Here is a 56,073-nt window from a genome sequence, read left to right on the forward strand (position 1 = left end):
GCAACAATAAAAGAAAATACATTTTGTTATGAAATGGCATGCAAATTTCACTAGTGTGATGTATATTTCTTGCAGTCTAGTTCCAACACACTCACGGCTAAAGTGATATTAAAGATATCAGGGCACCATACGTTGGTATATATGAGAACGTTAGGATAAAATAAAATAGAACGAGACAAGAGCCACATCTTTCTACATAAACAGCGGGAAAACTATAGTTGAAGATGCTGAATTATTAGTGTTCTGGGAACACACCTGGTTATCCCTCCGATGTGCTTTGAAGAATTAGTGTAACAATGGAGAGTGACACTACTTAAAAGTTTGGTTAACTTTGGTCTTCGCACTGCAGGTCTGTACATTCAGCTTAACACCTATGAATTTGCATATATCTATTATTTTGTTCGAAGTTTTGTAAGCCCTATGCAAGCATATCTATTTTTTTTTCCTTAAAGGAAAACATATGATATTTAAAATGCTGATATAAAGGTAATAATCTATTTTCCAAGGCAGATTTTGTACAATTGTGACAGGTAAATATGTCAAAGTTTGCCGGCAGGCAACATGGCAAAACACCTTTGTACGTATGTAAATTGTGGTTATTAAAAAGTCAGTTTTGTCTTTCAAAAGGAAGTTTGCAATTTTCTACGCGTTTCATTCACAGTTAGCACTAAATCATTTGGGTAACCATGTTGATGACGTCATTTGGGTATCTTAATTCCCTAAGTAAAAACCTGGGTAAATCCTATTTATAAGTTTGGGAAGATATAACTATAAGATGAATCTTAGAAATGGATAAAAACACAATATGTCTGCCACGCCAGAGTCATCTGGACCAAGTCCAGCCTAAAATGCAGATCTAGCCATGCTAGCTGTATCAACGTGGGCAAACCATCGGGGCCTGAATTTGAGTTCCTCGCAGCATGGTGCCCACTTGCAATGGGCGAGTTCAACTTCACTTCGGACGTAGATGTAGAACTGTCTATACGCAAAAGCGCAACGTATGCATAGGATTGTAGCATGACTCTCCCTCTCTCTCTCTCCCTCTCCCTCTTTCTCTCTCTCCCTCTCCCTCTTTCTCTCTCTCTCTCTCTCTCTCTCCCCCTCTCAGGCAATGTCAGGGATATACTGCAGTACAGATCCCACAGACGTTAATCCATAGCTATCACTGGTATACTGAGGTGGTTAGGGAGCCGGGAGAGAAGAGTTCTTTGGGGTCTTCCCCTCTACTTTCAAATGTTCTTTCTTGATCTTTTTCTGCGATGACGGCATATGGTAGTGAGGCTTAATCTTCTGTATATCAACACTGACGTTGGTGTAGAGCATGTTTAAGGTGTAGGTCGGGACGGGATACACGATGTCACTCAGTCCATCTTTCTTATAGCGAGTTCTAAATGCGTCCAGGAGCACATGTCTGTTGGATGAGAAAAGGAATGAAAAGTGCGTGAATAGTCGTAAAGGTTTGGACACTGGAAGATCAAACAAGGCCAGCAGTTACAATCAACGATCAATCTAAAGAAATCCTACAGGAATGTTAGACTGTATCATAATCATTACGAGTGTTCCAACTTAACCTCCATGTATGACATAGAACTTTGCAATCGCTAGACCCATATCATTTCTAATACCAATGTATGTTCGTGTATATGAACATCTTATTTTTTTTCCTGCAGCCAACGAAGCGCCTGAAAAAAAAAGGCGCTAACTTGAATGACGTCGCAAAGAATGCACTGCTATAATGTCTCGGGTCAGAAAGTAATAAAGAAACAATCGTCACAGTTTAGTTGTCTTTAAAGGGATTGCATAGTATTGGTAGAGATTAGATTTGGCTTTCAACGGTGTATTTAATTTTATGAGATAACAAGAAGCCACTTGTGAGATAGTACAAAGCATACCATCACTCTAAGAGGAATTCAAAGGTCATTTGATGAAAATCGGTTTGGGAATGGCTGAGACATCCAAAAACAAAGTAAAACAAAGCAATCATGATAAAAGGTGGGTCTCACCTATTATTAGGATTACTCTGTTTTGGGTATCCCAGCCATATTCAAGACTAATTTTCATCAAATAAACGTTGAATTCCTCTTGGAATTACATGCAATGTCATAAGAGATTTCCTGTTATGTCATCAAAAAATGTTAGAAATATTCAAGTTAGGTCTCAACCGAAACTGTACTATCCCTTTTAAGCATTACATAGCGTATTTCTCTTTACTTATTCAATTCACATCGCTTCAGTCATAGCGCATTGTCTCGTGAATTCCTTATCATTAGGTCAATGTAGGTTTTTAGATGGATGAATGTTCAGTGAAATGGAGAATGGATATCAAACCTGTCTTTCGCCTGCGGAGCACTCTTGTGATGATGTTTGATGACGTTGTAGTGTCCGACAGGTCCTGCAGGGCGGCTAACCGGCAAATTTGTTTCCTTCAGTCGGTTCCAGATCTCGTCATCCTCCCCACCCCAACCCCAGTACACGTTTGGGAAGCCGTTGATCTGCCGGATCTGACCCGCGGTTAAACCGGATACGGCGCCGAAGAAGGATTTATACGGCAATCTGTGTATGGAATATAAAGACGAGTAATAACGCTACTATTACAATATCATGTTGTTGCAACTATAAGAGAGATGACAATGATATTGTGTGTTTTTTTTCTAGCACAATCTGACCTCTGTTATCCGGCCATGTTGGAACCGACGACAGTCTGAATAAGCAATTTGACCGGATACTAACATTTAATATCCACTTTTTTTTTTCAATAGACGAATGAACACATGAATCGAATCAAATGCAAATTCCAATGGTCTAGTATATGATGCCATTTCAAAAGTAGAATCCGCATGTTATGGAAATGTCCTAGTCGTCTTATTTTCATCTAGAATTTGTTGATTTTTTTCAAAAGTTATTTACTCACTTGTAATTCCACCTATCCGCGCCGGACAAGAAATGTCTTGGCATTCCTGAGCACCCGTAGTAGTTGTGGTCGTCGAGTGGTATGTGGTCGACATCGTGGAAGATGAAGCAGTCGTAGTCGGTGAAGTTGAGCGCCTCCAGGAAGCCTACGTTCATCAACATTGCCCGGTTGAACAACTCTTGGTTAGCCTGTTCAGCATAGAAATGTTTACATTCTAAAGTTTTTTTCTCCGTTTGTATTTTTCATAAAGGCAAATTCAGGCCGTTGCATATTCAATATCAAATTATATAAGCATAAAATTTAATCGTAAAACAATATCGACGAAGTCATTTCGCATGAGAACTAAAGCCAGTGGACAATAATGTTCGACCAATATTGCATTTTTCCTTTTGGTTTGCAGTTTTCGATTTTTGTTCAGCTATTTTGGTTACGACCTTCTTGTTTTTACATGATGATGAAATCTTCACGTATCTCGAGGGCAATGTAACTACACTTGAGACTCGTTTCATGCCAGATGGGTTTGCATCATTTTGGTCGAGAAGTATTCACAAAATATCCTATTTGACTGGGGGGATTTTACCATACGTGATGTGACTAGTTCGTTTTGTTGCAGTACGTTATAGCATCATTTTTGATAAAATGTTCAGTGTTGTAAACACGTGACAATGACATACGGTTAACAACATATTATAACTTAAACATCTGCGAATTGCAACCAACTGATATTGATTTTTCTTTTACTGTATACGGTCGATCATTGCAACTATAGATTATTTTGTACGCGAGAAAATCACGGGTAACAAAAAAATGTAACCAATATCAAACTTCGACAGATGATGTATTGCACTACCATGCACTTTTGCAGACTACCATATGCTTACCGAATCTTTAGTGCAAAACATTTTCGATCAAGCGCCCTTCATAATAAATTTTGATATTCAACTCCCAAAAATGATTAGATGCACGTTATGAGTTTGACACCCAGGAATCATACATGTAGTCCACGAGATATAGCTGCCAACCAGTCATACAACCCATGACTTCGACACGAGATCCCGTTTACAGAGCAGGGCTGGGCCGAGCCCGGGCTGAGCCTAGGCTGAGCCCGATCTCAATTGCGGTACTCGGCCCCGCAATTCTGTCCGTTTACAGTGGAGGGTTCGGCCCGGGTTTTTAATTCAAACCTTTCAATATTTTGTTGTAGTTGCGTTCTGCTTGTAAACAAACGATTCCTGGGAGCGCGCCGGTCGCAATTTGGTACAACATTTGGCCCAGTTTGCGTTTACAGTGAGAAAAGGCCAGGCCGAAACTACTTCCTGGGGGGCATTTCATGAAGCATTTTGTCCGACAAAGTTGTCGGACAAATTTGCTCTCAGCCAATCAGATGCAAGGATTTCAGTAGCTTGTAACAGCTTGTCAGAAAAATATCCGACTAGGATGCTTCATGAAACGCCCCCCAGAGCTTGGCCAAATGCGCGGTCGTTTTTGGTACCACATTTGGCCTTTTGCGCGTTTACAGTGAAAGGAAGGCCGCGCTCGGCCCGGGCCGCGAGCCCAGCCTTTTCACACACTGTAAACGGGGTCTTAGTATGTTAGGCCCATGATTCCGAAACTAGGAAAAACAAGGCCCACGAATTCGACACTAAGAAAACAAGGCCAGCGAGTTCTGCACTTAGCAAACAACAATTAGGTCCACGAGACCGACACATTAAGCCCTGTGATGTAAAGCCGAACTTGTGGGTCATTTTTACCTAATGTCGGACCCGTTTCTGACCATTTTTGTTTGTTTCGAAGTCCTGGGCCTTGTTTGCCTAGTGTCGAACCTGTGGGCCTTGTTTGCCTGATGTCGGACTCATCTGCCTTATTTGCCTATAGTGTCGAACTCACGTATGGGTTGTATGACTCGTGTTCTGTATGACTCGTGGACCTTTATTCAAAGTCGAACTTGTGGGCCGCACGACCCATGGGTATCGGTCTCGAGGGACGATGACCCCGAATGATTTGTATCCCATGCTTGGCAGTCTTATGTGCTGTCGACTAACCTGTTCTATCGCGAAGATGCTGAATTCGAGGAGCTGCCGTTGTAGCATGGGAATCAGGTATCGCAAGACGATCGGCAGATGATAGTGTCGATCTCGGAAGGGGATGACGATCGCAACCTGGGTGGAACAGAGTGAGACCAGAAGCATTGTTGTTAGTGAATCAGTTTGCGGAGAGCTGTTTCACTTCCTTGCCACATGTCAAGTTAGTGCTGGCAAAAACTGGGAACTTATCGCGTGAATATAATCATAGATATATGTCATACATAAATATTACAAAGAAGCGTTATATGTATGTTTATATATACATGTATACATATAGATATTTATATATACATGTATATATAATATCATAAATATAATTATTTTATACATATATATATATATATATATATAATTGATAAGTATGTTGACTCTGTGAATGCAGATATATTGAAATAACAATTCAGTGAAGTTTAAAAGATAATCTGAAAAAAGAATCGTTCAAAAGCTTTGAATTCTTGTAGTTCCCTGTCATCGTCGCTGGATAAGAAAACTGCAACAATTAGTAATGTCAAGCATAGTGGGTACAATATAAAGAAAATATAAAGATTTTTATCCATTTTCCAAGCTTAAAGAGCGAGCACTGCGTTACAAAGATCAATATTATTACAGATAATTCCACGTATATTCATAGTTGACTCCACCTTAATACACCGTGGCACACATGTGCCTCCTTCAGAAGGCAGGTGTAATAATACATGTATTACTTTTTGGTATGTCCGTCAGTAAAAAGGACGTCTTTGTCATATGACAGAATTTTTTAAAGAATTCTCTTAGATGCCTGATTTTCTTTAAATCTTATTACTACACTGACGTCACGAAATGTTGCAGCGTTCCTGTCCAGATATAACTTAAACACACTTCATAAAACGTAAACATTTATTTTTAATTTTTTTTTTCAAATGATAGAATTTATTGATTTCTCGAAGCAACATAATTTTACAGAGGATAAATGAATTACAAAGTTATTACTTCCACACAAAAACATTTCTTTGATACAAACAATTTAAACAATATCTGTGTTTTTTATGTTTTTTTTCAAATATTTAATAAACATTTATTACTTTTGAACAAGCATTTATTTTGAATTTAAATCTCATTTTTCTAGAGTATGAAACCTTTTATTTCACTCCCACAAGATCCACTTTTTAAAGATATCTTTCTGATTTTGTGTGCATATCAAATGCATAATCAATTTCATGCATTGTTCATTTACTTCAGTATGAGATAGGTAAACAAATTCAAAATTACAGTTTAATACGGAAAAAGATTACAAATCGTGCAAAATTACCCCAGGAATTAGTGGGTTAAGTAGCATACGCAGGCAGAGAGAAAACCGGAAAGGAAATAATTATCCTCACGCAGATGAATATACATTTACTATGCATACATGTGAACACAAAGGAATACCGCGTTACGAAAACTCCCAACATCACGAATTCAGTAAAGTGGCGGAGAAGACAAAAGACATAATATATTCTCACTTGTGGCATCATGGTCCACTTATTGTGGGCGAGGTTGTTTCTGTCGTTACAAATACTTTGTTTTGGGTCTTGCATTTTCCTGCTTTGCTTTGCCTTGGTTTTACTGCTTTGCTCTGCTTTGCTTTGCTTTGCTTTGCTTTGCTTTGCTTTGCTTTGCTTTGCTTTGCTTTGCTTTGCTTTGCTTTGCTTTGCTTTGCTTTGCTTTGCTTTGCTTTGCTTTGCTTTGCTTTGCTTTGCTTTGCTTTGCTTTGCTTTGCTTTGCTTTGCTTTGCTTTGCTTTGCTTTGCTTTGCTTTGCTTTGCTTTGCTCTGCTTTACCTTGCCTTGCTTTGCTTTGCTTTGCTTTGCTTTGCTTTGCTTTACTTAGCTTTGCTTTACTTTGCTTTACTTTTGTCTTTTTTTCCTTTGCTTTGCTTTGCATTTTCATAATTCAGCATAAACCTTAAGAAAATACTTTCGAGTGCGTCAAAAGTACATCGAAATTTGAAACGTCGAGCTAATTTTAAAGGTACTGTTAACCATTGGCGAGCAGTGATTTAAAAAAAAATCGAGTTATACTATAACTGTGGACATTTTATTCTAGTAACAATTCTATCATAACTATTATTGTTCACATTTTGTATATTCAACAATACCTGTTATTGATTATACTGATTAACATTTTTACATTGGTTGCTTCTATTCCTAACTCACATTTTAGAATTGAATATTTTGAAGCACGACATAAAGGTTGGGTTTTTGTTTCATCTGCAAATGTTAAATAATGCCTGTCTGTTCGCTACTGTCTTTTTTCTATTACTGTTGTATTCTCTGTACATTTGTATGCATTGTTTCTGTCACTCAAGAAAGTGAGATTTATGTTTGTATATAGTGGAAAAACGAATAAACATGAACTTGAACTTGAACTTGAACTTGAACGTTTTTAACTCACTTTCCATCGTGGTATGCAGCTCGCAGGCTTCCAATGTCCCCCAGGGAGATATCGGTAATTTCCGATTTTAAGCGACTGCGACTGAAATGATGTATCGAACCGTCTGTCGCCCTCCTTTGCGACGCGGCCGACCCCGTTCATCAGTTCCCTGTTCAGGATGTCGTTGGCCTTCTGAACTGCCTCGTCGACGTTGTGAGCGGATTCTCCAAGGACTAATTTTATCGCATCGGACATTGTGAGGTCGTCCAGATCCAATTTACGTCTGCCAACTGTCAATATATCAATAAAGAATGTATTAATACAAAATATATCAATATAAAAATGAAAAAAAAATCATTGGATTTTACCGATTTTGTCAATTTTTAAAGCAAGCTAGGAAAGAAGAGTTTTTGGAAAAAAAATAAAGATTTGTATCCAATATTAACTGGAATCATATTCATACTATTTAGACTGTTTGTAGCACTCCCTCTGAAATAGTAATATCTGTTTATGTACCATAAAATGTCGCATTTATTTGTACCTCAATGTTGATAAGTGAATAAAATTTCTTTGTGAAAAAAGAATAAAATGATCACTCTAATGATAGTAACAATACCATAATAATCATGTCATGAAATTATAATCATCGTAAGGGGATAACAAGGCTTATAATGATATAATGATGATAACAATAACAATAGTTGAATTGCAACTTATAGCAGCTAGTATGGTCAAATAATATTGATCATCCTTTGTTTGATGAAACGCAAAGATAAGTATTGAAATAGTTGTGATATCGATTTTTCCCCTTCATGGATAGTACAGACTTTGTACAGTCATCTCTTGGCTCACAGCGTATTGTCACGCGTGAAGAAAGAATGAACAAAAAGCAGTGGTTTCATATAGTTGTATACTGAACGCATGCTTTCGATGTGGGCGATGGACAGACTGTTTGCACTGCTTGCGCTAGCATATCCCAATCACCATACCGTAAAACACCCCCCTCTCTCTCTCTCTCTCTCTCTCTCTCTCTTTCTGTTGAAATCAGATGGTAAACACACTAGATTTTAACGGCTGTAAGCAGGCACTTGTACAGCAAATATTGATGTCATACACAATAACAGAATCTTCGAAATCCTATCAAACATTTTTGCACCTTCCTCCCTTTTACCTCAATCATTGCAATCTTTTTTCCCCTCTTAATCCCACCATTATCTCCTCCACTATTTTCGTATATTTATTGTATTATTCATTGACCCTTGAACTAGTGAATGTCAGACCAGAGATTGAGACACTCACAAAGTAATTAGAAAAACCATGAGATACAAAAAAAGTCACAGAATCACAGAAGTTGCCTTCTCTCTGTAAAAACAACCAACCAACCCAAAAAAAGCAAACAAACAAAAAGTCGAGCAAAAAGACACCCTTATAACATTATTTCTATATCATATTATTCGTTCGTCTTCCCCTTACATTTTTTTATACCTATGTACCTTCTAGTGCAATATTTTATTCGCTTTTGCATCTCCTTATAACGCGACAAGCAGAAGGTATGGGTTTCCTTGTGTGATGACATCATAATGCAATTGTACACGGTGATCAAGTTGGCTAAAACAGTAGAGTAAAATCAAACAAACGGAAAAGAAGAGACATGCGCATCAGTGGAATTTACGGAATTTAGAGTTTCGCGGTTTTTCTCGACAAAGACTAGTGATATATCAAGGAAGTACATTTGTACTTCCCCCAACCCCGTGATGTCGATTGCAAGCATAATAGAGTACCAAAGGTGTGATGTCATAGCTATTCATCACCATGGAAACTGGTTCCAAACAACCTCCCTGGCCCGAATATCTGTGAACACTACATTATTGAATCTATAACAAAAGACTGTGACGTCACCTACACTGTGCCGTCCCACTTTGGTACTCTATAATTTATAAGATTTAATCGAGGTGCTGACGTACCAGCAATTGCTGGCTACGGCCTCCCTTAAATAGCAGGAGTCAATATGTTCGTTTACCTTTTAAAAGCTTAGAAAGTGAGGTCATGATATCAATCAACAAGCGATTGATTCTCCCCGTGTTTTTCTTTTTCTGGACCAAAATATCATACGATTCATGTTTTTGTCCATTTGATTCGACCCCTTTCCTCTAAGAGCGAAAATTACTAACTCGTACAACATTACAATAAATTGATTCGAAGGAGACATTTTCATCTATGTGGTTTTGAATGAAATCAGCATTCGAATGACACATCTAATCTTGCCCTCATCACAGAAATCATCTTGAAATAAGTGAGGAATCACCACGTCTAAAGAGATACATCAAAATCTTACCTAGCCCGGGGATATCAAATTCTGGACATATGATTCTCTCTTCATCCCACGTTTCTGTATTGGATAGAAATAATAAAGTTGAGAAAGACGTACATAAAGTAAAATATGACAGTGAATGGAAATTCAGAAAAGAAACGACAAGAAAACAAACAAACAAACAAAATTTTAAAAAAATGTTTCAAGTATTTGTACAGTTCCTTTATGCCAGAATTATACGGGTAAAAATGGTCTATAGCTCACTATACACATGTACATTGATATAGGACTTGAAATTCTAAATTACTGTTGCCTTCTTCTACCAATGGGTAACAACTAAATTCATACGATCCAAAAGATCATGATTCTAGGGGCGGTGGGGGTGGAAGGGGGGGGGGGGTTGAGTTTAGGATGCCCCCACTGTTCCAATATTCCAATGTATGTATATTCGTATATAGGGGTGTGTGTACAGTGTATGCATGTGCGTATATGGGTGTGTGTATGCCTCCGCGTATGTATGTATGTTTGTGTGTAGGCCTACTCATATGCATGTGTATATGTATGCAGATATGTATTTTTGTATGTTTGCGTGTATTCTGTATATAGATTTATGTTTATTTGTGCGTATATGTGTGTGTGTGTGTGTGATCTTCATAATAGAGTGTACATGAGTGTATGTTTATGGGTATATGTGTCAACCTTTACTTTAACCGAACAAATATACATATGAAACAATATGTAAGCATGTAACCAAGAGTTTGATTGACATCGTACTAACAAACACACCAAACAATGTTTGTGAGCATAAGGTCATATCTGAGACTATCAGTGATCATAATTTGGTGTATGTTGTACGGAAGCTCTATCGGCCCAAAATGCGGTCGAAAATGATTACTTTTCGTTGTTTCAAACGATTTGATGCACAATCTTTTTTTTTTTGCATGATCTCGAAAATTCCCAATTATTACGTAACTGTTCTGAAACACAGCTAGACATAGACAGTCAATGGAACCTATGGAAACGAACGTTCTTGGCAATTTGTAACAAACATGTTCCTGTTGTCACAATGAGAATGAGAGGGAAGAAAACACAATGGGTGAACAATGAATATGTGTCATTGTCACATCAGCGTGACAGATTGAAGCGTAAAGCGGAACGTAGTGGTCTGACTGCAGATTGGAAAGCTTGTCGTGTATGCAGAAATCATGTAAATAACTTTAGGTTTACATTGAAGAAAGATTATTATGTGTCTAACATTGTTGCAAATAGGAGGAACTCTGCTCAGTTATGAAAGATTTTAAAGGGTCTTACTGGAACCAAGAGTAGGTCATCTGTGGAAAGTCTCAGGATTAAAGGAGAACATGTGTATGATTCCATTCAAATGGTAAATGAACTGAATGAAATATTTGCTTCTTTTGGTGCTGTGTCAATGTGTGATCATAATGTACAGAGGAGAGGCGATACCGGTACAGTCAAAATCCACCGTGGGAGTGTCTTTAGCTTTGATGATATAGAGTTGCATGATGTGTAAGAACTCATGAATAAGCTTGATATAAAGAAAGCCTCTGGAATTGATGGGATAGACTTGAGATTGTTGAAAATAGCAGCACCAGTTATTCATGTACATTTGACGAGATTTTTTAACCTCTCTCTTGTAACGGGAATCATTCCTAACGAGTGGAAGGAGGCTAAGGTCACCCCAATCCACAAGGGCGGAGACAAACACGATCCGAACAATTATCGCCCTATCTCCGTAATGTCGGCAGTCATGAAGATTTTTAAAAGGCTAGTCCACAACCAGCTGCACAATTTTTTTTACTGAAAACAACCTTCTTGTGAAAGAACAATCTGGATTCAGAAAAAACCACTCGACTGATACAGTACTTACATACTTCAGTGATTTTTTGTACAGGCACACGGATCGTGGTAAATTAACTGGAGTGGTGTATTTGGACTTGAAGAAAGCCTTTGACTCAGTAGACCATGAACTTTTACAGGGAAAGCTATGTATGTACGGTGTCAGGGGAAATGCATTGAGATGGTTCCATTCATATCTCAGTGGTCGTACACAGCGCACCTCATTAAAGGGGGTTTTGTCGGAAAGTATACTAGTGTATGTGTGGGCGTACCCCAAGGTTCGATACTTGGGCCACTTCTGTTTTCAGTTATGTTAAATGATCTCCCCAATTCAGTAAATAAGTGTGAAGTAATGTTATATGCAGATGACACAGTTCTGTTTTACAGTGGAAATGATGCCCAGGAGATTGAAACCGTGCTGAACTGAATTGTACAATGTAAACCGGTGGTTGAGACAAAATTGTTTGACGTTGAATGTTAAGAAAACTCAGTTCATGGTGATAGGAACATCAAGATCTGCTGATCGACTGAAACTTGAAATTGATGGTAATGAATTGGATAGAGTGAGGGAATATAAGTACCTAGGAGTTTGGATGGATGAATCAATGAGATGGCAAAAGCAAGTTGAAGAATGTTGTAAAAAAATTGCCACACGACTAGCATTGCTGAGACGCCTGCGGAAGTACCTAACCGAAAGAAGCGCTAAAATCCTGGCAAACTCACGAATCCTACCGTATTTTGATTATTGTTCTTGTGCATGGTCAAACTGCTCACAAACCCTTAAAGATGTGCTTATCAAACAACACAAGAAAATGGCCAGAGTGGTAAGGAGAGTGGATCACACAGTGCCAACCAGCCAGGTGCTTGGAAGGTTACGTTGGATGACGCTTGAAGAGAGGTGGCGTTTGAACACTTGTAAAGCAGTCTTTATAGGACACTTCATGGCAACATGCCCGAATATGTGCAAGTACTCATTACGCCCCTTGGTAACATACATTCATATCGTACGCGAAACACAAGTAATAATGGTCTCATAATTCCACAAGTTAAAACTCAAGCAGGAAAAAAATCGTTTTCACACTATGCATCATGTATTTGGAATCAGCTCCCCGCTGAAGTCCGAAACGCCACCTCTCTTCAAGCGTTCGTAAGAGCATACATATCTCACTTGGGGTAGAATTCGGGTAGTTTTGATATTCCTGTTTAATGTTGAGGTATTTTTTTTTCTCTCAAATAATATGAGTTTGTGTATTATTATCGCCAATGATTAATTTTGCATTTCTTCATTTATATAGAGTATTGATATTGTGTTGATGTTATGATGTAAAAAGGAATGTCCTTGATTTGTTATTTTGTGTTTGTTGAACCGTTATATTTTGTCATTCTGTCGCAGGGCCCCCTAGGATAACAGTGTGGAAACCACTGATGGGGCTACCCTGGGTAAAGAACACTGAATAAATAAATAAATAAATAAAACATATTAACCTTTTAAACTTTTGCCCTCTGCAGCGTCGTCGGATAAGTTTCCTCGACCTCGATCTCGCATCAGCTCGGCGATCAGCCTGTCCTTCTCCCGCAGTAAGTCGTAGAGGTTGGTGTCCGGCTGCACTGCGAAAATATCACTGATGTCCTGTGCCATGAGGTTACGCAACCCCCGAGCCAGACCATCCTCTCGGGCCGATGAGTACGGCGATTGCCCCTTTCGCTGACCTGCATGGGGAACGGGGACGGGACAAATGGATGGAAGAAATGTTTTAAAGGTGGCAATGATGACCGGCGAGTTAAAGGCATAATTTACAATTTGCAGATGAAGCAAAAACCAAGCTTTAGTGCTTGTAAAGTAAATAGTTCTAAAATGTGAGTTAGGGTCAGAAACACCAATGCAAAAATTCGAATCAGTAAAACAAATGTTAAGTATTGTTAGATATACAAAATGTGATCAACAGTTATAGTAAACATGTTTCTAAACTAAACCGTCTGTAGTTATGGTTTACTGAGAAAAATACTGATATCCCCTTACATTTTACGCTTAAAGGGATGGTCCTGTTCCTGTTTATGTGGCCTATCAGAATTTTATTTGCTAGTATTTGCAGAATACTTGATGAAATTGTGTTGAGGAAGGATAGTATCAACATCCACGATGGTTCGTTTCACATTACAGGGTAAAATAGATGAGAAAATTACGAATTTAGTACATAGTAATTTGCTGCAAGAAGGCAAAATCTTTCCAACATCTATCAGGATGACCGTTACATACAGAGCGCCACCTGCCGTTTCCATTGCAATACGATACTGTCTCTGCGTTTTGCGAGCCAAACTCCAGCCACCTTCCACGCCTTCCATTCCACCAAGCGACAGGCCCTCCTGACCCCTTGACCGAAACACATCTATTTTTAGGCTTTCCTATCACTCTGCGAGCTCCCCAAGGACTCTCGGCAGAATCTTTCTCCCCTTCTCCCAACTCTCGCCGTACAGGCCTACACACACCATAGAAACACACACAATACGCAATGCCCAGCCACTTGCTTCATTTGGTGTACGGTGGAACACACACCGGTATCGTAACCCCATTGAACGTGTTGGGTCGCCGATACCAGTATCCCTACCTACCTGGTTATGGAAATAATCCGAATGTCTAGTAATGTACAGCTCCATCCATTGAATACTATGTATCCAAGGTTGTGCCATTGGGTACTAAACTTTGTGAGTCCGAAGAAAGTATACTGTAATTGAATGATTATGGCACCGACTGTAGATATTTCACGTATGTCTGTATTTGAGAACCACCGGCATCAACGATTTTATCATCTCGAACATGAAAGTTTGAAGACTAGACACACGTGTACTAGCTACTACACACACACAGAAAAAAGATCCTAGATGGATTTCGATTGAATTTTTGATGTTCAAACCGCCAGCTCAGAGATATGTTAGTGACTGTCTTGACACAGGCTTGATCAGCGCATGTGAGGCACTTTTGAATAATCGCGACTAGCCACCCTCACAATTCCCAAAAGTAGGAAAAAAACTCGATCGGCAACTTCCGATTTTGTGTGTGTGTGTGTGTGTCAACAGACATTTCAGAAAGTATCCAAACAGATAGACGACGCCAATATTTGAAACGCTACACCTATTGCAGGCTGCAGCTTCACACACATGAAACGAAAGAAGTTTGCATCAAGATTTCAACCTCCAAATGAGCCAAAATACATTAGTAGGCCTATAGACACTACATTTTTATAGAAATTAATTGTGAAGTTACAGCCCCCCCCCCCCCAAAAAAAAAAAAAAAAAAAAATGCTGGGGTGAAATTCAGGCAATCTATCGTCCGGTCATTTATTATCATTTTTTAATCAAAATTTACCGCATACAGTCACTTCCCGTTACAACTGCCGAACAAAAGCTAACGAGCAGAGATTTGTTTACGTGAATGACCCATATTACGGGCAGGTATCACGGAGTACTTCCTTGGTATCACAACGTTTTGTACGTGAAGTATTTATAGAATACAATAGAGACAATACTTTGTTTCTTATCATCAAACGATGATTATAGATTTAGTGTTAATTTACTGTTACGGAACTATTGTGGCAAAGTCTGTATTGTCAATCGCGTCATGAATAATATGACTTACCTGCTTGACAAATGGTTCATTCTGCTTTATTCTGCTTAGCGCGTGTAAACAAAATAAGTAAACACGTACCGAATGCGATGTGATGAATCATTTGAATCAAAAATATTTTAATCAGAATTATTTTAAGTAAGACCCCCTGGCAGTGACTTGATTACATATTTATGTTGTATATACTTCATGGAAACTTCTAGTTAGAATGCTATATATACTTGTACTATCAATTGTCGGGTTTTTGTCACCGATGGGATCGTATGTTTTGTTCAGTATAATTATAGTGGTCGAGATTTCACTGATTTCACTGTGCATAGCATACAAACTGACTTGCCCATGCCATGGATCGAGCTACAATAGAGCTCCACCGGCGATATTGACAGAATGGAGTTATAATGCTTATTATGGTTCACAATAGGCGTTTTCACATCAGCCCGATAAAAATGCAAGCTCGAGATATTTTTTAATTTCCCAAGTCAGAAAATAGCGCGCTATTTCGAAACATCGGGCTGATGTGAAAGCGCCTATTGAGTCTTACTGAGCGTTATATTGTTATAAACAATGTATACGTTGGAGGCGATGTGATAGAACCATACACAAGTTTCGGTACGGAGGAATCAACAATGTTTTAATCAAATAATTTTTAGTAAGACCCCCTGAAAGACATTTTATTTAGGCTTATTAATTATTCTTTATGGAAATGTCGTGTTACAATTTCAAATCAATGATAGCTTTTGTTTACCAATCGTATAATTCGAGGCCGAGATTTTTGTTTACGTGAATGACCCATATTACGGGCAAGTATCGTACGTAGTACCTCCTTGGTATCACAACGTATACGTGAAGTATTTATAGAATATGATAAAGACAACACTTGGTTTCCTATCATCAAACGATGATTATAGATTTTGTGTTAATTTACTGTTACGGAACTATTGTGGCAAAGTCCAAAATCTTCGAGTGATCCCTGCGGCCACTCCAAAATGAGTGAAAATGAACATGTTCACTCGAAATTCACTCCAATTTCACTCTAAATTCACTCTTTTTTTGTATTCACTCCTTCGAGAGTGAATATTTTCACTCGATCTTTTTTTTAGAGAGTTATGTTTGATAATAATGTGAGTTATGCGACATGCATTTGTAATTGTCAATTGAAAATCAACGACACTGCAATTACCGGTAGGCCTGTAGGACTTGAGTTTCTGAAATTCAAAGTTTTTTCTTAATCATGTCTTTTCAAAGACGGAAATAAAGAAATTAATACATTGAATTGAATTAGAGAAGGAAAATATATACCATTTATTGGCTGGTTCCTTGATTTGGACTGCCAAATCGGTATGTTTAGCAACCAAGGGTCATCTCTATAGGTATGTTAATATTTCAATCTCACTGCTGCTTCTGAACTGTATGAAATTCATGTCCGAAATCATGCGACAAAATAGTAATATTACACGTTTGCATGAATGAAATCACCTTTTTTTTAATAGCTGTGTCTGATACACATACAGTCACTTCCCCGTTACAACTGCCGAAAAAAAAATAAGAGCGGGGATTTGTTTACGTGAATGATCCATTTTTTTACGGGCAGGTATCGTAAGTATAATAGTATCACAACGTTTTATACGTGAAGTATTCATGGAATATAATAAAGACAACACTTGGTTTCTTATCATCAAACGATGATTATAGATTTTGTGTTAATTTACCGTTACGGAACTATTGTGGCAAAGTCTGTATTGTCAATCACGTCATGAATAATATGACTTACCTGCTTGACAAATGGTTCATTCTGCTTTATTCTGCTTAGCGCGTGTAAACAAAATAAGTAAACACGTACCGAACGCGATGTGATGAATCATTGAATCAAAAATATTTTACTCAGAATTGTTTTTGGTAAGGACCCCCTGGCAGTGACTTGATTACATATTTATGTTGTATTATACTTCATGGAAACTTCTAGTGATATAGAATGCTATATATAATATCAATTGTCAGGTTTTTGTCAGCGATGGGATCGTATGTTTTGTGGCCGAAATTTCACTGATTTCACTGTGCATAGCATGCAAACTGACTTGCCGATGTTTAGTGGATCGAGCTACAATAGAGCTCCGATGTATACCTATAATACAAGTAAATTCGACAGGATCATGCTGGAACATTCAACTCCCTAGCAGTTATCATGATGTACATCTCTCAAACACCCCACAGTGAAATTCGACTGCAAAACTCGAAATATATTGACAGAATAGAGTCATGGTTCATATTACACAAATCTTACTGAGCGTTTGTTATAAACAACGTATACATTGGAGGCGATGTGATGATCCATAAAAGTTTCGGTACGGAGAAATCAGCAATGTTTTAATCAAACAATTTTTAGTAAGGCACCCTGAAAGACATTTTATTTGATTCTATATTTAGGTTTACATTATTCTATATGGAAATGTCGTGTTACAATTTCAAATCAATGACAGCTTTTCATGATACCTATATACTCACGTATGAAACAAGGTGTCTTGGCTCATCTGCAGGTTGAAATCTTGGCTGTACATGGAAGGGTGCTGTTCGTTATTCCGAAGGTTCTTTATTCCGAAGGTTCGTTATTCCGAAGATTCCTTAATCCGAAACACACAAATTCCCTATACCTAGAGGTTGGTTAATCTGAAAATGAAAAAGGGTTCGTTAATCCGAACATTTTTGTAGCGTTATTCAGAAGGTTCGCTATTCCGAAGATTTTGTTAATCCGAAAATGAAATTCGGAATAACGAACCTTCGGAATAACGAAACTTCGGACTGAAGAGCCTCGGAATAACGAGCCTTCGGAATAACGAACCTTCGGAATAACGAGCTGTAACCGTATGGAAGACGATGCCGTCAAGCAAAAACTCTTGTCAATCTATCTCCACAAGCAAAATCTATAACATGCAGTGACCATCATATCACAAACTGTACAGTGTTTCAGTGTTCATAGATGTGTTTACATGTGTATTTGTTGTAAATTTTGAACACCGCTTGTATTCGCGTGTCTTTTCCCATTCTTCAGAATAGAACTGGAAATTTGAGTAATTTCGAGACAGTTTTACGTATATATATATATATATATATATATATGTGTGTGTGTGTGTGTGTGTGTGTGTGTGTGAGTGTGACGGAAGGAAAACTTGCAGTATAGACGTTGCAGTGATGTTCAGTCTTGCCTTTATTCCCCAAGCTTTCGGCTGTTTCACCAGCCTTTTTCAAGGGCTTGATGAGACATAAACATAAAAGCAAAATAGCAACCAATTTGCATGCATTTGAACAGAAATAGAAATAGTAATAACAAGAGGCCAATATATATATATATATATATATATATATATATATATATATATAGAAATGTAATAAGAAAATTGGTCTGCTCGGCATCTTGATGATAATAAGTAAAAGAATTAGTAGAAGAAGAACGCCGTAAAAAAAAAAATTAATCATAGATCTTGAAGATCTTAAAAACGGAGCATAGCTCTCAAATACTGAAAGGCAAGGTCACACTCTTGAACTGATGAAGAGTGTGACCTTGCCTTTCAGTATTTGAGAGCTATGCTCCGTTTTTAAGATCTTCAAGGTCTATGATTTATTTTTTTACGGCGTTTTTCTTCTACTAATTCTTTTACTTTATATATATATAATATATATATATAATATATATACATATATATCTGTATATATAATAAATACTTGTATACATGTACCTACGTAAACCACACCACATAATTTTTTTTTTCAATCACAATTCTGACAGTGCTAAACAATGTATCTTGTTTGATGCGGAAAGGTAAGTAGTATAAGAAACAAGCCTTATAATAAATAATGATAAATCTGTTGATCTTATATACAATAACATTGTAATATTTAAAAAAAATGCGTGTATTATGGTAAATAATTTTCACATAGTATAAAAATATAACGATAGGCCTACAGACTGCAGCAATTCTCTTTAAATTAAATAGCAAGACTCTTTTGGGCTATTTTGGAGGGGAAAACTATAAAGTATCAACATGGAGACAATTCGCAAACCATAATACAGATGAGACATTGGTGTGAACTATAGATACATGTATCATTTTATAGAAATTGTATACATCACATCCAACTCATTTCGGGCATACACAGATACATAGATGTAAAAGACAGTGTACCAAAATTTTGTGTAGGAATAAGATGTCAATATATTCCTGAAAATCCGGAGATCAGGAGGTCGTAGGTTTGAATTCTTCTCGATTATGTACATCCATGATTTATTTTGTCAAAGATACTTCAAAAACACTGATCAGATTTCTAATGCTTATAAACGTCGATGTATAAAAGGCAATTTTTCAATCGGATGCAGTAAGACGAGGGCTGAAAATGTGCGGCAGCACACCTCCCCGACCATGGATTACATTCAAATCTTTCCCGACAATTCTGTTGTAAAAACTGAAACAAAACAACACGGTAAGCCTGAAACTAAGGTCAGAAAGAGAGAGAGAAAGAGAGAGAGAGAGGGAGGGGATATCTTTCCGTTCACAGTTCCTTGCTGAAACATGAGGTCGACAAAGCTGTGAACTTGACGAACATAACGAAACAAGGTTGATCTTGTCAAGGATTACAAACTCGGTTCTAGTTTAGTTCAGTCTAGTTTTATTCACCATCATTCAAGTACAATGAAGTGCAATAAAAAGACACTGAAAAATAATTGAATTACAAAATAAATAAATTAGAACAAAACAAGAAGAGTTGATCTTGAAGGTGAACCCTTGTATATTTTCATATGCTTTATATTCCCTGGAAGAGCATTTCAGTTGTGGTTAATCAAGTTCCCTCGATTGTTTACAGTTAGTTTCTCGTCAGTGTATAAACTAAGTGTATAAAGTAAGTATATCTTGCAAGTGCTCTGGATCGGCATCTCGCTTTAAAATTATCCCTCTTGAAGCTAACCGAGCTAACCAGTATCCACGATTACTGCACATTATGACCTCGGACAGAACCGGAGATGGTGATATCGGACCGTACATACCAACATTTCAAGGGAAATGTAAGTACAATTACAAGACGAAGTGTCAATCACTTTTGAAAATGAATATTTCTGTGACTATTCTTATCAACTCGTATAACAGCTAATGAGGCCAATGTGGTTGCGTGAAGTAATTAATGCACTTAACTTTTTTTTTCATCAATCACAAACACGCAGTTCGTGGTATTAAAAAAAATCGAAGTTATATCTAAACAAAACAGCTAACTCCTGGAATTGGTATTGCCGCTTGAAATTGTTGCCTTTGTTGTTACCGTTTTTTATACCATTGTAATGATTATCATGAATACTGTACTATTATCATCATCACATATAATTTCATTCGCTATATAAAGTTGTCATTACAAACCTCCTGAGAACCTCTGTTTTGATTGAGGAGAAAATATGTTTGTCAAGATTATTTTGACGATGCTCATAACGCCAGAGTACGTGGAATCCGTTCCAGTTAGTGCTAATGCTATCGACAATAATTATCTGATATCATTTGGCTCCCAGCCATTAGCCTCTTCACGATTCGCGAGATATAGGCATATAGGACACATACAAAAACAAAAAACACCAATGACCAATGACCTGTAACAGGAACAACAACGATGGCGAGACATAATACTAATAATGTGAATATTATACAAAAATGAATTACACTGATAATACTGAGCAGTAAAATGTGAATTATCATTATCTTCGGTTCGACAGTGTTCTTCCCAGTCGTATTCAATATATCACCTATAATAATTCCACGTCAAGCATATCGCTGTGCTTGAAAGCGCAAATTTAAACTTCTCTCTGCCATTATTTTAAAGAGGTGCGAACAGTGTCTGTTTGTTAATAGCAAAATATACATACTTACCGATGTAATAGATTATCTATAAGAAACTTACGGTCGAGCCACATAGTTGCAAAGAAAATTCATCCAGGGATAATTCACAGGGATAATATGAGAAAAGGAAGAGAGAAAATATACCTTCGACATAAAAAAGCAAATGTCTGAAAATCAAGCTTATCCGAGGTACTAAAAAGGACAGATTACGAACATCTTGTGGGAATTTACCAGCAGGCCTGTACAGCGTATTGCACTACCAAAGAAATTAACCAGCATACATGTAAACATGTGTGTATACAATGTGTGAACTAATGATTGATCGTTGAGTCAATGTTTTTACTGTTTGAACGTCACTGTACAGTGTAAATTAGGCCCTACGTTCATGTGACGGGGGATGGGCATTCAGGGTAATATCTTTGGAGTGACTGTTGCGTAATGTATACCGAGTATAATATCATTATTTTGTATCGTAATTTGTTGTTTTGTTGAATATGACAAGGGCAATAATAAACAAACATACAGCCTAAATAAACATGAAAATAAGTGAAAACGCGCTGGCATTCATTACCCATCTATACACGCCTATAGGGGGATTCACACGTATAAAAATTACTGGGTAACAAAACGAGAAATTTGTAACCCGCTAGTAAACTGAGTTCTTTGCACGAGTGGACAAAAACCCAACAAAGCGCGGTCAGCAGCGCAATGCTAAACCCAAGAAATCTTGCTGTCATTAGCGCGCTAATCTTTGTCCCGCAGATACGTGTGAACGGTCGATCACAAAAACTCGAATCTTTCATATCCCATCATTCATAGCGCACGCCACAACGGCGTGCACTCGACAATGTATGTGAGGTTCAAGAACAACGCTTGTAGTTTTATCGATTTATCGATAGGCAATTAGCGAGTTACTAGTATTTCTGTAAGGGAGAAAGGCTGCAAAAATAAAAACAGACAAATAAAGAAACAGACAAAAAGCCCAACAAACTCTAGTTTCCGAGCGCATAGTATACTCTACTAACCAATTAATTTGGAGAGTGTCGATTAACGGTTTCAACAAAAACAAAGAAAACAAATAAAACAAAACAAAATAAAAACTCGAGTTTCGGGGAGCTTGGTAACCCGCTATATGGTACGTACAAACGCGGCTACTAAAGTAACACTCGTGGACCTTATACGTACAATTTCCTTCATAATACCCTATCAGTACAATGATACAACATGCGCTTGTTCACCCGGATCGTTCGCATTCATGATCATGCATGTCTTGATATTGTGTTTACTATCTTTCCAGTATGCAGAATATCTACGCGCCATTAGCCGGATCCACACGTATAACAACATAGCGGGATGACGACCCAGGATGACGATTGAACTCCAAATCTCGAGATTTTTCCCCCTCTTCACGCGTTTGCATGTACCGACAATATTTACGCAGCTGCCACACAGTAGTGTGATGTTGTCATTTACCCATTATTGTGATGCTCGTTTGAATGATGGAATATAAAATCTGGAGATGAGTAAAGTATTTTCGGTCAGCCGTTTACGCGGTCACCGGGAGCAAATCAGCGCACTATTTCAGAAATCAAGTGCAAGATTTGTTGGGGGTACCGTCGCGATGCTGATCGCGAAAATTAGTGGGATTTTGTGTGCACATTTGCAAAAGTCTCGAGATTACGATGGTCATGTAAATCTCGAGATTTGTATCCCGCTTTTTGGCATACGCGCGAACCCTAATAGTGACTCTTGTGTTTGTGGGGATATAGTTGTGTGCAAAACTTAGAACAATGTACAGTACACTGTATTAAAAAAAAAAATTACGGCCTAATAGTACACCATGATATAGTCTACTGCCGATTCCACAGCAGAGTAGATTACCAAAGGAACTGTTCACACAGTTTGAACAACCACCGTGGATACTCGCTGTGATGCCATCAACGTCGTTCCCCAATGTTCAACTCTTTAGACAGGTGGGCAGTGGTAGCAGCGGGCCAGATGGAATGAGGGCCGGGCATGGTTTTCGCCAGGAACGTTCAGGCTGTGAAGGGGCTCAGCCGAACTTCGGAGAGGTGGAGGAAGAAACTTTTCAGGAGAAAGACAGATGGATAAAGCGACTTGTCTCTGGCGATACTTCGTGGCCGGGAATAGAAAATCGGCATGTCCGAACCTCTCCAATTTTTTTAGCGCTTTTGGTTTTGGTTTTGTTATTTTGTTGAACACATCTGCCTGTGTAATAAAGAACAAAACAGAAACATTTTCATATATAATTTTATCATTACCATGGTTCCATGAGTATACATTTTCTTCAACTAATATACGATTCAATTGCACATCCCGTAGTTTATGTACCAGAGTAAAATGATATTCACACAATGCCTTCCATTCTGACTAATAAGAAATTCGCGGAACAAAAATAAGCGTCATATAGGCCGATATAGGCCTTACGTGTTTTCACATCCTACAAAAAAAAAACACAAAACAAAATAAAACAAAAACACAAATACACATGCACACACACACACACACACACACACACACACAATGCGAAAAAGAACAGGTCACGTTTGTTGATATATTTATTAGAATAACATTACCTTTGTTGACTGGCTTCCAATGCGCATTCCTGTCTTTTCTCGATTTGCTCCTGAGATCTATAAAAAAAATTGATACAGTGGAATTAGAGATTCATTCTGTTTTCACGCGTAAACGTATATTGAAAGAGTAACGTCGGGTCATACAACGTATCTCATTGACTACCATGATTCATCGCAATATCCCGCGTTCCCTGTTAATGGAATCAATTGAGTTTTCACAAGTTAATTCCGAGACAAACTTGAGTTTTATTTATTCATTTATTTTTCGTGTCCTGTTCGGATCGCTTACAAAAACGTTCAATTCGAATTTTGATGACCCGAAAAAAGAAATGTATCCTGGCCTACCAATGAAAGGAAACATTTTTTTTCGACACAGTTCTCCGATGGAACCGTCAAAATATAAACTGTTTAGAAGTTTGGTGGTCTGATTTCATTTTCAGAGGTCCCGAGAAACCACTAAAGTGCCATTTGAGATGTAGAGTATCCATAGCCTACTGAAAGTGTAAAAGGAAAAGACATTGGTTGCATTCATAACCGACAATCTATGAAAAATTATACACGCATTGTTCCCAGGATGAAGAAGGGATTCATCCGGGGAACATAATCATAGCATCCTAAAAAGTTTTAGAACCTGACATCAAGCTGTTAACACTGACTGTGATAACAAATTATGAAATGGAAATGGAATTATGCAACTTGCAAATCATCTTATAGCTTGTCAAATTACAAAATCTATTTCATATTTCCATTTATTATAACTTTCATAATTATTCAGCACTTCAAAGAAAAGGGCACATCAAAGCAAACAGCAATTCATCATGATGGATCTATGTACTTGCAATATGTACGATCTACATAGATGGACAAAACTGACACAGTGAATGAACAACCTACAGTCTTCTACGGCATATACAAGTAGAGTCTCAGTCGACTTAATAATAACAAACAGTAATTGAAGAGCTTTGAAAACAAAAGCAAACAAATCATAATACATATAAAAAAGTATATAGGATACTACGCAGAGAAAATTGAATGAAAATGATACGCAAACACACGCACATTATCATGATGCATCGGACCACTGAACCTCCGCCAAACGGCCAGCGTTAGTTGTTATGTTGCAGGTATTGTATACTTCATTTTTATGATTATGATATGACAGATTAATTACATTATAAGGATGAGCTATGTAATATGATGTAGAAACGGTTATTATAAATAGGGGCTACTCAAAGGTAGGGAAAAGAAAATGACACGACGAGGGTGTAATGCTGCCGCGCCATTGTGTTCCCCTGTTTCTGATACTACCTAGTAGTATACAGTGTAGATCATCCCCTTCCAAATCTCATGTAAACTATACTCGACAGAAATTATGATCACCCCTTCCCCCATTCTCTTTGGGCACATATTATTCACTTTTAGAATTAATAACGAATATTCCTTCATTTTTGACTAACGAATCTCCTTTTTGGAATAACGAGCCTTATTTCGTTTTCGGATCGATACACATAATCTTGAGAATACTATGGACGCTTCAGAATAAGGAAATTTATTTCATTTTCAGATCAACGAACACTCTGCACTAAGGAACCCTACTTCATTCTCGTTTGGCCGATTACCCCTTGCGAATTTCATTACTCAGAAATCTATTTTTCTGAACTTTTTACACGCAAAAAACCTTGAAAATCAAGGTGAAAAAATAAAGTAATCAAGTCTTTTGTGGGTCATCCTACATACATCTTTTCTAGCAGGCACAGGATATTCTTCACGAGATAAACTTCAAGCTCTCACATCATGCACTTATGACGGATAAAGATGGGTCGGACCGACTAACTTCTACACTAAATGCCTGTATACTCACTTTTTCACTCAGGACATCGCGAGCTGGGGTCGGTAGATCCAGGTGTCGCGTCGGTTCATTTCTACGGGATGAAGGCATCTTGTCCAGTTTCAATAATCGCGATCCCTTCGTTGTCCCCTACGCCTCATTTCGAAAGATTCTATATTCTTTTGCGAGATTTCTGGGTCGGAGACGTATGTATACCTCGTCTTGCAAAACCTTACTGTTTCAGTTGCTCTCGAGTCGGAATCCGTAGAGCTCTATACGCAACATCACACCGAGGAAAAAATACTATGTGCCCTCAAGTAAACAAACGGAACGACGCGACGGCTGATACCGCAGTGCGATCACAGAACTCCACGCACACACGACGTGCATACAGGTCTGCAAATGTGCCATGAACCCCCATGATTACGCAATATTCCCTCGCCGCGCCGTCTGTCTCCCAAATTCACGGAGGTGAAAAGGTCAACCTCCCAGACCAAGCCGTGCGGTACACATCGCTCGCGTGTGCGGAAGATAACGGTTGAAAAAGCCGCAAGCCCAATGTAGTCAAATTCAAACGGTAGAGGGAGGTAAGGTCGTATCACGGGGGAAAGTGTGGGTCCCACACTTTTATCGGACGACGTATTTTTGCATTTCTCAGCCATTTCTAGACCAATTTTTGTCAAACAAACTTTGAATTCCCCATAAATTTCAATGCTCTTTCATATTTCATAAGTAGTTTCTCATTATCTTGCCAAAAAATTTCATCCCGACGTGCCATCATCAACCAAAACAGGACCTTCCCTTTAATTGCAAAATTTTTACATGGCAGGATGTTTTGTGTCACAACTGACCTACACATTATGTATCAAATGTGATATCTCGAACATTTTCTTAAATCACTGCTCCCAAAGGTAATCTCTACCTTTAAAGACGATCAAGGAGGTATCACACACCTCCCTACTATGGGACTATTATAGGTGTTCTATCTTTTGTGTGGGATGTGCTTTCGAGGGAGGTTATGAGTCCTGAGATGTGATCGCGGGGGGGGGGGGGGGGGGGAGCTTAAAACCTTACCTAAATAATATTTCAAACAATGGGGTAAAACATAATTTATCTGCTATATTAAAGTTCTCGGAAAGCAACGCATGCCTTTAATCTAAATTTTATGTGTTAAACCGTCTCCGAGTCATCACTACCAAGTTCATATCTGGAACAGTTTTGACAGTGCAGTTGAAGGACAAGTCCACTTATAAGGATTGAGAAAATACAGCGATATCAGTAGAACACATCGGTGAAAGTTTAAGAAAATTGGACAATCCGTTCAAAAGTCATGAATTTTTAAAGTTTTCACACAGTCATTGCTGAATGAGAAGACTACCACAGTGTATGATGTCACATGCCTAGACCGATATAAGGAAAGTAAAAAGAAAATTCAACATATTCTCACTTTTCTTGCATACTAATAGAGCACTTTACTTGCCTCTTTCAGAAGGCAGGGGGAATAGTATTACCTTGAACATATGTCATTAGCGAGTCAAGGGAGTGTGGACTCTTTTTTCATAGAATGAAATGTAGTGGAATTCTGTTTTTATTTTCCTTATATCGTTCTACGCATGTGACATCATGCACTAGCAGTCTTCTCATCCAGTACTGACTGTGCAGACACTTGAATTCATAACTTTTGAATGGATTGTCTGATTTTCCCCAAACTTTCACTGATGTGTTCTACTAATATTGCTGCATTCCCTCAATTCTTATATATATATCATAACTTATACCACATTTTGACAGTGATGATCACTGAGGTTAATGGGGAGGGGAAAAAAATGTGACCGTGCACCACAAAACTAACATAAAGTCGCATCCCTTGATTTCATGTGAGGACTCAAAAAAGGTGAAATGGGTCAATCTTGACTTTCGTATTTTCTGAAAGAGCTGTTCTTCTTCTACATAATTCCTAAGTTTGGGATCATGAAATGAATGGGAAAGTGTGTTTTCAGCAGTTTTTCTACAATCCTATTTTTTCTCGGTACAGTAGTGTGATCAAGTATGCTATAGAGGCCTCTCTTCATTTTTTTTTTTGAAAATCCTTTGCACACATTATTCACTTTCAACTCTAATAACTTTTAAAAAGATAACGCTACTGCTATGAAAGTTGACACTAATCATGGACAGAATGTGTTAATAGAAAATGCTTAATTTCAATCTAATCTGATGATCCCTTCATTGTTGTTGCTCCAGTGGTTTACATCTTGTTTTTTTGTCCCATTCATCACACAGCTAGCATGGCTTGAACTGTTGAATAGACCCCGCAGTTCAGAGCCTCTTTTCTTGGTTTTACACTTTTCCAGAGTGTGTGCTTTCTTTCCAGCATTTAGATAGGTTATGAGAGTCAATTTGTTTTAAGTTATACATCATTTAAAAGCTTGGAGTCTGCTCTTTTAGAATCTGCCCTTACCTAAAAAATTTCATGTCTGGCGACTTTTTGTTGGTTTTGTGACGCAGGGTCAAAATTATACCTTGACTAATGAAAGCAATAGCGATGATGCACATTAAGACAATGATATGGACAATTACCAAGAGCAGCCTAATTATCATATAGGAGCAATTCTCTTCCAACGTGCCCGTAATCCTCATTATCGTGAGTAAAACATTTTGTTCTATTCGAACTCGGGTCCCATTTTGTAAGAGTCCAGCTCTCTACCCACTATACCCCACAGCCGCGTTCAAAACAGGCTCAGTGACAACGGGATAGCTGCAGTGTTATTTCACCATGTCTTGAGTTGGCTGGTTTGCATTAGTTAGCTCTTTTATGATTTGCCTAAATGTTTACTTAACATCGTTTTGTTTTTTTATAGCCATTTCTGCCTTTCCAAAATGACTGATATAACGTGATCAGCAATATTGTCAGGCTCTCATTAATCTGTTATTCTGTCTGAAAAGTTGTTCACGGCCAAAACCACACTGCATGGGGAGACACTTTTTGATTAACTCAAGGTAAACAGAGGGTGGATTCGGGAAAGAAGGTCGTGCAAAAAAATATGCATTTTCCATCTTTCTACTCTCGGCAGCGTCAACGCCCACATAAACACATCTCCCCCCCCCCCCCCCCCACACACACACACGCACACACAGTTATCATGGTTATAGTTCGTTATTCCAAAGTCGGTTAATCGGAAAGTGAAATAAACTTTGTTAGTCCGAAACTTAAATGAGGTGCTTTAGTCCTAAAAATGAAGCAAGGTTCGATAGTCCGAGAATAAAATATTGTTCGTTATTCCGAAAATATAACTTCTAAAACTTCTTCTAGCGACGAGACTCGGTTTTATGATTCAAAAAAAAAAAATGATAGGATAATACGCAATGAAAATTGGGTATAGTCTCAGGGCGTGTATATTCATAGGGTAAAGCCCGAGTTGCGTCAAGAAGTAGCGAATATCATTCTTGAAGCTCCATGCGTAGATCAAGAGTCTTGATATTGAACTCATCTAAACATTGTTGCATGGGCGAATCGATTTGTATAGTGACGGGGAATGTGTGTGGGTTTCACCTTCAGACAAGAGGGAGCCTTTTGTTTGTTTCTTTCTTTCTTTCGTCAATTGAGACGATCGACTGTTGTTAAGAATTCTCGATGGGAGCACCGTGGTATATGATTATACTAAATATCATGTTCTCCATCAACAGCAGTTGCGCCCCTATAGGCAATATACACTGTACAATCATTAGCAACTGTCGGATACATAATTCACTTGTTTTCATGAATTGCAATGTACTTTACAGCCATGCACTCCCGCTCGCACTGTCTCTTCTCTTTTTGCTCATTTTTGTTTTTGCTTGGTTGCATGGTTATATCCCTTTTTACTCAAAACCGAGTTTGCTTTCCCGAGGCCAATATTAGTACAAAGCAACTGCTCGTTATGGCCGCCTGCTTTTTCTACCGTATCAATATTGTTGACCTGCATGGTTGAACATGCGTGCATGTGTGCATTTTTAACTTTTTGAGAGATATTCAAAAACCTCTTATGAAACATTAAAGAGCATGCAAATCTAAGAGGAATTCAAAGTCTATTTGATAAAATCTGGTTCTGAAATGGTTGATATATCCACACAAAAAAAAAGTAAAACGAAGTGGTCATGATAAAAGGTGGGTCCCACCTTTATTAGGACCTCTTTGGTTTTAGATATCTCAACAATTTCAAAAACAATTTTCATCAAATAAACGTTGAATTCCTCTTAGAATTATATGCTTTCATGTTTCATAAGAGTTTTTCGTTATCTCACAAAAAGTTGGAAACTTAAAGCCTCGTCTCAGCCAAAACGATATACTTGTTGTCATAAATTTGCAATGTACTTTATAGCCATGCACTCCCGCTCGCACTCTCTTTCTTCGAGGGTTCGTAAGTTCGTAAATGAGGTTCACTGTTCCGAAGGGCCGATAGTCCGAAAATGCAAAAAGGGCTTCGCTAGTCCAAAAATGAACTATATCCTTCAGCATAAGCAGCAGCAGCTGTTTGAGAAAGATGCTCCAAACAAACGAACGAACAAACAAACAGCAGCAACTCTCAGAGAAAGGCAACCCCAGGGTAGCCGCTAGAAAACACAGCTCTCTCAGAGGGCGCTGTTTACAGAGGGCCCGTATTTACACCGCGGTCAAGACCGACAATGGAGCAAGTCATTCTCGTCCAATGATAAATCGCATCGAACTAAATTAGTTTTGAATCCAAGACTTCTTGCTTTGAAATATACAATACATTTAGTATAATCATATACCGCGGTGCTCCCACTGAGAATTCTTAACAACAGACAATCATCTCAATTTGTTTGACCTTGTGATGACTCACAATGAAGTTGTTGATTTTGTCTAATAGCTAAAAAATAAACAAACAAACAAACAAACAAACGACGCAAAATATCTCCTTCTCCTTCTCTCTCTCTCTCTCTCTACTTACCTATCTATCTATCTATCTATCTATCTATCCATCTATCTCTTTATCTATCTCTTTATCTATCTGTCTATCTATCTATCTATCTATCTGTCTGTCTATCTATCTATCTATCTATCTATCTATCTATCTGTCTATCTATCTATCTATCTATCTGTCAATCTATCTATCTATCTGTCTATCTACCTACCTATCTATCTATCTATCAATCTATACCCCATACCCATTCATTCATTCTAGAGGGGGCGCTGTGGCATATGTCTCCCGACTCCCAATCGGCGGACTCGAGTTCGATTCCCGCCCAATGCTTACGTCCTTGGACAAGAGGTTTTTACCCACTATGCCCCTCTCGATCCAGGTGTGTAAAGCTCATGCTTACCTGGCAATGCTAGGGTAATAATAATGTCAGAGCCCTCTACTGGTAGAGCAGTGGCAACACTGAAGAGGCTACCCGGCCTGGATAGATAAGACCTTATCATTATTATTATTGTTATTATTATTATCATCATCATCATCATCATTATTCATTCATTCATTCAGTCATTCATTCATTCCAGTGCTGGTCCTGCAATGAGTAATTAACCAATCGTTTACTGACAAGTATGACTCATTTCGTGCAATGCACATGGAACTCACGCAGGGACCGGTGGAAATCTAAGATACGTCACAAGTTCTGGGCTCTCTACAAAACAAACCCTCCGACCGTTTCAAACTGCTAGGAGTCATTCTAAATGAAGGCTGCATTATATGGCACATAGTTTGGAAATGAGATGATCGTGTCATCGTGACTCTTTTAGTGTTTGTTTGTTTGTTTGTTTGGCACATGATCGGTATCATGCATACATGAACTTCAGTCTTCAATTCTGCATTACCCTGTACTACCCACACGTCTGCACGTGGCTCAAAATGACGAAACAATTTTATGCTTTCCAGACAACACCACGGGCTTTTATAAGCGGGCTCCGCCCACGAGACCGACAACTACGAGTCATACGGCCAATGAAATAAGGCCCATGGGTCCGACAGTAGGCAAACAATGCCCATGAGTCCCACATTGGCACATTAATTGGGCCAAAAAAGGCCCACGAGACCGACATTACATGGCGGGGCTTAATTTGTCGGTCTCTTGTACACAACTCGTGGGCCTTGTTTACCTATAGTGTCGGACTCATGGGCCTTGTTTACCTATAGTTTCGGACTCATGGGCCTTATTTGCCTCGTGTCAAGCTCATCGATTGAGTTGTATAATGACTTGTAGAATGACTAATGGGTGTCGAATTCGTGACGTGAACCCTTCTAAACTTCCATGTAATTCGTTGTTGCTGTTTTAATCATTAATCATTATTGTTGTTGTCGTTATCATTATCATCATCATTAATGTTGTTGTTGTCAAGTTGCCATTGATACTAACCCGCGCCAATATCTTTGTCGACCATGCGCCATACGGTGAAAGTGGTGAGGGTGCTCATGCCAATGAAGACGTAGAGAGTGACGAACGTAGTTGGTCTGCGAGGTCGAAATAGCGCCATCATCCGTTGTATGTAGAGTAGCCAACACGCGTCGGTATGTACCAGTCCTTGCCCACTGCCGCCGTTATGTCTTACCTGCGCTCCACTCATCTTCGGCACCGGTTACTTAAAATGAAAATGTCACGGCCCTTAAGGCGGTGTCCGTCGTGTTCGTCACGCCGGTGTGTCCAGTCCGAGAAAAAAAAAATAGAGCGTCACTGCCTTGAAGTTCCTACAATGGGTGGAAGAGAAAGAAAAAAATACAGACGAATAAAACGAAAAGTGGGTCCAGCAAGTTCGTAGAGGGCTGCTTAGTGTGAAAAATGTGATAACAGACGTATCACATGATTGCGTTGCGTGACTCAACAATATGACAAATAATGGATTCATGGGTGTGGCGAAGGAGGAATATGTAGGATATATCGGGAGATTCTTTTGTCTTGTTTTCTTACAATTTTGTCTCTCAAAAAGTAAATGAGATGATTTAATTTAGCAGAGGTAGCAATTATTTCAGAGCTTATCAGAGTGAAGAGTCTGTGCGTGGTATGGAGAAACATCGAAGTGAGAGAAGGAAATAATTAAGATTGTAGAGCTCGAGTGGTGAAGAAGAAATAGTATGAACTCAAACTTGATCTTCTCTATGTCAAATCCATGTAGGCAGCATCAAAGTGATATGAACCATGGTTGCACTGCGTTAAATTCGTGAAAATAGACCCATACAAATGTACGTCTTTAACGACGAGAAGAAACTGCATAAACATTTTAATGCACCAACATTACAAATAAAATCACAACAAAAGTTCGAAGGAGCATCCCATATGCAGACGCATAGTCCATGTGTAACAAGCATTCGATCTACCCTAAAGGTGTGGCAGCATGTTACCAATAGACGCAAAAGGAGGGGGAAGAAATGAAAAACAAAAAAAGAATTAAAGGTCCTGTTTACCTTTGGGAGCAGTGATTTATAAAATGTTCAAGATATCACACTTGATGCATATGTGTAGGTCAGTTGTATCACGAAACATCCTACCATATAAGAATTTTGCAATAGAACCTAAAATATAAGGAGATATCACTTTTTTTCTCAATAAACCATAACTGCAGACGAGTTAGTCTGGAAACATTATAATAACCGTTGTTCATATTTTGTGTATTTACCAATACTTAACATTGATTATTCTAAGTCAAATTTTTACATTGGTTGTTTCTATCCCTAACTCACACTTTAGACGTATTTTGAAGCATTAATGCTGGGTTTTTATTTCATATGCAAATAGGAAATTATGCCTTTAAAAAAAGGCAAAGCAAGCGGTGATTAAAGCTTTATTCGCACTTTTAAATACGTCCATCATGTCCATTGAAAACCGTTGCATGTCGCTTTTCAGATCCGAGTATTCAGCAGTAAAACAGGGTGAAAGACTCTGGATTAGGGGGAAAGGAGCGAGGAGGGGTAAAAAGGATAAAGGGGGGGGGGAGGTGAACAAGGCTTGACACTTTTTCACTGATTTCATACAACACCAGAGCATGCTTTAAAGGGATAGTATAGTGTTGCTTGAGGTGAGGATTCAGCTTTAACTGTTTGCGAGATACTCAGAAACCACTTGAAAAATGTCAAAGAGCATACATTTCTAAGAGGAATTCAAAGTTTATTTGATGGAAACTGGTTGTGAAAATTGGTTGAGAAATGGCTGAGATATCCAAAAACAAAGTTAAACGAAGTGATCATAATAAAAGATGAGTCCCACCTTTTATTAGGATCGCTTTGTTTAGGATATCTCAGCCATCCAACAACCAATATTCATCAAATAAACTTTTAATTCCCCCCAGAATTACATTATGATCTTTTATCATTTCATAAGAGTTTTCTCATTATCTCAAGAAATCATCATCAAAAATGTTGGAAACCTGAAGCCCCATCTCAACCGAAACTGTACCATCCCTTTAATGTCACTACCAATATACAATTCGCAACAAAAAGCATAGTAACCTGGAATGATCAATAAGGAAGCCGTTTAGAGCCTACTCGTGTGAATGATGTGTGATTTATCTGGCAAGTGTTTTTATACCTTCCTTGCAAGCGCTGGCGCTTTCCGGTGGAATATGATAGTCTGTATGGTATAGCTGGCAATCGATATCATACAATACTGTAGCAAGAAAGCCCATGGATGGAGTAACACATGAAAATGTCAAAACATCTGCCCGTGGTATCCTGGTGAATTAAGATGACAAAATGTGTTTGCTTCCTTTGACTTTGCGATTCAAAGCCGCCGATTTTGATGAGGGGGGGGGGATGAAAGCGTTTTTGAAATGTGGAGAGGAAGAAAAGACGTAAAGATTCTTTGGCAGTCAAATTTGTGAGAAGAAAGATTAACCCCAAGACCAGAGAAAGTAAGAATCTCAAAACAGCAAAACAGATAAGAGAAAGAGAAAGGAGAGAGGGGGATCTGGCATGCGGGATGTTGCCCTCTTCCTCCTCCCCCAGTTTTATCATCCTGACAATTACACTAAATTTGTATAACCACTATTTCCTGCACAAAATGATATGTGCTGGAAAATATGTGCCAGGTGAGCAAAGTGACACAATAAATGACGATTTGTTAGTGTTTTGTAATATGACAGACAAGTATTATGTTATCGTCGATGCATGCCCAATGGAGATATTTTAACATATACAGATCTTTCTGGGAACACGGTGGTATAGTGGATGATGCACTAGATTTGTGACGAGAAGGTCGTGGTTCCATTAATCCCGCCGGGTGCCTCTATCTTTGATCAAGATCATTTTCCCTCTATAGTCTTCCTGTATCGAGACCCAGGCGTGCAAATCCTTAGGTATTGATAATGGCCGTGCAATCTGGAGAGGAGTATATCTAACTCATTCTTCCAGTCCAGGTCTTTCAATAATACGAGACCGATCGTTCCGCTGATTCCTTAATCAGTGTCATTGCTGATGGTAGGTCTGTTTCCAAAAGATACTTACGCTTGATTTGAAGCACAAACTTAAAGGACAAGTTCACCTTCATAAACATAAGGATTGAGAAAATGCAACAATATTAGTAGAACACATCAGTGAAAGTTTGAGGACAATTGCACAATCGATGCAAAAGTTATGAATTTTTTAAATTTTTGTGTTGGAACCGCTGGATGAGGAGACTACTACAGCTTGTGAGTCATATGCGTACAACAGTATGAAGAAAATGTAAAAGAAAATTCAACATATTTTCACTTTTTTTGGCATAATAAAAGTGCACTTGACTTGCCTCTTTCTAAAGGCAGGGGGAATAATATTACCCATAACATTTTGTCGGTAACGAGTCAGGGGAATGTGTACTTTTTTCAAAAGATGGAATTTTGTGAAATTCTCTTTATATTTTCCTTATATTGTTGTACGCATGTGACATCTAAGTTATTCATACACTGCAGTAGTCTTCTCATCCAGCGGGTACTGCACAAAAACTTCAAAAATTCATAACTTTTGAACGGATTGTCTGATTTTCCTCAAACTTTCAATGATGTGTTCTACTAATATTGCTACATTCTCTCAATCCTTATGTTTATGAAGGTGAACTTGTCCTTTAAGAGCAGATCGAGCGTAACTTTTTAATGGGGGGGGGGGGGGGCTGCATCATTTGTAAGATCACTCTTGCAAACGCCCGATCTTTATGACACAAGCCCAAGATTTGTATTAGATAAAATTTCTGTCCCTTTTGTTTTCTTGTTTTATTCCACTTATCAAACCAGCAGGAGAATGGTGCAATATTTGCCTTTAAAATCGGGTATTCAGCGACGACATCGTACGAAATGATAAGTCCATTCTCTTAATTTCCATCTTGTATAGCCATCATTCAAAGTATTAAACTATACTACAAAATATTTACTTTCAAAGTCAGTTTACCTAAGGACTAGAGCCAGCCGTTTTATTCGAAAAGCACTCGTTCCTTCATAACACACAAGAAGTGCTGGTGCGCTTTTGTGTAAAAATAATATACCCAAATAGACAGTGATATCACCGTTGTTGAGATGATTCGCATATTATTATGTCTAAACTTTGTGCAAAGCAGCCGATATCAATTTCTTATTACTTTCATATGAATATAATCGTGGTGAAGGTGTAGGCTAGAAAGGCTCACCAACCCCGGGCCACGCCCTCGAATGCCACGTACCGACCCCCCCCCCCCCTCCCATTCTCACCCGTACCTGTAAGACGTATAATTCCTGCATAATTACAAATTTACATGAAAAGTAACACATCGCCTCATGTTCGTATGTACTGTAGCTTCTTTCAGGATTCTCATCAACATATCCTGACAATTTTTGCCTGCTAAACTGTGTAACCGCAGGCAAATGATATCACTGTGGGTAGCTTTTTGCCAACATATCTTAGCGTTTCTTGCAGTCTTTTAGCCTTGGGCTTTACAAGTACCTAATCCTGGAGAGAAGCCATCTATTGTATACTATGATCTTGTGATTGTAGGAAATACAATAGGCGTCTCCCTCAGGCGTCCCCTCGGGTAAAAGTAAGTGCATTGTAATCTACCTACCTTTAATAAGGATTGACCTTACAAGTGAACGAGTCAAAGGAATTTTTAGTACACGTAGAAACTTTCTAGGAATGACGCAAAACATCGCGGAGGTCAAAAACTCGTGTTATCTTCTTCTTTCTCTTCTTTTACTTCTTCTTTGTCTACTTCTTCTTCTTCTATCTTCTTCCTTCTTCTTATTTATTTTACTTCCTCACCTTCTTCTTCTCCTTCTCCTCCTATCTTCTTCTTATTATTATTGTTCTTGTTCTTCTTCTTCTTCTTCTTCTTCTTCTCTCGACTTCTTCTTCTTCCAGATGAATTACGGACTTGTGGGCAGAGTATTTTCGTACTACAAGTATGTACAGTACTAAAGACTAGTTTTTGACCCCCCCCCAAAAAAAAAATAATAATAACGTCACAAGTGCATGCACATTGTATATGAAGTAAGAAGTTCTCGTTGTACAAATAAAGATGGCTCCTTTGATGTAGTGTCATTTGCCATCTGCACGCAGTGGCCGCCACACAGTGCACAAAACATAAATTTGTGATCAGTTTTCAGTTTTCAGATTTCAAAGGTAGGCCTCTATAACCGGGACAAAAAAATACAATACAATCCGACCTCGATTATCCGATCTTACGTCATAAGTATCCTAGTGACACAGGCAGTAAGAACTCTATATCGCAGAAAAAAGGAAATTCTATTAAATAGCTTATACAGAGGCCGATGGTTCCTTGATCATTCCCCTTGGCGGTTGAAATGAAGCTAGAGTCTATCTGTATACAATATATTCAAGAAAGTAGTCATACCATTTACGATGTACCTGTCGTGTCCGAAGGCATCAACTTCTGATTTCTAACTATTGATTGTGGATACTTCCACTGCTGCCCTGCTGGAAAGAACACAGTGTGAGAAACACAGTGTGAACACATTGTGAACACAGTGTGAAATCTCTTCACACTGTTAAATTGGAGCGTTTTAACAGTGTGAACACAATGTGAGTTATGAATTCACGGTGTGAAACAAAGCATTACTATGTGAACACTCTGTGAAAACCACACCAGTTTGAAATCATCATCACACCGTTAAATTCGAGCCTTTTCACAGAGTCGACCATATGAACACACTGTGAACACACTGTGGCACACTGTGTTCTTTCCAGGAGGGTGACGTTGGTAGCACATGTTCCAGTGAGTCATCACGACTCCTCTATGTGTGAAGTTATTTTTCCTGATGTCTATATAGTTCTGCTTGTTGCTTCTGGATCTTAAAATCGTTACCACGAAGATACATTCTTTCATCTTTCGTCTTGAAGAGCTAGGAACGGCGGGTTCAATAAAACCACAAAATGATCTCGAAGACTTGAATCATGTCACCTCTGAGGGTAGCTGTCTTATTAGGCTAGAGTAGACACATCATTCTCACAGGTGTATATAGCAGCATAATAATATGGCAGGCTATGTACACGAAGCATATACCAGCTTTGTTGCTCTTCTTTGAACTTTCTCAATGGTGATTATGTCACGTTTGAGTTGGGGGCATTATACACAGTGAACATAATCAGGGTGTGGCCTACACCAAAGCTTTGAAGAGGGTGTGAATACGTCTTCATCGATACAATTGAAAATCCTTCTCGAGAGAAGAACAATCCTATTAGTTTTGTTCGCCACTCTTCCAGCATGGTTGCCAAAATTCAACGTGGGGTCGAAAGTGACTCCAAGACCATTCTCTTCTTTTCTTGTCTCTAGTTTTGTTACATTTTTTTTTTTCGGCAAGACTTCCTTATGTCCCTACACTACTCATACCCCACCACTTAATTGCCAACTGTGTGCGAGTATATCAGTGCGTAATTCAACAAGATTGAGCTAGTGTAGAATAATATGGCAAATTTACATTGTAGTTGGGAGAGGGAGATATAGGAAAGTTTTTTCCGTTGTTCGTGTCATGGGTGAATGTTTTCTCCCACAGTGTATGATACCACATTTCCCGATATCGAATTTCAGCTGATCTTCCTCCGCCCAGTAACACAAGCTATGCAGGTCATCTTGCAGTATGTTGAAATCCTTATACAATGTAGATCCTCGTGGATATTTTGGTATCATCTACAAACATCTCTGCATGAACCCTCAGTTTTTCTGGAAGGTCATTGATATACACTTACATAACAAAGTGACATGGCCTCAATATACTTCCTTGAGGAATTCCACACTTACACACTGCTTACGTTCGGTCAGGAAATTCCTAATCCAGCTCAATAGGTTACCATGCATACCCTTGGCTCCCATTTTCTTTTGCAATTGTTGATGCGGGACTGAATCTAATGCCTTACTGAAATCACGTGTACTCCATCGGACTCCATGAACAAATAATGAAAGAGAAGAAGACCTACAGCCTGGACATGTATGGCTGTAGATCCAAATTTGTATGCTACAAGTACGTCACAAGTTTGTCTCTCTTTGAAGTTGCAACAACTGAACTTCTTGCCAGACAAAGCAGTTGGAGCATCAAGTTTAATCAGTCCAAAGCTATCCTTGAGAATTACTACAGCTGTAATCATTAGAACAGCCAGCCCCTAAAATACAGCCATAATACAAACATTACATGAGAGGAATATAGTTTCAAGTTTCAAGTTTCAAGTTTATTCATCTTTCTTCCTTCCTTACAATAATACATTGAATGTGTCTGACAATTACATGTAACAAGAGAATAACAAGTATACAAATATAATAGAATACACTGGTTAAATCAGAGAGAAAGAAGAAAGACGAGGAGACTCTATAAAAAAGCAGAACTTGTGAAATTAGGGGTCCTCACAGTATTAAAACAACTAATTAAATACAAGAGTTTCTAAAAAAAACCTATAAAACTATAACAAGCAAGGGAGAAAAAAGAAAGAAGGAACAAAAGCAAGTAAATGAATGATGTAATTCACAAAACAACAAGGGGGGGGGGGATAGTTTGTAAGTTGGCTACGACTGAGAAGACAAAAGAAAGTCCACAGTTCTCTGAGCAAAGGTTATGCAGCAACAAAATAAGGAACTGTTTAGAATACCGGTACCATAGTTTAAAATGATAATAATAAGAATAATAATAATAATAATCTGGAGGGGCAAATTAAGCACCGCTTTACGCCTCTTCTTCCAAGAGATATGATTTCGGAGTCTTTTCCGCAAACAATTGTGGAAAATGAAGATATAAGGTGTACCAGGTATGTTATTTGAAAACAAGCAGGATTTATCAGACGTAATATTTGTATGGCTTGTTGAAACGTATCATAAACTGTTGCGTCACAAATTGTAATCGTTGAGCCTAGTACATATGTAATACTTCGAGATGTGAGTGGAGATATAATCAAGAAACATTTAAGAAATTCGAATATTGTTTTTTTTTTCTCAGATGATAAGTATGACGTTTTACACTTGAGACCGGAAAGATATTCAACTGCGTCATTTGTGAATTTTTAGTAGGGGGCCTATATACAGAAGAAAAAGAGTTAAAAATGCAAAGTGTAATATAGCGCATCGGCAAAATCAAACGGAATAAAACATGATTGCATAGCACTAATACCAGCATTGCAAGGGGACCAAGCTACAAAGGAAATGCCGCGAATTACTTGTCGATCATGAGTCGTCATAGCAAAATGAGTGTGTACAGTGCACTCCCCTTATAACGAACACGGTTATAACAAAATTCCAGTTACAACGAAATAAAAATTCAGGCTGCAACACTATCCGTTCGTTCTGTGTGTGTGTGTGTGTGTGTGTGTGTGTGTGTGTGTGTGTGTGTGTGTGTGTGTTTGTGTGTGTGTGTGTGTGTTTATTTTTTGTTCGGTTATAACGAAATTCCATATAACGAAAGAAAACTGCCGGTTCCCTGGACTTCGTTATAACGGGTGTCCACTGTAGTCATACATTCAACGTTAGAGCAGTTGTGATGTGTACTATGACAGTATAACCATATCTCGCCTTTTCTCTCCTTTCCATTTTGGTTGATTTAGAAAAAAGTAGATACAGTTCAATCAATCGTAAGAAAATAAATAAAGAAAAAACGTAGTTTGCCGCAAGTACAGACTTGTAATGCATAAGATACAGCAACCTACAATATCAAACCAAAGATCAAACCTCCAGTCAAAAAAATGTAACCTTAATTTCCCCTATCCTTTTGCCACTCAATAATTCTGCCTCCTTATTCAACAAACATTTAGTGTTCAGATAATTTTTAAAAAACATTGGACATTTCGGGATCCTTTTTTTTAATATTTACAAACATAAATGAAATACTTTCATGAGGAATATGTACAGAACATACGCATTGTACTTATCTTCAAAATATCCAGACATACTAATTTTCCCAAAGTTGATGCATTCATATCATGTATATCCCGCTTTCTTTATAAGAGTCAAGATAAAACATTATTTCTACAGTGTAGTAACATACAGTGTACATGCACATGAATATACGGACGTGATATTTGTGTTGAAGATTAAAAAAAAAAAACATTTCAGGCAATTTGCATAATTTCATAACAGATAGTGTCATGTATAGAATCGTGAAGTTGAATATGATGCTTTAGCAGATACACCAATACTCTAAAAACCCAGAACATACATTGTAAGACACTGAAGAAGGATGATGACATGGGAGGCCACATACATTGTACGTCGTACATGTATCCCAGTCATGTAGCCTTGCAGTGTCATTTACAATACCTCTTGCTCAACAACTTCACCTGTGTAGAATTTATGCATGCTTTCTTCTTCTGTTTCCTTCAGCATCCAAATATGCATTCCTATTAGCGAAGCTGCTACATGTATGTCATCATTCTCAATCGTTGTGATTTGTTATCAATTTTGTAAGTATTCTTATTCTTTATCCCCACAATAATAAATTCTGAGACTCTGTACCCAGTATAACCAATTTAAAGATGTTTAGTTGCAAAAGCCTGAAAATCATCCGGAAGTCTCCTTTGACAACCTGTTTACATCTACGGTACTGTATTTTGCGAATGTGTATACATTTAGTTAATTTTGATCAATAGGCAATTCGATGGACTCGTATATTCATTTCAAACAAGAGAGATAATTAATCACACTTCAGCACGATATTAAAGTTTGTGATAGTTAAAAACACGAAACCACACAATGATGATAGTTGTACTATTGGTTTCATTGTTCATGTTAAAAATGTTAGTGTATAACACGTCGCATCTATAGTTTCAACCTTTACCGAAGATACTGGAAGATTGCTGTGTAGCAGCAGTCGAGAATTGATAAAGAATTTTCCTCTTTTCACTTTAAACTGTTAAATGTAGTCAGTTGTTCGAATAAGGTCTATTTGTATTTGTATGCATATTTCCTTGACATGCGATATCATAAAGATGTCTAAATTTTTCAATCACAAGATTGATTTAGTGAATATTTTGAGGAAAAAAGGTAGACTCTACATACTTGCAATTGTTAGCTGAAGATCAAAGAACACATCGTTTGAGCACCATTTGAAACAGAGTTTTTCAGTCTAAACTGAGAACACTAAATACAATGCACGTCTAAATCTTCGTTTCATTAAATCTTTTGTTATTAACGGTAGGTATATACATTGTAATTGAAGGTTAGATTCATGATAACGGTTGTAATTAATATATCTTGTGGCTCTGATGTCGAACATGAAAACCGTAACTCCAAAATAACTTGGACATGTTTTCCAAATGTTGAAAGATGCACCACTGAAATAATTGCAAGTTTTAAAACTCTAAAATGTTTTACAGTTATGTCACAGTGTCATTCTTTAGAAGATTTATAAGATATCGCTGTCAACGGGTCTGCTATATGATACTTCTACACCTTGTTTGAGATATACTAGTAACATACAAGTAGCCTACGCAGTGGCGGATCCAGGGAGGACCGCAACCGGCGCACGCCCCCCCCCCCTTTATTTTTTGTTGAAACAAAAGAAATAAAAAGAAAAAAAAATGGGGGAGGGGTGCATGCGCCCCCCTTTAATTTTGTAAACGCGCCCCCTCCTTACGGAATTCCTGGATCCGCCCCTGCTACGTTCAAATGTAGAGTTTCGTTGAACCTCATCAAAAAATATGGTCTTTTAATGATTTTCAAAAAAAAAAAAAGAATCGGAAGAGTTTAAGCATGCAGGATATATTTAATAGATATGTTCTATCAACTAAAGTTTTCATATCGCGTCCATAATAATAAAAAAAAAATGCAGATGCCCCAAGGTTTACCCCTCAGGGCTATAAAGGAGGATCTTACTATGAGCATTAACACGGTTTCAACTATTCCCCTCTCCTTTTCTCCTTTGGGCAAAGTCCGTACTGCTGAAAAAAAGTTTGAAATTGAAAACTCAGCTAGAGCAATCAAACAGCCGATATTGACTTAAAAGGTAAGAAAATAGATTTCTCTAATTTTCCACCCCACAAAACAGTTCCATCAATAACATTATCGATAAACAGACATTGATTCTGTAGTCCTGTTTCTGTGTACCTCAACATTATTGAGTCCCAGTCCATGTACAAATTGTATATACAATGTACTCACATGAAAATGTCACGTTACAATGTCACAATGACACGTTAGTGTAATGGGCTTACCTGGTCGGTCCACCTGGTCAATGGTACTACCACGTCACTGGTAGGGGGAGAGGCCGCTTGGCTTGCAACACATGCGGTGAAAACTTCCTCTTAAACGTCAATCTTTTCAGCTTGATTCCTCCTGCAGGATGGCATCAATTTCCCTGATATACGCTTCTCATTCGCCGTACAGGACTAATAATCCTTTACAAGTCCAAGCACATATCGCTTCCTCTCGAAAGATGATTGACATACACGCATACACCGACGAAGAATCACTTTTTTTTTTTCAAATCAATACATCATCCGTCTAACTCCACTTTAATATCATTGCACTCTTTAAAAAAAATATAAGATAAGAAATAGACAAAGCTATCTTAAAACTTTCCCGGGAGTAAAGTCGATAAACAAACGAGGCTAAAATTTGTATTTTGGTTTAAAACACGAAAGCGCGAGAAAGTCGGATGCGCAATTTTCGCAGAACCTGGTTCAAGCACACGTTACATAAGCTATACCTATTTCATGTCCACCTGGACGCCGCGTAGCCCCAAGCAATGAGCGCATTAGAGCGTGCAGCTTCCAACCATCTGCAGTAGATGACAAACCTTTTAGTATGCAAAGCATTGGCCACCTCTAGGGTAGCCATTGTTTGAGGCACGGAGAACTATGAACGGAGACTGCGGGCTACCCAGTGATCCATAGCTATTTCGTTGAGCAAAAGGGTGGTTTTTAAGAGGCAACTCCGTGATATCTGAGCTCGAGAATAATAGCCAGTGTATGGGTAAGCTCTTTTATACTTCACTTGGTCCCTATAATCGCCACAAAATCCCCTTTTCCCTTTCTTCACGTTTCTTGTCCTTGTTTTGGTGAATCGCTCTGCTATAGAAGGAAGTGATTCGAACAATTTCACTCTGTCGGCTAGCAGCATGCAGCACCATGCGATGCACTGCTTGCCATTGAGAATGCGATTACAATCTTCTTCTTCTTCTTCCTGTTCAGTACAGTCCACCTTTGGTGTATTGTCGTACTGTTGGCAGGCATGGTGTGGAGGTGTTTATGTACAGTGCAGGTTAAAATGACTACATTTTCTAGAGTGCAGCTAAAAACATCCCATTCCCTTCTAGCGGAGTTGAATATCCTGCACCACTTGCTTAAACTGAGCTAAAGTGGTGCAGTTGAAGGTATCCTGGGGCAGAGCATTCCATAGTCTGGTTGTGTCTGGGAAGAATGTCCTTTGGTAGCTAACAGTTCGTGCATATGGAATAAAGAGCTTGTGAGAGTGTCCGCGGAGTGAAGTTGATGAAGAAGGGTGTATGATATCTGGGGGTATGTCAATGAGTGAGTACTTGATGCGGTACAGCATTACTACCTTGAATTGAGCCCTGCGCTCTTGAAGTGTAGGCCAATGTAACTGGTGGAGCATGGCTGCAACACTGCTTGTTCGTCTGTAGTCATTGCAGATGAAGCGAGCATAGCGACGTTGCACCATCTCGAGCTTGTGTATATTGTCTTGAGTGAACGGGTCCCAAACGGTGCATGCATATTCCATTATGGGGCGTACCAGTGCTTTGTAGCACAACTCCTTTGTGTTTCTTGGACATGACCTGATATTGCGTTGTAAGAAGGCGCTGGTTGAGTTTGCTTTCTTTGTTATGACATTGATGTGATGGTTCCAGTTCAAGTTATGAGTGAGATGGACACCAAGATACTTTGCAGTATCAGCTTGATCGAGGATCTGACCATGGATGTTATAGGACTTGATTATCGGACGTCTCTTTTTGGTTACATGAAGAGTTTGGCATTTCTTGGGGTTGAATTGCATGAGCCAGTCTTCCTCCCATTGCTGTAATGAGTCAAGATCCTGTTGTAACTTGACTGTGTCTGCCTCAGACTTGATGTTACGGTACAACATGCAGTCATCTGCAAATAAGCGTACAGTGGTATCTGGAGATATGCATTCTGGTAGGTCATTGACATATAGAAGAAATAGCAAGGGACCAAGGACACTACCTTGTGGAACGCCTGAAGTTACATGGCCTGTGGTTGATGAAACTCCTTCCAGGGTGACTTGTTGGGTGCGATTGCGGAGGAAGGCAGAGATCCAGTCATGGGTTTTATCCTGAATGCCATAGAAGTGCAGTTTGTACAGAAGTCTTGAGTGTGGGACCACATCAAACGCCTTGGAGAAATCCAGCAGTAATACATCATGTTGCTGTTTGTCATCAATCCCTTTAGCAAGATCTTGAATAGCCAAGATGAGTTGTGACTCACAGGAGCGTTTTTTTTCGGAAGCCATGTTGTGCGTTTGATAAGATGTTTTTCTCTTCAAGGTGATTCATTATGCTACTGCTGACAATGTGTTCCAACACTTTGCATGAGATGGAGGTCAGAGAGATCGGCCGATAGTTCTCAGCCTTGTTCCTTTCTCCTTTTTTAAAGACAGGAGCTACATTTGCTTTCCTCCAGTCCTCTGGGATTTCACCTTGGTTCAATGATGCTTGGAAGAAGATTGTGAAGATGGGAGTCAGCTCCAAAGCAAGCTCTTTCAGCAGTCTAGCTGGTAGTCCATCTGGTCCTGTGGCTTTGTGAGTCTGTAGACCAGAGAGGAGCTTAAGGACACCAGCTGCTGAGATAGTGATATTTTCCATGGCAGTATGAGGGCTGATGCCTTTGTCCTTGATGTTGTGTAGGTTTTCATTCTTATTGAACACTGAAATGAACTGGTCATTCAGGATCTCAGCTTTGGTATGTCCATCTGTGTATGTTATCCCTTCAGGAGATTTTAAAGGAGCTACTCCAGTACGTTCGCAACGTTTGCTATTGATGAAGCTCCAGAATCGCTTTGGATTACTTTTGGATTCTGGACTTACAATGTCAGTAAGGTAGTTGTTGTATGCTTCCTTACAGGCAATCCTGGTTTGTTTCTTTAAGTTCAGGTATTCCAGAAAGTCCTTCTGCTTTTGGGATATTAGTGGCTTTGTAAGAAGAAGAAAAAAAAACAAAGAATCCAAAATGCTCTTCGCAAAATGAACAAAAGGATTTCAAGAGAAGACAGAAAGTATACAGAAAATAAAATCAAGAGGCAAAATGATTGCAAAGCATGTGCAATGGCGAACAAAAGAGGGAAGAGAGAAAAAAAGACAAGGCTAGATGAATCACAGTAAGTGGGCTTTTATCATGAGAAAATGAACACGTTTAGAAAAGAAAATGAAGAAGTAGAAAACTGAGAAAAATCTGAGCATCTTATGTAGTGAGGAAGGGAGTGAAAGCAAGATGAAGCAGAAGAAACAACAACAATAACAGAAAAACACTGAAGAAGGGGGCTTTTGAAAAATATAGACTATAATATAGGTGTCTGAAAACAGACAAGAACATAAAATTTAAACAAGCTGTTGAGCTATCATGATTAGCATTAAAGTAAGAGTGCGAGAGCGACAAGACTGTATATGGATCGAAATGACACCTGGCATCGTCATACAGTGAAGCTATAGCACGACTGAAATATCATTAAAAATGTGTATTTGGTATTATTCTATGATTCACATAATAATAAAGGCATATCTGTGTCTGTTTGTGTGTGTTTGTGTGTGTGTGTGTGTGTGTGTGATTGTGTTTTAAAGATATCATTTACATTTGTGACTGTGCATCACAAAACGAACAAAAATTCGCATACACTGATTTTGGGTGATGATCGAAAATAAGTAAAATGGGTCAACCTATAGTCGATCTTTTCTGAGAGAGCAGGTCTTCTTCTACATTATTGTAAAATTTGGGATCATAAAACGGGCGGGAAAGTGTGTTTTTTAGCAGTTTGTCTCGAACATTTTTGGTAGAATAGTGTGAGTAGGTATGTCTTTAGAGTCCCATTTTCATTTCTGAAAAACCTTGTACAAACTCTTCATTTTCGACTCTAATAACTTTTGAAGGGATAAGGCTACTGCTTTGAAAGTTGGCATTAATTATGGACAGAATGTGCTAATGATGCATGCTTAATTTCAGTTTAATCTGATAATCTCCTCATTGTTGTTGCTCGGGCGGTTTACTTCCTGTTTTTGTCCCATTCATCGCACAGCCAGCACGGTTTGGTAAACATTAAGCGCTTGAGTAGGCACTGTACTTCAGAGCCTCTTTTCTCAGTTCACACTTTTCCTGAGTTTGTGCTTTCTTTCCAATATCTAGATAGGTTAGGAGAGTCCATTTGACTTGAGTTATACATCATTTTAAAGCTTACAGTCCGCTCTTTCAGAATAATTATGGTCTTAACTAAAAATTTACGTTCGGCGACTTTTTGTTTGTTTTGTGGTGCAGGGCCACATTTTATTTAGTGTACTCATGGACATGAGATATTATGTTTTGTACAATATTAGTTTTACATAATTATTTAAACATTCAAGTGGAATGTATAGCAATGAATAAGATCGAAATAAAATCAAAGGAAATGAAAGAAAAAGTGTGTGTGTGTGTTTGTTTGTTTGTGTGTGTGTTTGTGTGTGTGCTTGTGTGTGTGTGTGTGTGTGTGTGTGTGTGTGTGATTAAGTAAGACGTTTCACTACAGCTATTGTTTCTATCAAGGAGTACAACGGGGTATTGATCATGTTGATGCTCTACAGAAAGCTTAACGTCAACGTTGTTGGCTTTCGTCATTAATTTGTATAGAATTTATTCATGTACCTTTTCACACTATTCCGCTATGAATTGATGCGTTATAGGAACCTCTGTGTTAGCAGAAAAAGGAAGAGACGCTTACGCGTGTGTAATAAAGTTATTCAAAGGATGGCAGACCAATAATTTACCTCGCGTTTTCATCTTCAGCAGTTACGCAGACGTGGACAGTGCCCCGTCGGTTTGGTCGTATCGATTGGTTTTATATTGTGGAGGTCGAAACAAAGAACGAATACCGGACTACTTAGGGTGTCATAACAATGATAACTCTCGGGTTGTTGTTCATGAAGTCTACTGACCATTGTCACACCTTTGATACGTGATTTACTCCCCAATATTACGTTTAACGCGGAGCTCTCGCTGTCTTTCGTTTTTTCTTCACTGTTTAATTGGAAGCAAGTAGGACATCAAGCAGAACGTCACTCACTTGCAATAGGGACCTTGATTGCTTGCCAATATGATAATCGAATATGTATTTTGCTAAGATAATGGTGTAGCTTTCTATATACACATATATTACATATTATTCATATTATATTCTTAATTTGTACTTGGTACTTGGTTCTTGGTACTTGGTTGGGATCCTCCTGAATACTCCCACTGGAATTTTAACTGGAGGTGCCGGAGAGTGGACGTTTAAACAATTATTCCATTAAGTAACATCTCTTTAAATTTAGCGGAATCAGTTTATGTGATTACAGAAGAGGGAAGTTCATTCCATGCTTTGATTGTGCGGGGAAAGAGTGAGTTCCTGTGGACTTCCAGTCTGGAGGATGTTACTTCAAAATAATGAGAATGTCCGCGTCTACTTCTAATGAGTTTGGGTTTAGTGTGTGATGAATAATCAATATCAAACCTATTACATGTATTTAACATCTTGTGAAAGCAAGTCAGACGATGTGCTTCTCGTCTTGCTTGTAGTGACTTCCATCCAAGAGAGTTCAGAAGTTTGATGACGCTAGATTCTCCGCTGTAAGTGTTGGTGACAAAACGTGCAGCTTGTCTCCGGATTCTTTCGATGGACGAACTATTTTTGTCAGTGTAAGGATCCCATGCGGCAACAGCGTATTCCAAGTGTGGACTAACTAAGGCGAAGTATAATTTTTCCTCGAGAGTAGACGAACAATGATGAAAATTACGCCGGAGGAAGTTCAAAACACTCGCAGCCTTAGAAGTTGAGTAGTGAGTATGGCAATTCCAGCGTAGGTCGTTTTGGATTTTGACGCCTAGGTACTTGATCTCCTTGGTCCATGGAGAGTAACACCACTGATGTTGTAGGATGTTTTACCTGGAGACCTCTTTCTGCATTAACACGCATGGATTCGCATTTGGTGGGATTAAACTGCATGCCCCGTCTGTGAGACTATTACCATTACGTCAAGGTCTTTTGAAGATCAATCATATCATCCGGTGATTTAATTGGGCGATATGATAGACAATCATCAGCAAAGAGCCTAGCAGTACTGGTGACTTCTTTCAGGATGTCGTTGATATACAGTAGAAACAGGTGAGGGCCCAGCACTGTACCTCGTGGTGTACCACTAAAAATTGGATACCATTCAGAGCTCTTTCTATTTACATGATACACGTTGAAAACGCTTAGTAAGGAAAGCTGTGATCCATCGTAAGGTGTTAGAGCGGACTCCGTAGAAATTTAGCTTCTGAATCAGCTTTTTGTGTGGGATGACATCAAAGGCTTTTGAAAAATCCAGTGCAAGAACATTGGTTCTATGTATGAAATCATACATGAAGAGTTCCAACACAAAATGGGCTAAGCACTATTTTTAAACTGTGAAGTCCATCATCAGATAGAACAACAACAACAACAAAAAAGAACCTTTCCAGTGATGCCTTATATTGTCTTGAAGTTATGATTTACATTATGCAATTATTTTTCATCATTGTCACTTTTTGCAGCTTTAATCACAAATATCTTGAAGGGATGGTACATGGTGGAGATGAGAATTGGGCTTTTAACTTTTTGCCAGATACCAAGAAAACACTTATGACATAGTACAGAACATACCATTTTAAGGGGAATTCAAAGTTTATTTGATGAAGATCGGATTTGGAATGACTGAAACATCAAAAAAACAAAGTAAAACAAAGCGATCGTAATAATTTGTGGGTCCCACACTTTATTAGAATCGCAGGCTTTTTTGGATATCTCAGCCATTTCAAAACCAATTTTCATCAAATAAACGTTGGATTCTTCATAGAATTACATGCTCTTTCAAACTTCATGAGAGGTTTCTAATTATCTCACCAAAAAATGTTAGAAACCTGAAATTAGGTCTCAACCAAAACTATACGATCCCTTTAACTTATTAGAAATGAAATAGCCCCGTTTTGAGATAAAATTCTTGGGACTTTATATAGTGCGAGAGGTCGTTTTTGCCCAAAACGGTGCCTCGATTAAAAAGGAGAAGAAGAAGAGAGCAACGTCCGCCTCAAATCTGATTTCTTTCATATATATATACAATTATATTATCACTCTTTCTCTGCATGTAGGATAAAGTTACACTTCAATAATACTATACAATATAATCATACCTATGTGGTATATCCACGCTTTCTTCAGGTGCTACTTGAACAACCACAGTTGATTGTGTTGTATATGTCTTTGTTTCTCACATTAAGCTAATAATCATTGCAGTGTTTATGCTTGTAGCTTTATAACATCGTAATTATTTTCAGGAAATTTTGTTTTTACCTGTACGTTGTCTAGACGTCGCTTCACTTATGTAGCACACTGGCTATGTTTCTTACCTGACGCTACGACATAAGATTATTACATGTATTGAAAAGAAAATTGTGCGTGTGTGTGTGTGTGTGTGTGTGTGTGTGTGCATTTTTTGTGTACGTGTGTTTTGTCGGACTGTCATACCACATCACCCCGATACGCCACAACAGACTGAAACAACGTTACAGTTAAAATCAATCAACTTTATTAGCGCAAAACATAGCCCAATGAGTTTGTTTTGTTTGCTTTTGTTGACAACCTTTATACTGTAGGCATGTGATAAACTTGCATTAATGTGTTCATGTAGGCCTACATCGTGTCATGTCAAAATTTGAATTGCAAGAATTCAATTGACACTATTCAAATGAAGGGAGAGTTTTATGAAACTTGTTCCTTCTCTGTAGTCCGATTAAAAAAAAAGAGTTGTAATGTTTGAATTAATGTCAGGCAAGTAGATACTTAACAGATTCATTTCCAACAAGTGTCCAACATTCCGTAAAATTCTGTGAACAATAAGCATTTGCACTAAGATTAGGGCCTCACTATTACGTCAGTTCTCTTCGCTTGACGTAATGTCGGCGCGAAATGACTGTCATAATTATTCGAGTCTCCGACCACAAACGAGTGAAATCTATATAAAGAAAGTATACAATCATAATCGTTCATGAATAATGCCTTTATTTTTTTGACAAATTTACAACGGTATGGATACTTTTCCAAGGAATAATGGGTGCCGTAAGGTGGGCCTTAATTATTGCCCTGTCATTGATCCCTCTCATTCCATCTGAAATGGCATCAATATTGAACATTGCGTTCAATGTTAAAGACACAGTTTCCATGGCAATGATAGCGCTTGGTATCAAAAACATGATCACCATTATCATACCAACACTCATTCTATCTATTTATTTTTCTATTTCAGGTGGGAAAGAGCACCAAACACCACAATAATAACATGATGGTGTAACATTATGCATACACGATCCTACTTCTCATCGTTGTTATACATTGTGCACGGAAGAATCGATGCCAAGAAAAGGCGAAACTAGACTTGGTAGAATTTGAAGAAAAATCACGAACATTTTGTATTCATAACCTAATGATATTCTAAGAAAAAGTCCCCCCTGTTTTTGTCTACCGCCCTTCCCCCCCCCCTCTCTCTCTCTCTCTCTCTCTCTCACACACACACACACACACACTCTTTATAAGCTGGAAGCACATTGTACATGTACCTCGGGTTGGTATTCTGGTATTAGTTGACTTAATTTTGTTGAATACTTTTTCATTTTAATTCCGATTTATTGCCATATTTTATCAAACATGACATTAATTTGGTAAGATGTATAGAAAGCACAAGTCTTAGGCATTATAGATTAAAAAAAAAATGTTTTAGTCCTTACAATCTTAACTGTGGCAACTCATCTCACCAAACGCCGTGAAACGGTACCTGCAGGATATAAAAATGTTGTGTGATTTGCGCAAGTGTGTGTGTGTGTGTGTGTGTGTGTGTGTGTGCAGGTATAGAGAGGGATTTCTTTGTTGTTACACAGTTCTGCGTGTTCCTTGGCGATACGACACAACGACATCCTTGTACACTGTATTGGATTTACAAACTAAAGCACGTCGGAGAGAAGAACCAAGTCAGTCTGGACAGGAGGCTAATCTCCCCGTCTAGCTATAATAGACCGCTTCTGTAAGGCCACCGCACACTACACAATCAGACTGGTCTTAAAGTCTTAGCGAAGCTGGGTCTTAAGACAGTCGTACGTCCGGACACCGCACACTATACGACCCGACTGTAAAGCGCGCGCAGTGCGCACTGCTTGCGCTTGCATTTTACTGCATTGTGAATGGCTGAAAGCCTACGACCAGTCGTAGAAATTCAACATGTCAAATCTCTACGACTGGCGCTAAGACCCAGTCATACGACTAGAAAATGGCAAGACTGTGACGTCACACTTCTAGTCTTAAGGTCTTAAGACCGGTGAATCGGGGCAAAATCGTGTACTGTGCGGCGGGCTTTACATGCTTCAATTCATGGAAGTTTCTTCTCCTACAACCTAGTAAAGAAGCATTTCATTCACCTGGTCTCTCCCATTTGGATCTATAGGCAGGAATTCACTTAGTATTGCTAGGTAGGGCAAGCCTCCGGCAAGCTTTGTGATTCTTTATACCCCCCATCTCACTAGACGGCGATTCCGCTACGATCATCAAAAATCGACAAAGCGCGGCGGATCGTGGCTTGATCGCTTTAAATCTTCCCCATCGTATCTTGAGCGGTTCAGGGGGGCGTTTCATCAACGAGTTCGTCGGAGTTTTCACCGACAAATTTGCAATCAGCCAATCAGACGCAAGGATTTCATTAGCTTTTAACAGTTGTCAGTGTAAATCCTTGCGTCTGATTGGCTGATTGCAAATTTGTCGGTGAAAACCTCCGACGAACTCGTTGATGAAACGCCCCCCCCCCCCCCCAGAAGCGCGGAGCTGGGTCGCCACCACAGCCTTATGGTCGCCGCCAAGTTTTGAACTTCCGTAGCAAGAGCGCCGTGGTTTTAGAGCGTATCACAATCGGCTCACGAGCGCCATATTCGTAGCTTTGACGGGGTAGCAACGCGCAAAGCGTAACTCAAGCGCATCGAAAGCGACCCCATCGCCCATGAAAATTACCACTTTTACATTATTACGTAACAGGAACCAACCATGAACGAAGAAAGTGATGCACCAGACCGGGGAGTTGGATATGGAGAAAAGCGTATAAAATTCCGTTTTCCACGTACACTGGTACACTCAGTACGAATCTACTCTGTTTATCAAATTGTTTATTGCAGGTCAATGCAAATAGATAAAGTTGCAATCTTTTCAAATACATCTTCATAAAATTGGCTCATTGTAGGATACCAATTGCAGTTTACTCTTAAGCCGGTTCTTTAATATTATATATACATTTCACCCTTGCAATTAAATGGATGACTTAACTAATAGTGTAATTTCATATCAGGTTCTAACTGGTGTGTTCATGCTATGAAATAATGTGAGGGTGAAACCATATTCTGCATATCCATGTTGGTTTGACACTGACACCTGACAGAAGAAATTCAATCATGAAACCCATTTTATACCCCAATCGCTTGAGATCGTAGCATGAGCCCGGCGTTAACGTATCACTGTCGCTCCGATCGTATCACTGTTGTAGCGAGGTCTTGATAAGCGTACGAATATCGCAATTCCAGTTCGATCGCAGAAGCAGCGCGTCTCGTCGGCCTGGAAATGCGGCAACAACGTGGCAGAGTCGTTTTATCATCGTGGCACTATCGCCTACAACGCAGGATGAGCGGAGAGAAACCGTAGTGTAATCGCCTCGGAGGCCAAAAATGGAGACGGACGGCGATCGAGCCACGATTTGTAAATTTTTCACAGATCGCCATGGTCGCCATGGTCGCCTTTCAAGTGAGATGGGGGCATTTGGGCAACTTCTTGTGAACAAAGCATGCGTACAATCTACATACATTACAGGACCGAATTGAATGTGTAACCCAGAATGTGCTGCGAACGACATCTGTCAATGAAGCAGTAAAGAAAGTAATGAGAAGTCATAAACTTACATGCAAGGCAATTATACTGAGAACATAACAAATCAACGCTTGTGTCTGTTAACGCCTACTCAGAAAAACACAATTAACCCAGATCCGATCAGGCAATGAGTAGAGAAGCACAGATTCATTAGCTGCGTTTGCATGAAACCATAGGGGTGTAATTATGCTCCTTCAAGTTCAACATATCAATCACTGTGTATTATCCCCGTCAACTCGAGAAACAATACATGGTTCGGTACTGACAGGAATAAAGTACACATTAGACTCTTGTGACGAAAGCTAAAGTCACAGTCGCTTTCAGATTTTTAGTCATGCTAGTACGAAAAAAAGACCGAATCAGCAGGTAGCTCATTGTCTACTACATATTACAAACTGTGCTCAAGTTCATGTATTTAAATTTCGTGAGATGTTTATTTCTTTCCAAAACATCCTTTAAGATTAGTATTGAGGTTGTTCTATTTCACTTATCTAGGCATATTATTTGTTTGAATGCAAAACGAAATCTAGTCGAGCACTAGTCAGCTGAGCCTTTAATTGTACTGAAGAAAAATGTCCATGGTGGTCAAAATCAGGATTTAGAATGTTTCGACGCCCTTCTGTGGGCTTGCACTGTTTCGTATGGTCCTCTTGCGAGCAGCCTGTGATATCTTAGGTGCACGCTTGACATAGTGTCCTTTCCAATGTACACTGGTCCTATTCTCCATGCGTCTTTTCCCGCATCGTTGACCGCGGATGGGACTAACGTGTGTGAATGATGCGTATAATCTTCGCCTGGAGTCTGAGGAACAATGGACGCTTCGCTGGGCAGTGGGAGAGGATCGGAAGCCGGATTGAAGAAGAACGCGGTTGGCGGCATTGCTCGTTCTGTATAAGCTGAAATGGCAGCTGTTGATAGAGATTGGAAGAACGAAAAGAGGACATAAATGTGTTAATGATATTATTACTGTATACCTCGATAAGTATTTACACGTTAATCATAGAGCCACACAATACCTAAATAAGTGTGTCAGGTTTTATTGCAACTTAATTACAAATTGCCCTACATCGACGTAAATACTGTAGAATCAGTTGTACTAAATACTATCAATTTATGGTATTCACACTTACACGAATTACGCGGGATATAAATCTCGATATCAAATTTTGCATCTCGATCGCAATTTCGAGATGTTTGCACTAGTGGACACAAAAGTCTATCAATTAGTGCGATTGCAGCATCGCTATGCTAATCCCAAGAAACCTTGCGCTTACTTCTGAATTAGCTCGCTAAATTGCCCCACGGTGACCGTGTGAACGCTGGACCAAAAGTCTCGAGATTTTTTTTTAAATCGTATCATTCAAAGCGCACATCACAACAGCGTGCACGTCACACCACTGTGAGACCCAAGAATATCAGTATACAAATAATAAACATTTATGGTTGCAATGGACAGAATTTCATGAGAAGGCAAAGACGAAAAAAATAATGATCCATTCAACGAGGCGCAGCCGAGTTGATGAATGGATCAATAATTTCATCTTTCACCGAATGAAACATTCTGTCCATTGCACGAATGAAAAACATTTATTATTTGTTTTATCAAAACGCCTAAAATAGACCCTCGTCATTTTGATTTTTATGAATTTAGAAACAAGAGAGAATGTGCGGAATCTGAGATCGAGAGAGTGCTCACTGAGCGCTTTACGCTAGCGCGCTGTCGCATGATACATTCTGCAAATGCACGTTGTACATGCGTAGTGTGCCGAGCTCTCGGCGTGCTCGCAACGGAGTAAATCGTATGGATCCAAGATTGCACGGTAATGGAGCCACAATTGCACAAATGATGACGTAGCAATAAAATGGGACGAATGATCAACGTCAAACAACCAATCAAATGACATGGATCTATCTAGGTGTCATATAGATTTATCTACCGCTGGTATTATCGCTCGGCAATTAGCGGGCTATTTCTGTCCATGCGAACGCTTAAAAAAAAATCTCGAGATTAGAAGCGCGATCATCATCCCGCTACTTTGTACGTGTGAATGCGGCCAATTATTTGCAATAAAAACA

The 56,073-nt window shown here is 38.7% G+C and overlaps 1 protein-coding gene across 1 annotated transcript; it reads right to left on the reverse strand.

Annotated features, from left to right (window-relative positions):
* Nucleotides 1–1,182: 1,182 nt before the first annotated feature.
* LOC139712848 (beta-1,4-galactosyltransferase 5-like) lies at nucleotides 1,183–31,942 on the reverse strand. The gene is made up of 8 exons (XM_071624636.1): nucleotides 31,825–31,942; nucleotides 13,039–13,263; nucleotides 9,721–9,774; nucleotides 7,407–7,675; nucleotides 4,954–5,070; nucleotides 2,912–3,099; nucleotides 2,329–2,553; nucleotides 1,183–1,411 (listed from the first exon to the last, which is right to left on the reverse strand). The coding sequence occupies exons 1-8, from the start codon at nucleotides 31,940–31,942 to the stop codon at nucleotides 1,183–1,185; spliced, it is 1,425 nt and encodes a 474-aa protein (XP_071480737.1).
* Between the last annotated feature and the right edge of the window lie 24,131 nt (nucleotides 31,943–56,073).

Source organism: Diadema antillarum, unplaced genomic scaffold (assembly GCF_040938485.1).
Source record: "Diadema antillarum isolate AM-2024a unplaced genomic scaffold, OU_Dant_1.0 seq00001865_RagTag, whole genome shotgun sequence".
In the NCBI taxonomy this organism is placed as follows: Eukaryota; Metazoa; Echinodermata; class Echinoidea; order Diadematoida; family Diadematidae; genus Diadema; species Diadema antillarum.

Coding starts and splice junctions, on each gene's coding strand:
- LOC139712848 (XM_071624636.1), bottom strand. CDS start 31,942: ATGGCGCTATTTCGACCTCGCAGACCAACTACGTTCGTCACTCTCTAC. Junction 5,071..7,406: donor GCTGCATACCACGATGGAAA/GTGAGTTAAAAA, acceptor TGTTCCACCCAG/GTTGCGATCGTCATCCCCTT. Junction 2,554..2,911: donor GCGGATAGGTGGAATTACAA/GTGAGTAAATAA, acceptor TTCCATACACAG/ATTGCCGTATAAATCCTTCT.